We start from the raw sequence: 54,962 nt of genomic DNA on the forward strand, positions 1-54,962 counted from the left end.
CCAGTCTTAACGGTTGGAATTCAAGAAATGACGTGTTTAGTTCTATTCTTGTGGTATATAAATGGCCAGTCTTAACGGTTGGAATTCAAGAAATGACGTGTTTAGTTCTATTCTTGTGGTATACAAATGGCCAGTCTTAACGGTTGGAATTCAAGAAATGACGTGTTTAGTTCTATTCTTGTGGTATACAAATGGCCAGTCTTAACCTCCACTCCCTACGATATGCATTTAGGAAATGATATATTTAAAACCATTCTTGAGAACGTGAAAAAAGAAAGAAAACATTTGCACACGTTGAACGTCACTCATAATTATACGTTTCAATTTTTACACATGCTGTTCGATTATACAATTTATATACTGCAGCTAAACATTGGATTCGAATGATCCCGGATAACAATACAATTTGCAACGACAAATGTAGCCAATAGCAAAAGGAATTACAAACTCGGATTGGCTGTAGCGAGCGTCTGAACTGTATTAGCTCATGAATATTCATGCCTCAGCATCCATACTAGTCCCGCGCGGTCCTCTCTTTACTTAAATGGTATTATAACCCAATGCCATATCTTATCCTATAGTAAAGTCAGAAGCATTACATTTTCAAATTTACAAATTGTGTGAAGGATGTTTCGACCCGGCTTTATTCCAAACGCAAACATGCAACAACACTGTACCAGGTAAGACTGTTCTCGACCACACCTACATTCAATTATCATATATATTATTAAATAATAAACTTATGAGATCCAGAAAAATATATATGCATTTTTTATATTTGTCTGTAATTTCAAGCACAAGTAACCTTATATATATATATATATATATATATATATATATATATATATATATATATATATATATATATATATATATATATATATATATATATATATATATATATAAGAATAAAAGTCGTTTGAAATCTGTTTTATATTAAATTGTTTTGTTCGATGTACTGAAAGATGAAAAATGCGCTTACTTCCATTAATACAAATAACTACAATAAAATTAATTTTCAACACGATTCGAGTGCTGAAATGGACCTCCGAGAAAGTTCGCTTTGTAAACTTAAACGTTTGATCATACAGCTTAATTGATCCGGTATTAAAAGCATGTTGTACCACCGTACGGATGGTAAACTCTTACACCATGGTAACTGATGAATGAACGAACATATTTTAAAACAAATGCAATACTTTATGGAATCTTTTCAAATTTACCAACAATATAAATTCATTTTATTACATTTTTTATACATTCACCACTTATGATTCTTCGAGACTACGACAATGGATTAAAAGTATTAAAAAATCCTATGTACATTTCATTACACATTTAAAGAGATACTTTATACATGCAGTGTTATTAAATATTCATTGTGACTATATCTGTATGAGCTAATACAGGATGGTGTTATAATAGAGCACGAACATATTCAGATGGAATCATGGTAAACCGTGTCAGTTACTGCACGCGCTAGCTTTCCCAAACGCCTGCTTAACACAACTAAGGCGACATTTTAATAATTAATTACCAATGGTCATTTGGTATCTATTCAGTGATTCCAAAATCAGTGGATCTAAATGCTGCGCGCCTCCGGTCAGGCACTAACGAGCATTCTGGGACCGACCAGTCCATTAGAAAGAACCGCGTTCCTCAAACGGCCATGTAGAAGTATTCTACTACGACATTTATCTTTTTAAAAATTAAAATCCTTGTGCTTGAACGTGATTTGATAAAGATTCAGTTGATGTACGGTTAATGGTGACAACAGAACAACATAATCATGCAATTTTAGTATCTTGAACCTCATGCGACTTCCAAACCAGTATAAAGACTTCTTATGCATTTCCTAATCTTGTTTATTTAAATAAGCACACCAAAGGAGCAATAGTTTGATGTCGCAGTTATAAGGTGTTTTTTTATACGGATGTAAAAATAATGTTAACTGGTTGTTAGCAAAATAAACCACGAATTACTCACAATGAGACGAACTTTGGTAGTCGCTGTTAATTTTATGATATGTTCATACTTTGTGATTTGTCAACTTTTTTTTGTATTGAGTATCACGCATAGTATTTTATTTATTATATATTATTTACCTAAAGGGAACGCGAGTAGGGCATACGATGTATTCTAGCAGTTCCAATAGAACCAGTCCATATGGACCTGCGTGAAAAACACTCAACGTTGAAAACGACGTACGATGAAAATCATAATGAACATTAGTATCGCCATTTATGGTTTTCGGAAGAATTGCACTTTTGAATTTCAAAGTGAATCATATTGAATTAGTAATATTGCTGTTCAACTAACGAAAAACTAACACTAAAAACGACGTTGTGGTCCATTTACCTCTGTGAATTTTTGCAAATGACATGAAACTATTTTTAAATTAATTAATTTCAAACTAGCAAGCATATTGAGTCGATACACCGAGTTAAATTCAGTAAGGCGAAGTATATTTTATAGCATTATTCACGATATTCCATGTGCAAAAAGCAATATGATATTTTAATGCCGTAACAAAACCAACCACGAAACCCACAAAAAGTCAGTAATTAATTAAATACACCAGATTGTTAATCAAAGACTTAATATGTGAGCAGAAACAACTTTGACTGAGTAACGCATTTCAATGTGTTTTGCTCGCGCATGTACACTTATGTAACAATGAGTGAGATCAAATATAGTAATAAATAAATCAATTGCCAAATAAAACAATATTCACAAAGAACACTACTAGCCAAATAAACCTACCGGAACCAAAAATATCCTGGCAATATTTTCACACGCATCGAGCCATACCTAAAACAACTGTTTAAAAAGCACCCATACGGTTCTTAAAATACCGAATAAATATTAAGTAATTGTTTTAAATTGATCCTCTGAGTGAAAAGACAAAGTCGGAGTAATGGGTAATTCGACATCTCTAATTCATGAATTGCCGTTTTATGTCACCGAAATAATTACGGTCTGTTTTTAAATCATAAAAGTTTTCGTTTACTTTATTGTTTATGTTTTATGACTGTGAGGAATAGATCTTAATTATTGACTCAATTATAACATAAATACAAAACCATGGAACGTATACATGTGTCGCATGATGGCCCTTTACTGTTTTGTTTTATTACTGTGGGAAATACATATTATTACAGACTCAGTAATGATAATTATGCAAAATGATGAAAATTATAAATGTGCTGCATCAAGGGCTTTTTACCCAAAGTAGAGTTTATTTTGCGAAAAGTGCAATATTCAGCGATTATTTCCCAATTTTTGTGATGGGACAAATTCAACCCAGTGATGTTTTAAGGAACTCTGCTTCATGTTATGTAATAAGGCTTATAGTGTTATTTAACTAACAAAATTACATATAGCATGTGTAGAATTGAGTGCAAATATAATTGCATTTTGCCAAAATATCTTTAAGCAGTTTTTATCAGTATTTGTGTAAAGGGATTTCTGAACACTAAAATACAATATATTTTGAAATCTAACTTTACGAACCAAAACCTTCTTTGCGACAGTATTAAAGAGGTTCACACTTCGAGCTATTATTATTATTTTAATCATTTAAAAGTACAAACTTTCTTGACGTCATCTCAAAACACCCGAATGTGCAATGTCATGGAAGCTCCTGTCGTATGCACGCGCATATGATGTGTTGTCTTCTAGAAGAGCGCAGTGAGTGACGTCACGTTTTCAATGATTTAATGACTCAACTAATGAAAAAGACTCATGTAAAAATAGATTATCGTTTTTTTCGGAAAGAAACTTACATAAAGTATATGTTTGAATAAGGACAATATAAATATTGTTAACAGATAGATAGCTGGATACACTTTTATTTGCCGAAGTAGTGCAGAGCAAAACATATTTACAAAACATATTTCAAAGATAAATAAAGCTTTTATACAACAAAAAAAATCAATTAGAGCGTGCTTGTCATATAAAAATAGTACATTCAACTGTATTTACATTTTATCAACAACCTCATGCATACATTGTAGTGAAACAGAACAATTGCTACAATAATTAGTGCTCCTATTTGAAAAGGTAGATAACCATTTTGTAAAAGCAGTTTTAAGAATTAAATTAAAGTGACACTCTTATTCAAAATCAGTACATACTCATGTATAACAAATATCAATTTTGACTGCTAAACCATTAACTACTTACTTAATAATGCTTAATGGAAAATATTAATTAATGATAACATTATTGCAACCGTGTATTTAATAGCAGAAAGCGCAAAAATATTAAATGATTGGTGAATGCTAAAAGGTTTACTGCGGTCTACTATAGTCTCATAACGTAGAAATACCGTGTTTTATGCTAATTTATTTTTATCCTTTATAAGAACCATTGTTTTCGACATTTATTCATCTTTTTTAGACTATTAAAACAATACTATTAATTGTGGTATATCTTATTTGGGAGTAAGAGTGCATCTTTAAACGGAAACAAAAGCTGCGGGATAGAAAATCATTTCCTAAATACAAACTCAATTTTTAATTGTGCATTTCTAAATAATAATGATGCGTACGACCGTTTATTAATGTTTACACTTCTTGTTAAGGCACTGATACAAAGGACGGGTTCATTTTCTTTGATGTAGTTCTAACATTCGCAAAATGCAAACTACAGAACCCAGACTTGTCGACAGTGACTGTCGTGATAAGTTTTAATCAGGCACATTTAATTAACGATCAACGCAAACAAGGTTTCAATTAACAACGCTCTGTTTCTTTTAAAACAAAGAAATAGGGCTACGTAAGGTATTGACGAATACGTTAAATGAATTTAACCATTCGGGCACAGAATATATAATGGTTATCAATTCTAAATAGTCATTTGAACTAGGCAGATCAATCATGAACAGCAGCAATGGTAAGCGTAAAAATTTAAGATTGTCTAGACCCTTCTTGTCTCCATCAGATCCGAGCCGCTCTTGTTTCTACCACCACGTCATGTCTTTCTGACCTTTCTTGTCTCTCCGTTTCCTATTGTTGCTATGACCTTGTCTCTCCAAACCCTCTTGTCTCTCCGACCCCTCTTGTCTCTCCAACCCCTCTTGTCTCTCCGACCCCTCTTGTCTCTCGAACCCTCTCGTCTCTCCAACCCTCTCGTCTCTCCGACCCCTCTTGTCTCTCTGATCCCTCTCGTCTCTCCAACCTATCTTGTCTCTTCGACCCCTTTTGTCTCTCAGACCCCTCTTGTCTCTCCAACCCCTCTTGTCTCTCCGACCCCTCTTGTCTCTCTGATCCCTCTTGTCTCTCCAACCCCTCTTGTCTCTCCGACTCCCCTTGTCTCTCCAACCCCTATTGTCTCTCTGACCCGCCTTGCCTTGTTAAACCCTCTTGTCTCTCTGACCGTGTCTCTCCAAACCCTCTTGTCTTTCCGACTCCCCTTGTTGTAGCCCCAACCCCTATTGTCTCTCCAACCCCTCTTGTCTTTCCAACCCTCTTGTCTCCGACCCCTCTTGTTCCTCTGACCCCTCTTGTCTCTCCAACCCCTCTTGTCTCTCCAACCCCTCTTGTCTCTCCAACCCCTCTTGTCTCTCCGACCCCTCTTTTCTCTCCGACCCCTCTTGTCATTCTGACCATTCTTGTCACTCCAACCCTCTTGTCTCTCCGACCCCTCTTGTCTCTCTGACCCTCTTGTCTCTTCGACCCCTCTTGTCTCTCCAACCCCTCTTGTCTCTCCGACCCCTCTAGTCTCTCCAACCCCTATTGTCTCTCCGACCCCTATTGTCTCTCCAACCCCTCTTGTCTCTCCGACCCCTCTAGTCTCTCCAACCCCTATTGTCTCTCCGACCCCTATTGTCTCTCCGACCCCTCTTGTGTCTCCGACCCCTATTGTCTCTCCAACCCCTCTAGTCTCTCCAACCCATATTGTCTCTCCGACCCCTATTGTCTCTCCGACCCCTCTTGTGTTTCCGACCCCTCTTGTCTCTCCAACCCCTCTTGTCTCTCCGATCCCTCTTGTCTCTCTGACCCTTCTTGTCTCTACAACCCCTCTTGTCTCTACAACCCCTCTTGTCTCTCCGACCCCTTTTCTCTCTCTGACCATTCTTGTCTCTCCGACCCCTCTTGTCTTTGACCCCTCTTGTCTCTCTGACCATTCTTGTCTCTCCGACCTCTCTTGTCTCTCCGACCTTAAAATGGAATTAATTGTCATGTAATTACTTTTTTAGGAAAACGCGCCAATCTGTTCGCGCACTTAAAGTCATTTCAGAAATAACGTCATTAAAATTGTGTTCGAGACCTGTGCGTGTTCAAATTTGATTTTGAACCGAGAGGGTGCTTCAATTTCGAAAAAGTTAATATATAAAATTTATATTTCTACTGTTTGAATCAGTGAAATACCAATTCTATTTCACTGATAACATCCTGAAGTAGCATGCATCCGTCTCGACTGCCGTGAACGAGAAGTAATAGAGGTTGTCAAAAACAGTAAAGAATGTCCCATCGTTATGATTGTATTGAATATAAACACATTTAAATTTCTAAACAGTTTCGATAAGGAGTTAAGGCAAACTAATCATTATGTTTAACAAAGCGCTATAATTGAATTAAGGGTAGCATTCGCAAATGACGCAAAACGACAGGACAGCTTCCCATGACCAGAAAAAGGCAGTAATAGGCGAAATACCGATGTTGGTCCTCTTGCTGTATTCATTGTGTTTAAATATGGAACAGGACTTGATATGCGTATGAAATGTCTGGACCTCTCAATAATTAATTATGTGCATTGCTCGAAAACTACAATGAATGCTACCTAATTTTAGAAATTAAGACTTAATCTAGTTTTGCAATCAAATGAGAGAACATCAGAACATCCAGGAAGTTAAGGAATTGACGCAATCTGAAGTGTCTGGTAGAGGAAGGTGAATTGAATAGAATAAATGCATCTAATTAAAGTTTTCCATGAAACACTCATATATCAATATGATTCAGTCATACAAATACATTGAGTAAATTTCACGAAAGAAGTAAAATCTGCAGCAATTTATTATTTTTATCTTTGGAGTTCGCTAGTATATTTGCATTTTGAAAACCGGAAAGCACTTCAGTTTTACCACCCATAAGGACCCTTCTACCAATACCATAGACGGTACTTTCTTTGAAACTATAAGTCTGAAGTATCTGCTGAAATGAGAATCAAATGTTTTAGTGGACCTATCTTTCGTTTTGCACGCATTTCTACAAAACATTTTAAATCGCCAACCATATGTTTCGAACATAACAAATATTTTGGTTTGATTTTGTAAGATTAAACCTGACCATAGTTAATTAAACTCAGTTTAATCTTAACACATGTTCACTTGTGTTCGTACTTGAGCGTATCCCTACCGTCTGCCTCCAAACTGGGTCATCGTTAACCAGTCTGCTACTGCACTTGCTTGTCCTTGTAGGTGACATTGTATCTCCAAATAATTATTCTGATGATAAACCAACTACACGAAATTTGGTCAGTTCTAGAACATGTTATGTGTACTTTAATAACATATATTCTGTGTGTTCAGCAGTGAAACTTAAACTTCGAAACATCAAATGTTCAAGCTTTTCACACACTTTTATCACTTACCAGCTTTGGTAGTTTTCAATAAACTCATTTTCAGACAACATTGTGTTTCCTTACATTTCGTAACTGGCATGATGATTTGATTTAATAAGAGTTAAAAAAATTCATCGAAATGGTGGATTTCAAGCACACTTGTACTATTGCAGCTTCACGTAACAATGCGTTAGCTATATGCGGTAATAATTCGAAGAAAATACACCCTCAGTTTATATTCTGTAAACATATTCAATGCACAGGTGTTCGTCACATAGCCTGGATACAGTAATACATTCTTTTTTTAAATATATTTTTTTTTATTTGTAATATATTTTTTTATTTATTTATTTCGGTCAAGATAGTGAATACATGTCATTTGAAAAATTATTCCACAATTTTTCATGAAAGAAAATTAGTATAATATATAAATAAATATAAGGTAAACATGTGCAAAAATTCATCAATTCCAAACGGACCTTATCAATAGAGCATAGTTCCTAAAATAATTGAGATAATCTAATAATTTTTACTGTTCTGATAAGGTAAGATTCCCATCTACAAGAAAAATATAACTTTTATGCTAGTAAGATTGACCTTTACGCATATTCAAACAAAATGCACCGACCAGAAGCTGAAATTTGCCATTACGAAAGAACCGGGAGGTTGAAAAACAACTGATTTTTCCCCCCTAAAACACGTTAAAAACAGACTGACATGCAAACTTTCCGTATGGTTACAAAGATAAGCTTAAAATATCGCTCCTACCGTTAAAAACTCGTTGAGCAAGACGCGTATTTATCCAAATCGAACGTTTTTTGTTGAAGTATTTCTACTTCTACTTCGAATCACCTTCTTGCAATTTTGACCTTGACCGCGCACTCGGCTATGACTTAAATACAAGAAGCGTTTTCATTGGACGGCTACCATCGACTTTCCTTGTTTTAATGACGTAATTGGAAAAACATTCAAATGTGGTCCAAAGTGAAAGTAGAAATACTGCAACAAAAAACGTTCGATTTGGATAAATACGCGTCTTAATTTTTTTTTTCATAAAAAACTGTATCCAGGCAATGTGACGAGCACCTTTGATTCAATGCCTTCAGTGCTTATGGGAATACAGTACATATTTAAAACTGATTGCCAGGCAGAAAATTACAAGGAAAACTCATTAAAATCAGAAATATGTTCTGTGCTTTAGGGCTTTTGCACTGGCAACAATAATATGGCCACTACCGAGAAAGACATTTCATTTTTGTTGCGCGCGAGGGCTTTAGCACTTGCTGACATATTGTGTATGGCCAATTCTGCGGAATGGGATACTAGGATTAAAACACACCCACAAGATAGGGCCTGTTAGGACATTCTCTACGATACATTTAGCATCATAAAACGCTATTTATGCATAGTGCTGTTATTAAATATCTGGTTTATTTAGTTGGCGTTGAAATACTATTGCATTCAATAGTTTATATTCTATCATAAAAACCGTCCACTTCATAGCCATCATTGTACGAGTTTATTCACATACACACTGTTTTATGTTTGCTAAGCGTATGTGACATGGTTTTTTATACGTTTATTGTTGGTTATATTTTTAACCTTAATCCTTTCATCGATTCCAAGTTTATGTCAGTTTTCGACAATTTCCATTTTTTTCGCTATTTCATCATACGGAGTACAGCCCCTTTAACACGTTTATTGTTAATTGTTATCCACTGGGTTTGTTTCTGTAGTGTCTACTGTATTATGATGTGATAGCCTGCATGTCCAAGAAAAAAACTGTCACACTAAAACGGAATTTTGTCTTTATATGCTTTAAATAATTCAATCCTATCAAATGAGCTGATTTTCTTTTCTAATTGTTCTTTTTACTGGATCTGCTTCAACATCTCCATTTGCATATAGCGAGAACTCCACCGAGACGTTATAAAAACTTGAAATAAACGCTTCTTCGTTTTAGACTAATTAAAATTGGAACTGTCAAGGACACTGACAAAACAATTCGATTGCAAAATGTAAACTATCCTTGCTTTTTAAAAAACAACCATAACAACATCCTTTAAATTGTTTTGACTTTAATCTTAGAAACGAAATAAATGGCACAACGGTACGATGGCATCGCTGTATGACAGGGAATGCGCGCAGACCGCTGTGTATGATTAAGATAGTCATCAAATTAAACAGCGATGAGAAATAAGCAAGCCCTTTTTAGTCAGTTATTGCGTTGTTAACGCCAGGGTCTTTTAAAAATACATAAAATTGTTTTATTGAATCTGATTTTTTTTAAATCAATTACTTCTCGAAGGTAGTGTACGGCACAGATTAAAAGGCGACACTAAATTAATTTCAGGTATGGAGATTATTTCATATCAAAGACTAGCAGCGTTATAATGAAATTAAAACGTGTTTGCTGATATAATGCCTTCGATAAAATAGCGAACACATATATCACACCAGTTCTTGAGTTTGAAACACATTTGCAATTTGCATTTTTACGTGAAACAATTGAAATAGATTCTGTTATGTGAATAGTACTTGCAGTATGATGCCGATGAACCAGTTACAAATGATGTACCCACCGGCGCGGCCCCAGTTTGCGGGAGAAATGTTTCCGTTTAAGGCGCTGTCTGACCTGTCCAATCGCTTGTTTCCTGGGGCCGCCTTGCGGGAGCCGCGTATGCCCCGCGCCTTCTACTTCAGACAGGAGGACTTGGACAATGTGTTGTACGGCTACTCTAGACTTCCGGGAGGCACTCGAGCCGGTATGCACGCTCTCAGTGGCCTTAAAGTTGGGGAAATAACCCACGGTCAGTTGATATATAATATTGTTGAGAGATGATGAAGTGTATATCCCGCTTTATGGACCATATAAAGTGAATATCACTTTTGATTATATCCATAAAACGATATACACATCGATACTATCCGTATGTAAGTGTTTAATTAAGTATTAAGTAACACTCGTTGCATCAAGCTTATTATTCAAAACGCCACCACAAAACCCCGCGCTATTCTAAGAAGATAATGTCACTGACATAAATGCTCCTTCTGGTCGTTTATTTCGTGACAGCGTTCACACGGAGGTACGTCACGTCCTGATACACACGGGGGGTTGTTTAAATGAACTCGCTCATGTTTATGGACTATTTTCTTTTGCATATGATAACATTGTCAATTATTTTACTTTTTGAAACCGAAATTGCAGAAGAAGTGAAACTATAGTTTATTTTTTATCATTCTGATTGAAGTTGGGAGCTAAACCATACCGGTACAGTCAAGAAGACATAATAAAACGCATGGCTATATCTCTCGGCCACAAGGACTTACACAATTCTTGATATTTTAACCTTTTTCGAATACATTCGAAACATCACGTGATAATATCCACCAACCAACCACGCTACAATAATTTGTTGAATGGTTTTACTAACGATATTCAAAATAAGTTGTATTCAAAGACAATATTTGATCAAATATCACCATTTTTGAAATGTTCCACCTGTCAGTATCACAGTTTTGACAGTCCCAATGATTTGCTACATTTCATTTTAAAATACTTTCCCTTTTTTACAAACCATCAGCGAGTAAAAGAGATTTCTCTTTTTGCCGTCTATGGTTTGTTACATCATAGCCTCTCGGCCAATGGATAGGGCGGAAATATACCAAACATATAATAATATACTACTTATACTATACCATTGATAGACATATTCAACTTCTCTGACCATGCGAAATGTATATCTTCTTTGTTTGCAAAATGCTTAACTGAAAGGACTAGTTTTTTTTGCAATCTTATTTGTATTTGTCTTCTGATCGTTACAGATTTGTGTCTATTTGACCTAACCGACTGCCTATATACATGTAGGTGCTACCTAAATTAAAGCATATGATACTTATTACCTTCTTTCCAACTACTGCATTAAACAACTTTATTCTTGACGGTAAATCTCAGACACGAGTAACAGACATGTGTCGTGATTTGTGTTGTTCTAGGTATTGACCGAATCTTGTCACACGGCCCTAACTCTCCGAGCCCCTACATGGTGTCCCCTTACAAGTACTCGCGCACAGAGCCGCCACCCCACGAACTGCCTCCGGGTGAGTCTCAGTGTACTGTATATTGCAGTTATCTCCTGTACGCTCACATACCCTTAGAAACGTTTTGTTGGGTATTCACGTTCAGTTTTCAAGAGTTAAGTGGTCTTCAGCTTAAAAAGAACCACTCATCCCTGTATGCTTGCACAATAATCTCGAGACCAGTCGCCTTGGATATTGTATTTTATCAAAGTGTCTATGATCTTATTATCTGTAAAACAAAGATAGTATATACTTTAATATAAGATAAAATTGCGGAGATTGAGGCTAAGGAGACAGAAACTAAGCTATAGAAAGTCCTGCCAAAGAGCAATTGATAAACTGGCCAGTGGTATTGCAGTAGTTGAAGTAATAGTGGAGTCTCCAGAGGATAATTCGTTAATTGTGTTGATGCTAATAAGATGAAATGGGAAACACAGAGCTGCTTAATTATTTTGGAATTGAAATCATGAGCGAAACATGGAGGTAGTGACAACGCGCCGATTGATACATTACCTTCAAAGTTAATTTGCAACATAGGACTGTTGACAGTAAGATATTTCACCTCTTTTATAGTCGTTTGTGATTTTCCTCTTTAGAAATGCTTTGCGCAGTAATAACTTACACATTTTTGACATTTTCAAACTGCAGTAATTCATAGTTATATTATGCTAGATTGTTGGTACAGAATATATACAAAAAAATAGTTCAGGTTAAAAGTCACTAAATCTTTTATAAGTCATATAACACCAAAGCACGAGTTCATTCCCTTCAAACGACTGTGTAGTCGTCGGTAATCCATGGCTCTACCTTTATTCTGTATGCCTGGGATATTATTTCTCAATGTCTTAATAGTAAATTTAAAGTTAAATGATAAGTTTCATACATATTATAGAGCTGTGTATATGCCCAACGACGTTCGCCGGTCTGGTTCACTACGGTGTCTTCTGTCGGAAGCAGACGATAGAGAAAGGCACGCGGTACGGACCGTTCAAGGGCAAGGTCGTCAACACGAGCGAGATCAAGTCCTTTGACGATAACACGTTCATGTGGGAGGTACGTGCAACGAAAAACCTTTTGAGTTAACAGAAATATATTTAAAAGAAAGAAATACTACTTTAAATGTTTTGCTTAACCAGACACATATGTATTTTTCATTAATCAAAATATCAATGAATCTTTAAAAAATCATGAGTAAAGCAAGCTAGTCTTTTTCTTTTCTGTCAGGAATGTGTATTCTGGACTAAATAAGCTTTTGAATAAAAACACACAATTTGTTCGTAGATATTTAAAGAGGGAAAACTAAGCCATTTCATCGACGGGCGCGGGGCCACCGGAAACTGGATGTCTTATGTGAACTGCGCGCGTCATGTGAGCGAGCAGAACGTCACCGTAGTGCAGGACGGCACCCAAATATACTACGAGGTACGTGATTAGAAATCGGCGGTAATAATCGATTACAACTAAACAGATGACTTTGCATTAGAAACCGTTGATTTGAAAGATTGTAGATGATACACATTTGACAATACCGCAGCTATTTTTATATTACATGCCATGTGCAGTACAGAATAATCGTTGAGCTTTGTAACGGAGGAGTTCAAAACAATAACATTACAATTTACTGCCATTACAGCTTTGCCAATTAACTGCCTATGTAACCATATACGCATTACGTCTTTATATGATTGGCCATTGTGTAGCTGTGTCGAGATGTACCAGTGGGGACAGAGCTGCTCGTCTGGTACGGAGACGCCTACCTTCAGTTCATGGGTATCCCTGTCACGCTGAGTTCCGCCGACGGTCAGGCAGCCGACCCCGCCGCCCTGGAGGAGGACGCCAAAGAATGTGAGAAATGGACAATGCCTCGTCCTTTGAATGTATTAGTCTTTTGTAGTACATTATAATACTTTTGTTTTACATTTATTACTTCATGGGTTTTGTGCAAAAAATCCAATTGCGTATCTTTGTCGCACAAACTGATATTCATACAAATCTATTTGAAAATCAAGAGAAGAACCACAAGTCTTTATATGCAGAAAGATTTCAGATGTTTGTTAACAGCGCCTACTAATGGCGTTTTCTTGCAGTCATTTAAGTTGAGGCATTATTACTCTTCTGAGAATCGCGCTTTTTCATTTCCTTCCACTGTCTAGGGTATTTTATGGGGATTATAAGGATATGTTTCCGAGAGAAAGGCGTCATTATTCTACACAGTGCCGTAAAAGGGTACGAAGATTACCCGAATAATTATCTTTGTTCACGATCTCGCTAGATTGGCCATTTTCACGCATTTGAAATCGAGATGATATTTTACGACATTCGACCACAGATAGACGTGCAGTTTATGACACTCTATTTCAAATCTGAGCTCAAATACAGCACTTTATTATCTAAACCAAATGTTTCGAATGGAGAAATGAATTAGTACTATCCTTATAATGGCTTCCTGATATAATAAAAAAGATAATGTACAATAAACTTCGGGTTATAACGACGGAAATAAAGAAGTACTCCGACTGCCATTAATTGGGTATTTCTGAGATGTTTTCTCGATGACAATGACAGTCCTTACAGAAATAGTGAAAGGGCAAATATGAGTAGCGATAATATGTAGTGTCAACTTTACTTCTTTCCATAAATAATGATATTAATAATGTCTCAATTACATTTTAATGAATGCACTTTTGGAGGACTTTTAAACTGGGAAAATAGTATAGATAATTCCTTAGGGGAGTACATTCTGAGGCTTCATATTTGGGGTTGAGTCCAAATGTATGCCATATTGTACAGTACATATCCGTTTACTTGAATTAATATAATTGAATTTCAGTTATTTCGTCGTAATTTATTTTTACCGTTCTAGTGTTTTACGAATAAAAGTATTTTACTGATTTAAAAAAAAAAGTTTGAAATATATACATTCGAGTGGAGCTAAAAGGAAATCATTGTTCGTTCTAAACTCACCTCACCACACGGGTACTCATTAAAATATAGGGAGGTAGCGAAACACGTACTCGTGGGCCCCCTTTTTAGAGCTACGTCATTCAAGTATGTGCACTGTACACATTTAAAGGGTGCCCTCTAGAGTAGTCCACCTAAATGGCCGTCAACGAGTCTTTTGACGATTTTTTTTAATATGGCAGACTCGTGACAGGGATACATAAGAAATGTCTAAATAATAAAAAAAGTATCCCTGATCGCTCATTATTGTAGCTACCCTCTAGAGCAAAACGCCATAGAGGTGCGTTTAGGCTCAGTCAAGATTAACTGTATTTAGTGTATATATACTAATATAGTTATGGTAATAACCATATCAATATGAAGATTTACAGCCTTCAATGCTACATGTACAAGTAACCCTTGTATGTTTATTACAGTAAGTGGTGGTGAGGGTTTCAAGTGTGAGCGGTGCGGAAAGGTCTTCGCCTACCGCTACTACCGGGATAAGCACCTAAAGTACACCCGCTGTGTTGACCAGGGAGACCGCAAGTTTCCCTGCCACATCTGCTCCAGGTGGGCATCGGTAGCAAGCGAACGTATAAGCTGCACTCTCACAGATTTGACGTTTTGTGAACTTTTTTATTTTTTGTCTTGGAACTAGCCAATTTTTGCGAAAATCAATGGATAGCAGTTATATAAGACTGCTGACAAAAAAACAACAATAGATCGCAGATTTTTATACTTAAGTTCAAAAATGGATGTTCAATGCATTTTTCTTAACCCGTTAGTAACGGTTTAACCCATAAAACAATAATTTTCGAACGGAAATATGAAAATCTACGATCTGATTTTTGTCATCAATCTTATATCATTGGTTTGGAGATATTTACACAAAAATTGCTCTTTCCAAGACAAAAAATAAGAAGTTGTAATAATGGTAAATCTGTGAGAGTGCAGCTTTTACGTGCGTCGTGAACATGTTTTTGTTTGTTTATGTGTTGAATGCTTACAATTGCATATTTTGTTTTATATATTCTCACTTACACTCCTACCATATATACCTAGTCTGGAAAGAAAGTGTGCACTTATTATTTTAAATATCTCCGATATAAATGGGATACATTTTAATGGAACGGTGCAACACAAGGTAAACATATATGTCATCGGAAACGTGTTTGGTTGCATTCTTCAAGTATTTTATTAAGGGAAAATCATATCTGATTTTAAATAGGCCAATTCGTTTGGATTTGGCATGACATAATTTAGGCAGTGGACTCAGGTTCTATTCACAGGGGTAAGATTTAATTAAAGTAAGCACGACAGTCGGGTTTAAGTATGGGGAACGGGAGGAGACTGCTTACTGGAGACGGGTATATTCGGTCGTGGGTGTGTGATGGTTATGGGTTGGACCATGGGGGTGAGGTTATCGGGGAAAAAACATTGCTGTTGTTCATGATAACCTAAATGATTCAATTCTTCGACCTGAAGCAGTTTCATTTTTGCAACGACACGGACGTGCTATTTTGAGGTACTGCAATGTTTTCTAACAGTATTGGCATCAACGCATTGCGCTTTCCCGCCCTTTCCCAGATATGAATGTAGTAGAGCATATCTGAGAGGAGTGATGTGTGAGGATGGGTTTCAGGATGGGGCGATATGAACAACTCCTCAATACGTCATACGACGTTACGTTCGGTCCGAGCACGGCCGAATAGTCGCTTGACTTAACATTAGGGGTGGTCAAACACGATATAACACAAAACCCACATCACAACTATGAACAGAACATGACGCGTTTAAAACGTCAAAGGCATGATTGTTGACGCAGTTTGCAACTTTTCTGCTTTACCCATAACTTCCTTCGTTTGCAAATAGTCGCTTTAACTGCAATAATTTTAAAATAACAAATGCACATGACAATAAACAGAAATTGCTCTATAGATTGATTCCAAACATCATACATTTCCCTTAAATGTAATGAATAAAAACTTAAATGCACACTTACTTTGGTAACGGAATGTACATTTAAATAAGTTCAAATATGTCCAGATAAAGTGTGTTTTACAAGAGCGTGTGTTACATGCTTAATATAATTATATATATTTTTTGCAGATCGTTTGAGAAGCGGGACCGGTTACGGATTCACATTTTACACGTGCATGAGAAACACCGGCCCCACAAGTGCAGCGTGTGCGCAAAGAGTTTCAGCCAGTCCTCCAGTCTCAACAAACACATGCGGGTAAAACGAAACATTACGTATTAAACGCTGTTGTGCGTGCGCTGTTGCTCCAACAAATCATTATGCCCTCGGTTAGTGTAAAGTGAAATGAGGACAATAACACATGGTTTGTTTGGTTTTTAGAAATAAAACAGAGATCGTAACAAACAATACATGCTCTAACGCAGTGATTTTCTCTAACACAGTGATTTTCTCTAACACAGTGATCTCCCTCTAACCAGTGATCTCCCTCTAACACAGTGATTTTCCTCTAATTAGTGATCTCCCTCTAACCAGTGATCTCCCTCTAACACAGTGGTTTTCCTCTAACACAGTGATCTCCCTCTAACACAGTGATCTCCCTCTAACCAGTGATCTCCCTCTAACACAGTGATCTCTATCTAACACAGTGATCTCCCTCTAACACAGTGATCTCCCTCTAACACAGTGATCTCCCTCAAACACAGTGATCTCCCTCTAACCAGTGATCTCCCTCTAACACAGTGATCTCTATCTAACACAGTGATCTCCCTCTAACACAGTGATCTCCCTCTAACACAGTGACCTCTATCTAACACAGTGATCTCCCTCTAACACAGTGATCTCCCTCTAACACAGTGATCTCCTGAATGATTTTATTGTTCAAAATATTCGTCCGTGAAAGCTGATCTTTATTTATGTTTTGTTTACTGCAGGTTCACAGCGGCGAGCGGCCGTACAAGTGCGTGTACTGTAACAAGTCGTTTACGGCGTCCAGCATCCTGCGGACACACATCCGCCAGCACTCTGGTGAGAGGCCCTTTAAGGTGAGAAGGCGTCCAATCGGTTCTTTCCTTAGTTTGAGCTATCGCTTCAGTAGTAACTGCAATCTTTAAAACTAATCCCGTAACTTATACATGATAATCTGTTTTCAGTGTAAATATTGCGGGAAAGCGTTTGCATCGCACGCAGCACATGACAGCCACGTACGCCGTACACATCCACAGGAAAAAGCTACCACGTGCAAGGAGTGTGGACAACAATTTGGTCATCTTTTCGACCTGAAATTGCACATGCGCGTTCATGAAGGTACACTTCATTCTTTATATCAGGGTGCACACTAAGGTTTATAATGCATCATATGAACGCTATGCTAGCCGATCGCATTCAGATTTATCGCTGATATAAATTTTCCTCTTACATAAGGATTTCAAAGTGACGTTGTAGGGAATTTAATGTGCGAGTATAAATATATATCACGCCGCCAACATACGTAAATGACGCAACTCCATTGGTCCAGGACTGGTCACGCGGTGACCCCATATTTTTCCATATTGGGTAACTAAATTTATATCGTACCAAAATGGCGTCCATTTTCTGATTCCTATGAATAAATGAAACATTTAAACATGTAAACAGGTTGTCGACGTGATATATAGGCTACGGGGTTATAAGGTGACCCGAAATGGGATATACGGTGCGCAGGAAACCATATTCGGATCCGAGCTCTCATCCGATATGGTTTCCTGCGCCCCGTATATCCCATATAGGGTCACCTACTAACCCCGTAACTTATAACATATGCATTCAATTTTTGTTCAGATTGTATGAGGGGAGACAAACTTTACTGCTTTGCTTTGAAAGGGAATTTTCAGATTTTGTAATTAACATTGCTCTGTTGGAATTATACATGGTTATAATGTGTTGTCTGTTTCCTCTAGGTTCGAACCTTCCAACAGCCCAGAGGCTCTTAATATCGCAGGCCCTTTGATTCTACCACTCGGGAAATTCATTGACCCGTGGGACGTATTTAAGCATTGTGTCGAGAAGACTGAGATAATATTTTGTAATTTGTTTATTAACTTGTTGATGCTTATAACTTCAGTTATTTGTAATGTACATATACTTCGAAGTGCAATAAACTGATAAAGTATGCTATTCTATTTGAAATCGTAGTCAGTATTTCCTTCGAAAGACAGTTATATTTATCTATTATATCCCTATCAAATTCCTTTTCCATATCCAACAGTGAAAATACAGCACGCCGTATTGAAAAATCCGTATCATGATACTGTCGTTTTCTGATTCCGTATCATGCGAGTACCGTGTATAATCTCGGAACTACTTCCGCGTTGCTAAAAATAGCGTGACCAAAACCTCTAGTAAAACCTGTCAACATTTAAATTTTAAACTAATTTTACTCACGCTCCACTCCGTTTCGCTGTAGTTGCCTCCCTTGACTTCATTACACAAAACTACGTAACACATTCGAATGCATAAGCGCATTTGACAGATGGCGGTAACATTCAATCAAATTGAAACCGAAAAATATAGTGGAATAATTAAATAGGCAGTAATATAATTAAGGGAATATTACGCTAAAACGTATTTCTGGTGACTTGCATAATGTCTCTTTCGGTGATTAAGCATGTATCCGTCTCGACCTGTGGTCTCGACGGATTCGTGTTTACACACCGAACTCGACGTGATACGGGTCACCAGAAACGCGTCCTTTTATAATATATCCTATGTATTGATTTTATAGTTGAACGGAACGTTTTCAAACTTGGAGAATCCCCCAGCCTTTATGTATGACACCACAAATTTCCGAAGTGAGAATGTGGTGGCGGAAGTCAAAACCGAATGATCTTAATTCAGTAAAATCATTGGTTACACGTGTATGAATGGCTTGTTCAGTTTCATCTAAAAATATATGGTATTGATATAATTTAATTTGATGTTCTTACATTTGCAAATGCCTTGAGTCGAATTCGATATGGCGAACTCCGTCTCATTTTGGAAGTTTGGCGACGGAATATAAGCGAAATGTTATGGATACATCATGATACATTTCTTGTTTACGTTTCGATTATGAAATTGTAATGGAATATATCTATTAATCTTTAATATGAAAATAAAGGCACTTGATAAGCTATAATGGAGTGGATTAAGGTGTAAATAGGCGACGAATCACCTATGAATGTTGTTGAAATTGACGTGGTTCGTAATCGATGTCACCAGTGCGGACTTCATTATGTAAACAGAAATTGGACCACACGGATGACCTCCCTTGAATTATGATGTAGTCGCCAAATTTATCAGCACAAAAACACCAATATCAACCAATATTTATGCCTTACAAAGGCAGCATAGGGAAATATTGCATACTTACAGGACGCATCAGTCAGCGATATATTTGAAGACAGTTGGCAGCTGCCATATATTTTATTAATGGATTTACATCAAACAGATAAGTTGAGTGGCCGTGTGGCATGGCTGCTAAGAGATACCATCCCGAAGAACATTGCCTGCATCTTTCAATGCAACATACCCCAAAACAACTTGCATAATAGACAGAAGTGCGACCTTGTTTTAAAGCCATGACTAAAATATACAGCACTTCAAAACGCCATATTACTGCTAGCTTTCTTATTGTCATAGCTATTGCCGAACCTGGATTTACAATTGGATATGATATGTGCGCAAGACAAGTAAAACTTTACATTCCTGCTTTCATAAAAGGATGCATGCACTTGTCAGTTCAAGAGACAATTGAGAAAAGACGCAATGTTTAAGTTCGCTATCATGTTAAGAGGGCCATCAAAAGGTATTGTTACCGTCTTTTGAACACAACATTAAACATAAAATTGAAAAGAAAATGCGAGTGATTTACAGTTTGCTCTTTGCATCTTCAAAGCCCATTGGTTAAAGATGAATTTTCTGGGGACTAAGTGGTTTCGCCTACTAGTTTGAAACTTTGCTATGGTAATATCATAACTAATATATCATACTGAATAGATCTTTTATAAATGCATATGCCATATTATTGTGTTGGAAAAATCATTTATTAAAATGCTGATAAAAAGGAATTTGTGAGTTTGTAAGTGTGGACTGACTCCAAAGTAGGGCTCATCCTGGTACACCATTATCCCTAAGTGAATAACCTGTTGCACGATCACCATAAGCGCGCTTCAGCTTTTTGTCGTCTATGAGCTGTTGCACTGTTCGCCTAAAACAGCGCGTATAAGTGGTTGGTCACAAACTTGTTCACGCCTTATTTTTGACAATTCATAAACCTTGCTGTATGAAATCTGCAGTTATGCACATCTTGACACAAACCTGATGACTGGTTGGAGGTAGCATAAGTTATATCAGCCTTTGTTTAAGTTCATATATTTATGTATTCATCAAAGAAACCTAAAAATAATAAATTTTTTTAAATTATAAGCATATAAGAAAACGAAAAACATGTTTGTATAGTGTGAAATTCCTCTATGTCACCTCGTGAACACCAATAGAAAATAGTTCACTCATGGCAAAATAAAGCTAAACAAGATAATAATTGCGTGTTTCTCCCCTTCACGTTAATACTTGCTCCAATATAGATGATATTTGTGTGTTTATCCCCCTCTGGTTGATGCCTGCTCCGATATAGATGATTATTGTGTGTTTCCCCCTTTTCACGTTGATGCTTGCTCCGGTATAGATGATAAGTGTGTGTTTTCCTCCTTCACGTTGATGCTGGCTCTGATATAAATGATAATTGTGCAACCCCCCTCCCCTTCACGTTAATGCTTGCTCCGATATGGATGATAATTGTGTGTTTTCCTCTTCACGTTGATGCTGGCTCTGATATTAATTGATAATTATGCCCCCCCCCCCCCTTTACGTTAATGCATGCTCCGATAGGGATGATAATTGTGTGTGTTTTCTCTTCACGTTGATGCTGGGTCCGATAAAGATGATTCTTGTGTGTTTTCCTCTTTACGTTGATACTGGCTCCGATATAGGTGATAAATGTGTATTCCCTCTAAACGTTGATACTGGCTCCGATATAGATGATTATTGTCTGTTTCCCCCTTAACGTTGTTGCTGGCTCCGATATAAATGATAATTGTGTGTTTCCCCCTTAACGTTGATACTGGCTCCGATATAGATGATACTTGTGTATTCCCTCTTTACATTGATGCTGGCTCCGATATAGATGATAATGGTGTGTTTTCCCCTCCATGTTAATGCTGGTTCTGAAATAGATGATTATTGTGTGTTTCCCCCTCCATGTTAATGCTGGTTCTGAAATAGATAATAATGGTGTGTTTTCCCCTCCATGTTAATGCTGGTTCTGAAATAGATGATTATTGTGTGTTTCCCCCTCCATGTTAATGCTGGTTCTGAAATAGATGATAATGGTGTGTTTTCCCCTCCGTGTTAATGCTGGTTCTGAAATAGATGATTATTGTGTGTTTCCCCCTTAACGTTGATGCTGGCTCCGATATAGATGATAATAGTGTATTCCCTCTTAACGTTGATACTGGCTCCGAAATAGATGATAATTGCGTGTTTCCCCCTTAACGTTGATACTGGCTCCGATATAGATGATTATTGTGTGTTTCCCCCTTAACGTTGTTGCTGGCTCCGATATAGATGATAATTGTGTCTTTCCCCCTTAACGTTGATACTGGCTCCGATATAGATGATTATTGTGTATTCCCTCTTCACGTTGATGCTGGCTCAAATATAGATGATAATTGTTTGTTTCCCCCTCCATGTTAATGCTGGCTCCGATATAGATGATAATTGTGTGTTTCCCCCTTAACGTTGATACTGGCTCCGATAAAGATGATAATTTTGTGTTTCCCCCTTAACGTTGATACTGGCTCCGATATAGATGATAATTGTGTGTTTCCCCCTTAACGTTGATGCTGGCTCCGATATAGATGATAATTGTGTGTTTCCCCCTTAACGTTGATGCTGGCTCCGATATAGATGATAATTGTGTATTCCCTCTTCACGATGATGCTGGCTCCGATATAGATAATAATTGTGTGTTTCCCCCTCCAATATAGATGATAATTGTGTGTTTCCCCCTTAACGTTGATACTGGCTCCAAAATAGATGATAATTGTGTGTTTCCCCCTCCATGTTAATGTTGGCTCCGATATAGATGATAATTGTGTGTTTCCCCCTTAACGTTGATACTGGCTCCGATATAGATGATAATTGTGTATTCCCTCTTCACGTTGATGCTGGCTCCGATATAGATGATGATTGTGTGTTTCCCCCTCCATGTTAATTCTGGCTCCGATATAGATGATAATTGTGTGTTTCCCCCTTAACGTTGATGCTGGCTACGATATAGATGATAATTGTGTGTCCCCCTTAACGTTGATGCTGGCTCCGATATAGATGATAATTGTGTGTTTCCCCCTTAACGTTGATGCTGGCTCCGATATAGATGATAATGGTGTGTTTTCCCCTCCATGTTAATGCTGGTTCTGAAATAGATGATTAGTGTGTGTTTCCCCCTCTATGCTAATGCTGGCTCCGATATAGATGATAATTGTGTGTTTCCCCCTTAACGTTGATACCGGCTCCGATATAGATGATAATTGTGTATTCCCTCTTCACGTTGATGCTGGCTCCAATATAGATGATAATTGTGTGTTTCCCCCTCCATGTTAATGCTGGCTCCGATATAGATGGTAATTGTGTGTTTCCCCCTTAACGTTTTTACTGGCTCCGAAATAGATGATAATTGTGTGTTTCCCCCTTAACGTTGATGCTGGCTCCGATATAGATGATAATGGTGTGTTTTCCCCTCCATGTTAATGCTGGTTCTGAAATAGATGATTATTGTGTGTTTCCCCCTTAACGTTGATGTTGGCTCCGAAATAGATCAATCAATCAATCAAATCTTTATTTCCTCCTATACAGAAGATATGCAAATATATTTACAACGTGTAAGGTGCTCTAACATTGAGCAATATAGAACAAGTTAACACAATAAACAGGGAAAACGTATCTGACATAATTATATATAATATGTATACATTTAGTTACACATATGTACATTGGATGCTTTTGTTTTTAGGTTTTGTATTCTATTTTTCATCTTATAACGGGTCCACATTGTTATTTGAGCTAGCGATTTAATTAGTGATTATAAACATAGCTGTGATGAGTATAATAACAGGTATGTAGAAGAAAACGATGCATGCATTGGATGCAAGTATTGCTGTGTAATCACACTAACGAAACAGAACAAGAGGCTTTTACGGAACATGTTTCTATACTGTTCGGTTTAGCTGTGCACGTAGATAGGTTGAGGTAAAAGTGATTATGATTATGGTTATAATCGGTAGTTGATTAGCAACCAAGCTACGGTTATTATGATAAGCGCTATTAAATGTCGCTTAAGCAAACTCTAGTCAAAGTATGCACGTATACACCGTAATGTATAATTGTATGAATATTGCAGAAGTAGAGCGTTGTTGTCCGTGTCTATAAAAGGTTCTAAAGGTGCTCCGAGAAGTCGCAGAGTCCATTGTATTTGTTCTAAGTTATTTAAGCTTTCATAGTCATGTTTATTCAAAATAGTATTCATTTGGGTAGAAAAGTCTTCTCTAATTGCCAATGTGTGGTAACAATCGCTTAATATATGTACAAGCTCTTCCTGAAAGGTTAAGTTACACTTAGCACAATGTTTGTTTCGTAAAATCGAAGGCCAGCACCACAATTTTGCTATACTCCTTACTGTGTGACGAAAACTACTTTTTCTTGAAATAGTAAACATAATAGCAGGTTGTAAACATGGATGAAGAATACGAATTAACATAAAATCGCAATCATTGGAAGTACGGATATCCCAGCATAGCTTGCATTTAAGTATAACAGCATTGTTAACCATGCGTTTCCAAGTTTGTTTATCTGGGGTGGCTCTTTCTACGGAGAAGTAGCTATTTAGCACAAATTGCATGTTGTATTTGGTCAACAGCTTACATATATCTGGTATAAATCCTCGTTTAATTGAGTTGTTATCAAGAATGTAAGAAATATATTTTCTCACAAAAAATTGTTTGCTTATACATTTGTTTGGAAGCATTAACAACTTGTGTAAGAACATCAGTTTTCTTTTTTCGACGTAGGTATCTAACTTATTTAATCCTAGAATAGATTCCGACACATCCGATCTGGTAGAGATAGGCAGTCCTTGTATCTTTTTGGCTACGAAGTGTTGGAGACGGTTGATGGCTAAGGTGTCAACGTTAGTCATTGAGTTCCAGAGTTCGGAGCCGTAGAGAGCAATGGGAATTACATTTTTTTGTAAAGACTTGTGGATACTAAGGGGTTAACACCGAGAGGGTGGACACCCTGACCCACCATTGAAAAAAAACACATTTCTAGCTTTTTGTAAGCGTTCTGAAATGCATGTACGTATTTTAAGGCTGCCCTCTTGGGAAATGCCTAGGTGCGTTATTGATGTAACCTGTTTTATTTCTTGGTCCCAATAGATGATGCATACTTGTGGGACTCGGCGGGCTTGAGTAAACACGACTACGTTAGATTTATCGACATTGATATCAACGTGCCAACGTTTACAGTAACTATACACAATATCCACCATGCATTGCAGAGATAACGAGATGAGAGAGATGTCGTCGGCAAATGTTGGGCTGCCGCAATTAACAGACATAAGCCGAGAGCCATGCTTACTTATCTCTAAGTTTTGTAATAGGCTATCGAGATAAACGAGATAGTAAAAACTGGACAAGACTCCCCCTTGACGCACGCCGCGGACTACGTCGAAGGTATCTGACATTAGGTCTTGACAAACACGTACGGTGCATTTGAGGGATTCATAGGAGGACTTGATGACCCTTAGTAGTTTACCTTTAAGGCCAAGTCGACCTAATTTGAGGAGAAATGCAGAGTGCCTCACTGTGTCAAATGCGGCTTTCTGATCAAGACATGCAACATATGCATTGCTACCTTTGTCTATAGCATAGAAAATTGTTTCTTGGAGATTAAAGGATGTGGTCACACAACTGAGACCCTTTTGGAATCCGTTTTGTTGTGGGCTTGGGAAGGTGTTACTTGCTGACGACACATGAGAGTTGATCCGTTCGGCCATAACCTTTTCGAAAATTTTGCAAAAACAAGGGAGTAATGATATAGGTCTGTAGCTTGAAGGGTCACGTTTGTCTTTTCCTTTACCTTTATATACAGGGATGATAACGCTGGTTTTCCAATCTATTGGTATTTTCTCATGCATCAGGACTAAATTGAATAGTAGTGTAAGCGCCTGTGTGACAGCAAGTCCGCCAAATATGACATGTTCATTCATTATTCCATCATGACCAGGGCTTTTTCTCTTCGCGAGGGATTTGATTATTTTGTTAACCTCATCTAAGCTAATTGGGGTGACGGTGTTGTTAGTGGTTTTACATGTAAGATAACACTGAAGTTCGAACAAATCATCTTCTGATAGGATGTCATGCTCGTTTGGGTGACTAAAAACTTTTGAATAGTGGTTTTTAAATCCGTCAGTCACTCTGTCATCTTTATAACTCGTGTCGTCTATTTTAACTCCGAAATAGATGATAATGCTGTGTTTCCCCCTTCACGTTGATGCTGGCTCCGAAATAAATGATAATTGTGTATTTCCCCCTCACGTCGATGCTGGCTCCGAAATAGATGATACTGGTGTGTTTCCCTCTTTACGTTGATGCTGGCTCAGATATCTACAATATCTTAAAATCTACATGTCCAGTCATTGAAACCATCCTTCAATGACAAACAAGCGTAATCTTAAGACTTGTAGTTTTATTACGAAAAAACACATGACGCCATATTTGGTGCGCCGCTTCACAGAAGCAAGTTTCCAACATTGTAAGGTTAGACAATGTTTACTTGAGAATTGTTTGATTATATGCCTATTACCGCCATTTTACATGTCCACAAACACCCCAGAGCATTTGTAGGTCTTTCTGAGGGATTAAATGATCCTTGACGGTTTGGAAGGTTTCACTTGTGAAAATTTGCACATGTTTTATCATTGCATAACTTGGGTAAAAAAGAAACGACTTACATGATCCTTAGTATACCATTTCTTTGATTTAGCTCGGAAAGCTTGTAACATAAAACATATATCGACGCAATTTACATCAATTCAAATTAAACACATGGAAAGTGCTATGTTCCAGTGATTTGTGAATGTATTTTCTTAAATTCGTTCGTGCAATGGTTACAACCCTTTGTATTAATCGATGCTGATCAACAGCATGAAACAACGTTCAAAATCTGGATTTTTTAAGTGATACACTCAAACCGCTTTTATAAATTTATCACCATATTTTATCGACCTGATGCAGATTTGGGATGACTCAAGTATACCAATCAATTATCCTTATCTATTTTGCTGAACAGCAATGTTGAACGATGTTTCTGACAAGACGCTTTTGTGTGCAGGGTGACCCATTTTGAAATGTCATAATAACTATTTCTGATAAGTTTGATATATTATTAAAGGGGAGATAAAAACATTTTGGTGTGATAAAAACGAAGAAAAAAAAATTGTGAATAGATAATAAAATAACCTTATCAATAGTATTTTAAGATAAATAAATACATGGCAACTCATTCCTTTGTTAAAAAGCGCCAAATAACCGCTTATATTTGTATCTGTACTAAAAGCATATGGTTTTTGTTTAGATCATTAAAGTCAAATAAGAGAAACATCATTCTGCGTTCAAATGAAAAGAAATAACTTGCTTCAACCTTTACTCTCCTCCTTTAAGATATTTTATGTCTCTTTTTTCCATTTGCATCGAACTTTGTTATGCCGAATTTTAGGCATGTTATGCCTCTTGTTTACATTTATATCAACCTTTATTGTGCCCAATTTTAGGTATGTTATGCCTCTTGTTTACATATATATCAACCTTTATTGTGCCCTTTTAAGGTATGTTATGCCTCTTGTTTACATTTATATCAACTTTTATTGTGCCCCTTTAAGGTGTGTTATGCCTCTTGTTTACATTTATATCAACCTTTATTGTGCCCCTTTAAGGTATGCTATGCCTCTTGTTTACATTTATATCAACTTTTATTGTGCCCCTTTAAGGTATGCTATGCCTCTTGTTTACATTTATATCAACCGTTATTGTGCCCCTTTAAGGTGTGTTATGCCTCTTGTTTACATTTATATCAACATATATTGTGCCCCTTTAAGGTATGTTATGCCTCTTGTTTACATTTATATCAACATTTATTGTGCCCCTTAAAGGTATGATGCCTCTTGTTTACATTTATATCAACCTTTATTGTGCCCTTTAAGGTGTGTTTTGCCTCTTGTTTCCATGTGCATTTATCTTTATTGTGCCCCTTAAAGGTATGTTATGCCTCTTGTTTACATTAATATCAACATTTATCGTGCCCCTTAAAGGTGTGTTATGTCTCTTGTTTACATTTATATCAACCTTTATTGTGCCCCTTAAAGATTTGTGTTACGCCTCTTGTTTACATTAATATTAACCTTTATTGTGCCCCTTAAAGGTGTGTTATGCCTCTTGTTTACATTTATATCAACCTTTATTGTGTCCCTTAAAGGTATGTTATGCCTCTTGTTTACATTAATATCAACATTTATTGTGCCCCTTAAAGGTGTGTTATGCCTCTTGTTTACATTTATATCAACATTTATTGTGCCCCTTAAAGGTATGTTATGCCTCTTGTTTACATTAATATCAACATTTATTGTGCCCCTTAAAGGTGTGTTATGCCTCTTGTTTACATTTATATCAACATTTATTGTGCCCCTTAAAGGTATGTTATGCCTCTTGTTTACATTAATATCAACATTTATTGTGCCCCTTTAAGGTGTGTTATGCCTCTTGTTTCCATGTGCATTAATCTGTATTGTTTATTTATGAAATGCGATTCATTTTCAAGGAACATTTAATAAAAGTAATGTATTAAGAAATATTTTAAACGTGCTTCCGACTGTGACATAATACTTTTTCCATTTGTCTTTAATTGAAGTTCAATGTAAATATCGTAAACCGCTTAACAGTAGTGGAAACTAATCAACATAAATAACTAATCAACATGAATTTGTAAACACGTAATGCAACAACATGTTGCCAGTTAATACTTGCATATTGGCACATAACACTTTAAACATGCAAACATGTTGTTAACACGTATACCAATACGTACTAGCATATCAAATATATTGACCACACCCGGATTCTCCACTATGGTATATTATTGGTTATAAATGTATTTAATTGGGAGATCAAAAAGAAATTACAATCAAATAACAACATCAGCACATTTCATTTTAAAACAAACATGTTTTAATCACGTATACCAATATGTATTAGCAAATCAAACCATTGACCAAACCGGATTCTCCACCAGGTCATACGTTTGCTTATGAATATATTTCATTGGCGGATCGAAAAGACATTACACTCAAATAACCAAGTGATCATCTTTTTTCATCATTAAGCTTTACAACAACAAACTCTTCCCACAGCAACAGTCAGCTAAGAGCGAAATCAGATTACCCATATACAGAACAATACGGCGGGGATTGTATTGCAGATATATTTCGCTGTCCGGAGAGATTCCCGGCATAGGCGATTAGTATGTTTAAAGGTAAGCCATGTCACGTGATATGACAAGGTCAGTGTCTGATTGGTATTCTTCAAAGGTTAGCCGTATCACGTGATATTACAAGGTCATGATAGGATCCGACTAGTGTTGGTGTTCATTTTGAAAGAAGAAAATAATGTGTTTTTATTGATGTTAAAACCCAAATCTTATTAACAAAGAGGCGTGCGATCAAATCAAAATCAGTGTCCCAATAATCGCGTCACCACGTCACACAGCGTAAAGTAATGAAGCCAACACCACGATATGATGTGATTTACAAAAAGATAGCCTAAGACATCATGTTACAAGTAAAGCAGACATATGCTATAAGTAAAATAAGTCATTAATGCCTTTTAAACTTTTCGGAGATACATTTTCATATTTCGATTCTTCTGTTGAATTAATTTCGGCATATGGCTACGGATAAGGATTCTTTACCAGCAAAGAGAGGGCAAATCCTTTTAAGATTCGTTTTCCATATTCGTGCGTTCATGCATTTACAATGATATAAAATGCATGAACGCACAAATATTAGGAATCAATCTTTGTATTTATATTTTTCTATACTTGTTTAAATTGTCTTGAATGAATGTTATAAAATGTTTTATTGGGATGTTAGTTCTCGAATTTCGTCATAATTTGCCCCCCCCCCCTACAAGATTTATTTTAAATGCTTTATCACTTAAAAGGGCTCACATTCTGCGCTTGCTTCGCTCATTTGTATCATAAGAATTTACGGATTTTTTTTATTATTATTACGTAATCGTAAAACGTGAAGGTGTCACCTCCCTCCCATCCTTTTGTTACAACTTTGATATAATTAGTCAATCTGGTACCATTTTCTCAGAATGCATACAGAAAATTATCTCAAAGAGTACCCCAAGCCCCCATAGAACATTTATACCCATGTTTAGTGCTTCGCGTTCTTCGACTCTTCTTTGATCCTAACGTGAACTCCAGGAACCGCCGTTCATCTCAAGGGTCACCTTTCCCGAATACGTTTTATTAATGTAATATAGAAACGCCGAAATGCGACGAAAACCAGGTTTTCAACATTTGTGCAGAGTTTTTTTTTACCAATTAAATATGAAATGTATAAGAAAACAGATAGAGAATGTAAACTCTAAAATGTTTATAATGTTTCCCTATGTTTAAACAAGAGCACATCTATCCAAAGATCCGTAGGTGTGATCTTGACCTTTAATGATTAGACATAGATGTTGCTGGTGACACGCAGTCTTTTTTGGGTTCACTTCTCAAGCCTAAACTGCCTGCTTTTTACCCCAAACCCTGGCTTCCGCTGGTTTTATAGCGTCTGGGTGTACTTCAGAAAGTTACCTGCCTGTTCGACTTCTGCCATGTTGTCCATAATGTTTTTTCTAGCACAGTACGGGTCTGATCCCCTTGTAGAGGATTAAAGCTCCTTCACGGAAGTTGATTATCCTTTAGCCCACCCCCACCCCCGGTTCATCTATTCGCAGTTTTTTTTTCATTTGACTTTTTGACGAGGCGTCAATCCTAATATTACTTTAGATGGTCGTAATGTTGGCATATTCGCCCAATTTTCCATTCAGAGCCATTCTGGTCGTGTCACAAGTCAGTGGTTAATCGTGTTCAGTTACTTTGCCAGCAATTGCCGAGTTGAAAGGCAGCTTTTACAATTCCGGTGAGATGGGAAATACAAGAAGGAATTTCAATTGTTCGCGTGCAACACTCAAATTTGAGCCCGGGTTCAACTTTTTACCACTAGACCAACTATCTGATCTTATTTTGAATTCCTTAAATGCATGACCAAGTATCAATCTTGGCAATTCAATATACAAGGACTTACAAGCCATGACCATCATATATGACCTTGATGAGCACCACAATCTATTCATTGGCACCACAACGTTCAGAAAATCGAGCGTAGTGCAGCAAGTATAACAAATAAAGTTCTAAAATTTGTAACTCGGCAACATTTTGTCAATAAAAAGCCACACACATGTAAAGAAAATGCTTAAACCTAAGGTATGTGAACAATTCTCACGAAAATCCGTTTACGTTGTCAACACTAACGTCTAGCAAGTTATGCAAGTTCTAGACGATCAGATATTAAATTTTATTCAGAACTTTTACCTTTAGAACAACTCATGGCCATTCCTATGTGGAACTAAATTCTCCTATTTTTTAAAATTACTCGTATAAACCTCTAAAAATGAAAAATAAGAAACCATACTCACTGTTTACATCCATATTCCACTCATTGGCACTATAACGGAAGACGCGTTGGAGCATTTTCAACACATAACAAAATGTTATGGCTCCAATGATTACCCGGCGTGTATCCGCCTGGCAAAGTTACAGGCCAAAAATGGATTCCAGTATCCTGGTGATCCACATCCACCAGCTAGCTGATGAGAGCCCCTTTAAGGAGAGAAGGCTCCCAGTTCCCTGCTATTGCTCCATTAATTATCGCACATCTTTAAAACCTATCACATAAGTTATATATAATGTGTTCAGTGTTAGTATTGCGGTCAAGCGTTTGCATCGCACGCCGCACACGACAGCAACGCGCGCCGATCACATCCGCATGAAAAAGCCTGGACATGCAAGGAGTGTGGACAACAATTTGGTCACCGGTTCGACATTAAAATGCACATTTATGCGCGTTCATGAAGGTACAGTTTACAATTTATATCATGTCGCACGAGTATATTTAACGCATTTCATTCCCTTCTCATGAAACACACCATATAGGCATGCTAAACTAGCCGTTCTAATAAAGATCTAACGTTGACATTTTTTTCGCCCACCTCAGATAAATAGATAAAAAAATAACCATGCTAGAAATTCTTATCTTGCCCACGGGCAAAGATAATACAAGTACCCGTATGGAAATCTTTTTTTAATGGTCATCACATTGTAATTACCTCCCCTGTTGAAGACTGAAGATTATAAGTATCTTCCATGGCCGAGAGTGTGTGATAGGTTAATTCCGATTTGCGTAGACGAGGTTTACCGAGTTTCCGCAAAACACCCTGCGCGAGGGTCGGGATGAACCTATCTTACACGAGCGGCTATGGTAGATGCTTTTTCTCCCACCTCGGTTAAACAAAATTAAGTAAAAGTGTATTTTTTCTGGAACTCTTTTGTGCTGACTGAAAGTAATTGCGTATGAATATGTGATCATTCGTGGTTATCTTGGATATGCGCGCAGTGATTCAGATTATGTAGTCAAAATCGGTCTTTAAATAGTTCAAAGGAGAGTGAAGCATTATTTCTTGAAGGGTGTGTGAAAACTGTTTTATGGTGACATTTGAAGCGAAAAATAATTAATTAGCGTTTTAAATATTGCCACAAGACGAGGTTTCCATGATGCTACAGACGACAGTCTTCAACAAGGGAGGTAATAACAATGTGGCGACAATTAAAAAGGAGTTCCATACGGGCATTTTATCTTCGCCCGTGGGCAAGATAAGAGTTTCTAGCAGGATTAATTTATTGGATCTACTTATCTAAGGTGGGAGAAACTTATATCATTATATCATGTTATATTACTTTCTAAAAGTGACGTATGAAAGTGATTGTGCGCGTACACACGCATCCAATATTCTTGAAATGAACTTTCTACGGGAGACAACGTTTACTGCCTTGCATATAACATGAATTTTCAGATTTTTGCGAAATATTTTGCTCTGTTGGGATTTTACATTTATTATATTCTTAAATAAAATTGAGAATAAGTGAACTTGTTTAAGTCTAGATGACAATTTAAGAGGGTACTCTGCTTACCATTGTTTCGAACCTTCCAACAGCCCTGAGGCTCTTTACATCGCATGACCTTTGATTCTACGAACATGAAAAGTCATTGACTCGTTGGACGTATTTTAGCATTTTGGCAGGAAGACCGAAATTACATTTTGTAATTTAAAAAATAAATTGTTGATATGCAAGCAAATTACCATACACAAATAATTCAAAGTGCTGAAAAGGTATGCTGTTCTCCACTTAAACTCATTTTCAGCACTACCCTCGAACAAACTGTTGTATTAATACGTTGTTATTGTTGATAGATACTTTTTATTCCTCCATAAGACTCCGCATCCCTCCCCTGACCCCAGCTTCTCAGTTAAATGGGATTCTTATCACCTTGAATCATAGGAAAATGCAACTTATTCTAAATTTATTGTTTATTCTCTATGACACTTTACCAAACACGTGTTATATTTAAATCTAGACAAAAAGTAACGTGTTTTATTTGTAAAATATTTTTGTCCAAAATGAACTGGGTTTTTTTCAAAAGCAATCATTTAATGCATTAATTTGATATGCCAAACATGTAAACTTCAAAATCAAGGAACGTGGAGAGCCCGTTTGTCATACAGGGTACCTCTGGGCGGATGAAACTGGTGTGTGGCATCTAGCCGGGTCACGGGCACTGGCTTCGGACCTGACAGGATCACTGAAATAAGAAAAGCTTGGATAATCTCTCTTAAGCAAACGTTCTTTTTTTATCCATCTTTTATTATTATTTCTGTTATTAAACCTTGGTTAAAAACTGTATATGCTTTTAATCAAACCATTTTAGGAGATATTTTTGAAAATCAAACGCATATCAACCATCTTATCGATATTTGAATAGTAAGAGCGATTTTACGATTCACAAACTAGTGTAAAAGCTTACATCTGGTCACTTTAAAGGATTGACGTAACACTAACTTGATGTTTAATTGCTTTAACGATATGTTGATGTATCGTCTGTGATAACACAACAAAACACGACTTCGCGTTAAGTGAGCATGGCCAGGCCATTGCTATTAGATCCATATCAGTATATTGATACAATCAATGATAGTTGAGCGTACATCTGGGCGTGATAGCGTGGATGCGGCGCCTGTTTCGGAGCCGATGGTCTCTGTAGATGCACAGGGCTGTTAGGAGGAGTGCAGCGAACGTCACGCAGCCAATCACAGTCCCCGCTATCGCCCAAGGAGACATGCCCTCCGGACTAAATATGCAAAAGAAAGGGATGAGAAAGACTATACCCTTTCGTTGAGGTTACGTCTAGATCACTTAACAGCCACCTAGCTGTATGGGTAAAACATGTTTGGAGTATTGTGCAAAACATTTTTGTGCATAACCTGTTTCATTAGTTATCATGAACTAGAGCAAACTAGTAAACTACCAAATTTGTAACATGGTTCTATCAAAAACGCTACTGTATCTACCGCGTCGCAACGGTACAATCAGTATTTCGTCAATAATGGATTCAAAGGGAATTAGCACAAACTGTCGTCGGAAAAAGTTTAAATATCCCTGTTACAACGTAATAGCAACATCCAATATTTCAAAGACAGTGAGACCATTCCATGACTCATACTCGTCAAGGCAGCCCAGCAATACTCATATATCGCCTGCCAGGACAACCGAACACTACCAACATGTCGTCCTTACCAGCATTGCGTAGTATCGTCATCGCAACACTCGAACCCGTCACTACAGTAAACACCCTCCGTTATCCCGGAGTAAGTACACACGACCGAACACACGCCTGGAACAGAATACACACCACCATGACACCATTATACCGCTACTCCTGTTACGAAAAACAGCACCATTAACAATTTAATACATAAATCCATAATCGACCACATACCGTTAACTATTTTAATAACTCACCATTTTGTATACAGAAGGACAAGAAAATCACAAGAGTTCTCATTCCGTCTGTCTATACATTTTATCACTTAACTTTATCGACACTTCACATCTTCTGTTTGGTCTTTTGCTTTGTCGTCAAATCAAACCCTATTGTTTAAATTATAGTCTGATGGTAATACAAGTATACCTCTGTCGTCTATACCCAATATTGGCAATACGCAATCCAATTTGAATTTAAGTCATGATTGTTTCATTAATTCAAATGGCAAGTCAATAAAACATCAATAATGAATAAAATCTTTTTTTTGCGAAATACATCAGCTAATACCAATGAGCTATGATTTTGATTTTCGGATCTGGTAAGTGGTTAATTAATCCTTGTACGAGTAAATCCTTTAAAGAGTTTCCCCCCCTCCCCCCCCCCCCCCCCCACACTCACACATACACACATTAAAATCCGGAATACCGTATAGAATAGTCATTGAAACTTCCCAATATTACTTGAATTTCGTTTTTCTTATTTAAATGTAGGCTTCTCTGTTCATTTTTACAGCGATCAGTTATAATACACGCATAACGAGGCGTATTTGAATAACATATACAGCCTATGTAGGCCGTTATTGGAGCGGTTTTTGGAATAATTAAGACAAATCGTGATATCTTTCCTTGAGTTGTCATAGTAATTACAACGAGCAAATATAATGTAAATACGATTGATACATTATGTAAATGACGAGCAATATTTGGAAAAGCGACCGTTAACTCAGTACAAACATAATTATGCACTTCAGACTATGCTGTGTCATTTCTGAAAGCTGACATACCCATTGGCAACAACATACAAGTTCAGCTTTACTCCAAAAGGCCATGAAATAGAAGCAATATCAGTCAAAGACAACATTTTTAGAGATGTGTTTTCACTGCCAGGTGCCTCCTTATAAACAATGTTAAAGTACTTTCATTTTTTATGAATCGTTTATTCTTGGACATAATAAGATTTATTTTGAAACAACTAGATTTTATTTGAATTTAAAGTTTAATCTTAATTCGATTAACTAATATTCGCTTTGCATTCAACTGAGTTTTCAAATCGTACGACATTTTTTCGCACGGTCGTTGATTAGATTTCCCCTCACACTGTACACTCAAACATGGCTCAAAATTAAATATTATTTTGACTTCCATACTATCAGACTTCACTGCAGTATCTATAAGAATACCACATCAGGACCGTATTATATCCTTCGAAATAAAAATTATTTCGAAATATCGATTTCAGATTGTTGATTTATATACCCATCATAAATCCACACGCAATAAATATCGCAAAATACGGTAGTCCGTATTCCACTCTTGTGACGTCACGTCATAACAAGTATCGTTGCGCGATGTTAAAATTACGTCATAAAACAAAATAGTGCGTCGTTAAAATGACATTTATTATGAAAACATGTGGCTTTTAAGTGATCTAACCAGTAATGTATATAACAAAGTGTTGTTATTACTGCATTTTGATTCGGAATGTCGTATTCGACTCTCGTGGATTTCGGATTTGGCTTCCTTTCCTTCTGATAGTAGTTTCTTGCCTTCGGATATCTCTTTCTTGTCTTCGGATTAGGCTTCCATGCCTTCGGATAGGGCTTCCTTGACTTGGGGTAGGGCTTCCATGCCTTCGGATAGGGCTTTTTTGCCTTCAGATAGGACTCCCTTGCCTTCGGCCGAGGCTTCCTTGCCTTCGGATAGGGCTTTCTTGTCTTCGGATTGGGCTCCCATGCCTTCGGATAGGGCCTTCTTGTCTTCGGATTGGGCTTCAATGCCTTCGGATAGGGTTGTATTGAGAGATTTGTAGAGTCTTTGTAAAACTGTACGTCAACGTTTGTTTTTTTCATTTGTCGAACACTTTTTTCCTGTAGCTTGTACGTAAGTATGAGCTATAGTTTCTGTTATCCAATCATGTGGCTTAGTTTAGTGGTTTATGTACTATAACGTTTCACCCATAGCAACCATGATAAGTGGCTCATTTTTTTGTTTTGGTTTGTTTGAAAACTGAGCAACCTAAGAAGATTTCAAGATTTCAAGATTTATTTAGATCATGGGTTATTACAACCATGTGATCGGAACAATAACACTTTAACAAACAATTAATTAAACATATATATATATATATATATATATATATATATATATATATATATATATATATATATATATATATATATATATATATATATATATATATATATATATATATATATAAACAAAGTAGACATATTTTACAAACAGTTTCCTATAATAGGAAATACTAAGAATTGTTTTCTTAAATGAAATAAAGTTTTTTTAACAAATCTTGAATGAAATAATGAACTATTGGTGTAAATATAAGGAACGCGGGAAAAGATCAACCACTTGAAATCACTTTAAAACGTAAAATTGAAACACTTCTGGTACCAATATATTTAAAATATAATAAACTAACCCTTTTAAAAATGTTGATCTATATTTTACGGGACCTGCAGACACAATACAACCAACAACAAGATCAATAGTTTTCATGTATATTGTTATGCAATGAAGTTCGATCCGAACATATCCGAAGATGTTGCGTTCATCGATTGATGAACGCAATTGCCGAAAGGCAGTTCATTTAAGAAATGGAAGTTGAGGTGTAAATATATATGTATAACAAGAATTTAAAATTTATTTTCAATATGGTTTTATCTGAGAATAAAACCATTGTCTAGTTTTATTCTTTGGCTCGAAGCAAATTGTCACACAATTTATTTTTCTATTACTATCGAGGTGCGTTTCGTTTCCACTGGCTTTTGAATAAACCACGACTTATACCTCCATTCGTGTATTTTGTGCATCTCCTGAAAGTGACTCTTTTTCAAAATCAATACATACATATGTATAATAAAAATCAATTTTGACTGATTAACCTTTAACTACTTACTAAATAACGCATTTATGGAAAATATTAAATACTGATAACATGATTATAACCGTGTATTGAATAGCAGAAAGCGCCAAAAATATTAAATGATTGGTGAATGGTAAACGATTTACTGTGGTCTACTATAGTCTCATAAGGTAAAAACACCGTGCTTTATGTTCATTTCTTTCAAATTAAACTCGATATCCTTAATAAAAACCATTGTTTTCGACATTTATTCATCCTTTTGGAATATTAAAACACTATTACTACTTGTGGTAAATCTTATCTAGGAGTAAGAGTGCATCTTTTAAGGTTTACTGATGCAAAATAGTTCAACTAAAAAATGAAGGAACTTAGAATGCTCGGCATTCCCTGCCCATTTTTGAATTGTGGAACAAATCTTATTGCTACTTTTGTATAACGCTTGAAGACAAAAACCTTTTTTTGTTTTAATAGCGTACAGAAGTCATCAGTCACCTTGCTGATTAAATAAAATATTTGCAAATGAGCTGTCAAGAGTTAACTAATGGTTGACTCTGATAATCATGAAATAACCACTTTTTTAGAACAAAACCATATTTTATTTTTTTTTCTGATGTAAGAAAAATACACACATAATCTCAAATTTTGGTGGTTTAAATAACTTATTTGTTTTTGCCTGTATGTTATCAAGAGATCTCAAAGCAGGTATATGATTATACACTGATATGTCTAAGGACATTAGTTGCTCACTAACACATCAATATTAAAACAATAATTATTACGAGATACATTTTATTCCTGGCAATGATACTGTAATACAATTCTAGGTATTGGTGCGGTTACAGATGTATCAAGCATTTGTTTTAAGAAAAACATAATATAGAAAACACTGAATCGTTTATAACAGAATACTTCATGTCATAGAATGAAGACATCAATCTAAATCATTTTATGAGAATGAGGACATAATGTGTTTTAGGAACGATCATAAATGTAGAACATTATAATAAATTATCACGTTTAATTAGTTCAAAACCCGTAAACAGAACACGGTAGTTTCACAGACAGAACATACAAAATGCCGAACAAGACATTTGCGAGTCATACCAGGCTGTCATCATGTGTGTAAGCTTATTTATACTCGCACTCGGGTCTTGCCCATACGGCGAGTGCTCCGTAAAGATTGTTAGTCATTTTAGGTTGTTGGAGCATAGTGCACAGACAGCGTGTAACCTGGTTAGAGCTACCTTGGTCCTTTAACGTGCACTTGTGTATAGCACTGTCACACGGGACCCCCATTTAACGTCCCTCCCGGAAGACGATTAGTATTTTTAGTGATGCGACGGGAAATCGAACCTGCGACCCCGGGATTGTTAGTCAAGTGTGTTACCACTAGACCACGGATCCGCCACACACAGGAGGTCACACTCGACCGACCTTATATGGATACAGGATGTCACACTTGGTTCACTTTATGAGGATACGGGATGTCAAACCAGGCTCACAGCATGTAATCAGACCAGAATCACAGCTTCTCGATCATACCAGCGTCACATGATGGTAATACAGGAAGTTATCCTAGGGTCACAGCATGACGATCATACCAGCGTCACTTAATGGGAATACAGGAAGTTACCCTAGGCTCACAGCTTCTCGATGATACCAGCGTCACAAGATGGTAATACAGGAAGTTATCCTAGGGTCACAGCATGGCGATCATACCAGCCTCACTTGATGGGAATACAGGAAGTTATCCTAGACTCACAGCGTGGCGATCATACCAACCTCACATCATGGGAATACAGGAAGTTATCCTAGGCTCACAGCATGGCGATCATACCAGCCTCACATCATTGGGAAACATGATGTAATCGTAAAATGTACTATTCGGGGTCTTCCCCTTCTGAAATTTTGGGTATAAAGAGCGACTCGATTTTGTAACTGAAAAATAGAAAGAATGAATTTCCGGTTTTACATACATTCCTTGAAAATCATCATTGTTTGTATATCAATTGGAGCGCCTCTGCCAACGTTTTATAATGTCCGAATTATTCGCATTTAACAACGCTGCAAGTAAAGTGCGTAGTAATTTTAATCTAGAAGTGATGTCTATGGAGTTCACTGGGAATCAATTTGAACTTAATTATGAAATTATAAGTTTTAACACATAAAATTATTATTATTATTATTATTATTATTATTATTATTATTATTATTATTATTACCATTATAATATCATTATTATTATTATTATTATTATTATTATTATTATTATACGAACAAGTTTAACTAATGCACCAGCATACATCGAGGCTCGTCGTATAACGGAGATGACAGAGGCGTTCCGATTGTTAGAGTATAATACAAGTAACACTTTTTTCATTATAAAAATGGGATCCTATTTATTTGTCCACGTATAGATTACGTTACTAAGTTCCGTCAGTTATTACTTACCAGCAACACATGGCATTACGGAGAATTGGGGTTGTCTGCATCTGGTTAAACCTATATTTAAAGCCACACCGAACAAAACCAGAAATCCGATGAAACCGAGTGTTATCCCAAAGTAGGCGTAGAGGGAAATTCCACTGAAAGAAGGCATATTGATATGTTATAACAGTTGAAATTGTGATTTTATTTGTCATTTATTAACATAAGCTCATCATGTGTGTTGCAGAAAGATAGTACAAACAGGAATCCTTCGTATGAACAAAATATGTCCGAAATATTTTATTGTTTTTTTAGAGTTATTTTTTAAAATAAACAACAACAGCAACATCCAGCAACAACAGCACAGAAACACAATAATGCAAAACTATCAGCGTATTCTAGCGTGTCAAGACTTACATACCAGCACGATATTCCGTCTTGACAGCACCAGTAAGGCCACTCACAGGAGAAGACATACGGACCTTCACGGTGACATTCGCTCATTGCTAAAGCTGGAAAAAACAACAACAATAAATAATCATAGGATCATTTTTCTTTAGGCAATATTTAATTTAATTAATATGAAACTACACGAGAGCACTAATTGCGTGTCACGGAACAACGCTCACCTTGCCTCAACCAGCAGACGAGCACTATGACATATAAGTACATGTTGGTAGTCATTATTCTAGATTCTGATTGTTTCAAATTTGCTACTAATCCTGTTTATATAGCTGCTGTATCAACAACGGACACAACCCCTGAGCAGCCACATCAAAGCTGGAGTAAGTGTTTAATCGTTCGTAAACAAACAAATAAAAAATGTTTGACGTCATTCTGATCGATTATGTTTGTAACGAGTAATGCCCGACGGAAGTTGTTCGAATTCAATGAAATAAACGACAAGAAATCTATACATACGAGTTTCAAATTCTATGCAAAATAAAGTTTGTTTCCAGGAGAAACCAAAAAAAACACCGATTAATTTTGTAGTCTGTTTTCCAGTTTTATTAGACGACATTTAGTTTTTGATGCTTGTAATATTTTGGTCAATGTTATCAGTTCCAAGCCAGATTACCTGTTAAATCATCGCTGTTGCGGCATACATTTAGTATCATCAATTTGATATCGCAAGCTCATTATGTCCTTTGATGGTTAATAACTCATTTCATAAAAGTAAATTAAATCTTCTTATTCCGGACTTTTCCATCATAAAAACTAATCAAATGCGTTGAAATAGGATTGCCTTTTCATCATATTACACGTGCTATAAACGGATTGTGAAATAAATAATTCGTTGACAATAACATATTTATCTTGCGATGTGTGTTTCCCCGAACAGAACGTTTCACTAATATATAGTGCGCATTTTTCCCGCACACACACACACAACCATGATGTAATTGCTATATATGTGAGACAATACAATCGTATAAGATCATTTCAAAGATGTTCAATGATCGTAAACAATACAAAGTATTAGAAGGCAGGAAATATATTATGATATGACGCTTTATTTACGTCCTATATTTCACGTCGAGTTCGGTTTTGGTAACACGCATCCGTCGAGACCGCGTAATATTGTCGTAAATTGATAACAGTAACGCACACCTTATTTTTAATTCCACGTTTATACGCACTGTTCGTAGTTTTTATCAACGAAACTGCACTTGTTAGTTTTTACGCGACATTTCCAGAACATATCGGATATGACGTAAATCTCAATCGCATAAGTGATATAGAGCAATACATAACTCAGCAGATGTTGGTCGACATGGATCATATGTACGATATTGATCTGATCAACAAAAAATGGTTGACCTGTGTCATATATCGTAGATTGACCATTCAAAACAACGTTAACATTTGGTTGACCTGGATCTTAGAGAATAGATTGACTTTCAGACAAACATAAAATTGATTGACCTGGGTCATAGATCGTAGCTCGACCAAATAAAACAACATGAACATTACGCTGACCTGGGTCATAGATCGTAGCTTGACCAAATAAAACAACATGAACATTACGCTGACCTGGGTCATAGATCGTAGCTCGACCAAATAAAACAACATGAACATTTGGCTGATCTGGGTCATAGATCGTAGCTCGACCAAATAAAACAGTGTTAACATTTGGCTGACCTGGGTCATAGATCGTAGCTTGACCAAATAAAACAACATGAACATTTGGCTGATCTGGGTCATATATCGTAGCTCGACCAAATAAAACAGCGTTAACATTTGGCTGACCTGGGTCATAGATCGTAGCTTGACCAAATAAAACAGCGTTAACAATTGGCTGACCTGGGTCATAGATCGAAGCTCGACCAAATAAAACAGCATGAACATTTGGCTGACCTGGGTCATAGATCGTAGCTCGACCAAATAAAACAACATGAACATTTGGCTGATCTGGGTCATAGATCGTAGCTTGACCAAATAAAACAGCGTTAACATTTGGCTGACCTGGGTCATAGATCGTAGCTTGACCAAATAAAACAACATGAACATTTGGCTGACCTGGGTCATAGATCGTTGCTCGACCAAATAAACAACATGAACATTTGGCTGACATGGGTCATAGATCGTAGCTCGACCAAATAAAACAGCGTTAACATTTGGCTGACCTGGGTCATAGATCGTAGCTCGACCAAATAAAACAGCGTTAACATTTGGCTGACCTGGGTCATAGATAGTAGCTTGACCAAATAAAACAACATGAACATTTGGCTGACCTGGGTCATAGATCGTAGCTCGATCAAATAAAACAGCGTTAACATTTGGCTGACCTGGGTCATAGATCGTAGCTTGACCAAATAAAACAGCGTTAACATTTGGCTGACCTGGGTCATAGATCGTAGCTTGACCTAATAAAACAGAGTTAACATTTGGCTGACCTGGGTCATAGATCGTAGCTTGACCAAATAAAATAGCGTAAACATTTGATTGACCTGGGTCATAGATAGTAGCTCGATCAAATAAAACAACGTTAATATTTGGCTGACCTGGGTCATAGATCGTAGCTTGACCAAATAAGACAAAATGAACATTTGGCTGACCTGGGTCATAGATAGTAGCTCGACCAAATAAAACAGCGTTAAAATTTGGCTGACCTGGGTCATAGATCGTAGCTCGACCAAATAAAACAACATGAACATTTGGCTGACCTGGGTCATAGATCGTAGCTCGACCAAATAAAACAGCGTTAACATTTGGCTGACCTGGGTCATAGATCATAGCTTGACCAAATAAGACAAAATGAACATTTGGCTGACCTGGGTCATAGATAGTAGCTCGACCAAATAAAACAGCGTTAAAATTTGGCTGACCTGGGTCATAGATCGTAGCTTGAACAAATAAAACAGAGTTAACATTTGGCTGACCTGGGTCATAGATCGTAGCTCGACCAAATAAAACAACATGAACATTTGGCTGACCTGGGTCATAGATGGTAGCTCGACCAAATAAAACAGCGTTAATATTTGGCTGACCTGGGTCATATATCGTAGCTTGACCAAATAAAACAGCATGAACATTTGGCTGACCTGGGTTATAGATCGTAGCTCGACCAAATAAAACAGCGTTAACATTTGGCTGACCTGGGTCATAGATCGTAGCTCGACCAAATAAAACAGCGTTAACATTTGCCTGACCTGGGTCATAGATCGTAGCTTGACCAAATAAAACAACATGAACATGTGGCTGACCTTGGTCATAGATCGTAGCTCGACCAAATAAAATAGCGTTAACATTTGATTGACCTGGGTCATAGATCGTAGCTTGACCAAAAAAAACAACATGAACATTTGGCTGATCTGGGTCATAGATCGTAGCTCGACCAAATAAAACAGCGTTAACATTTGGCTGACCTGGGTCATAGATCGTAGCTTGACCAAATAAAACAGCGTCAACATTTGGCTGACCTGGGTCATAGATCGTAGCTTGACCAAATAAAACAACATGAACATTTCGCTGACCTGGGTCATAGATCGTAGCTCGACCAAATAAAACAACATGAACATTTCGCTGACCTGGGTCATAGATCGTAGCTCGACCAAATAAAACAGCGTTAACATTTGGCTGACCTGGGTCATAGATCGTAGATTGACCAAATAAAACAGCGTTAACATTTGGCTGACCCGGGTCATAGATCGTAGCTCGACCAAATAAAACAGCATGAACAATTGGCTGACCCGGGTCATAGATCGTAGCTCGACCAAATAAAACAACATGAACATTTGGCTGACCTGGGTCATAGATCGTAGCTCGACCAAATAAAACAGCGTTAACATTTGGCTGACCTGGGTCATAGATCGTAGCTTGACCAAATAAAACAGCATGAACATTTTGCTGACCTGGGTCATAGATCGTAGCTTGACCAAATAAAACAGCGTTAATATTTGGCTGACCTGGGTCATAGATCGTAGCTTGACCAAATAAAACATCATGAACATTTGGTTGACCTGGGTCATAGATCGTAGCTCGACCAAATAAAACAGCGTTAACATTTGGCTGACCTGGGTCATAGATCGTAGCTTGACCAAATAAAACAGCATGAACATTTGGCTGACCTGGGTCATAGATCGTAGCTCGACCAAATAAAACAGCGTTAACATTTGGCTGACCTGGGTCATAGATAGTAGCTTGACCAAATAAAACAGCATGAACAATTGGCTGATCTGGGTCATAGATCGTAGCTCGACCAAATTAAACAGCGTTAACATTTGGCTGACCGGGGTCATAGATCGTAGCTTGACCAAATAAAACAGCATGAACAATTAGCTGTCATGGGCCATAGATCGTAGCTCGACCAAATAAAACAGCGTTAATATTTGGCTGACCTGGGTCATAGATCGTAGCTTGACCAAATAAAACAGCGTCAACATTTGGCTGACCTGGGTCATAGATCGTAGCTTGACCAAATAAAACAACATGAACATTTCGCTGACCTGGGTCATAGATCGTAGCTCGACCAAATAAAACAACATGAACATTTCGCTGACCTGGGTCATAGATCGTAGCTCGACCAAATAAAACAGCGTTAACATTTGGCTGACCTGGGTCATAGATCGTAGATTGACCAAATAAAACAGCGTTAACATTTGGCTGACCCGGGTCATAGATCGTAGCTCGACCAAATAAAACAGCATGAACAATTGGCTGACCTGGGTCATAGATCGTAGCTCGACCAAATAAAACAACATGAACATTTGGCTGACCTGGGTTATAGATCGTAGCTCGACCAAATAAAACAGCGTTAACATTTGGCTGACCTGGGTCATAGATCGTAGCTTGACCAAATAAAACAGCATGAACATTTTGCTGACCTGGGTCATAGATCGTAGCTTGACCAAATAAAACAGCGTTAATATTTGGCTGACCTGGGTCATAGATCGTAGCTTGACAAAATAAAACATCATGAACATTTGGTTGACCTGGGTCATAGATCGTAGCTCGACCAAATAAAACAGCGTTAACATTTGGCTGACCTGGGTCATAGATCGTAGCTTGACCAAATAAAACAGCATGAACATTTGGCTGACCTGGGTCATAGATCGAAGCTCGACCAAATAAAACAGCGTTAACATTTGGCTGACCCGGGTCATAGATAGTAGCTTGACCAAATAAAACAGCATGAACAATTGGCTGATCTGGGTCATAGATCGTAGCTCGACCAAATTAAACAGCGTTAACATTTGGCTGACCGGGGTCATAGATCGTAGCTTGACCAAATAAAACAGCATGAACAATTAGCTGTCATGGGCCATAGATCGTAGCTCGACCAAATAAAACAGAGTTAACATTTGGCTGACCTGGGTCATAGATCGTAGCTCGACCAAATAAAACAGCGTTACCATTTGGCTGACCTGGGTCATAGATCGTAGCTCGACCAAATAAAACAACATGAACATTTGGCTGACATGGGTCATAGATCGTAGCTCGACCAAATAAAACAGCGTTAACATTTTTCTGACCCGGGTCATAGATCGTAGCTTGACCAAATAAAACAACATGAACATTTTGCTGACCTGGGTCATAGATTGTAGCTTGACCAAATAAAACAACATGAACATTTCGCTGACCTGGGTCATAGATCGTAGCTCGACCAAATAAATCAACATGAACATTTCGCTGACCTGGGTCATAGATCGCAGCTCGACCAATTAAAACAACATGAGCATTTGGCTGACCTGGGTCATAGATCGTAGCTTGACCAAATAAAACAGCGTTTACATTTGGCTGACCTGGTTCATAGATCGTAGCTCGACCAAATAACACAACATGAACATTTGGCTGACCTGGGTCATAGATCGTAGCTCGATCAAATAAAACAGCGTTAACATTTGGCTGACCTGGGTCATAGATCGTAGCTTGACCAAATAAAACAGCGTTAACATTTGGCTGACCTGGGTCATAGATCGTAGCTTGACCAAATCAAACAACATGAACATGTGGCTGACCTGGGTCATAGATCGTAGTTTGACCAAATAAAATTGCTTTCACATTTGATTGACCTGCTTCATTGATCGTAACTTGACCAAATAAAACAACATGAACATTTGGCTGACCATGGTCATAGATCGTAGCTCGACCAAATAAAACAGCGTTAACATTTGGCTGACCTGGGTCATAGATCGTAGCTTGACCAAATAAAACAGCGTTAAAATTTGGCTGACCTGGGTCATAGATCGTAGCTCGACCAAATAAAACAGCGTTAACATTTGGCTGACCTGGGTCATAGATCGTAGCTCGACCAAATAAAACAGAGTTAACATTTGGCTGACCTGGGTCATAGATCGTAGCTCGGCCAAATAAAACAGCATGAACATTTGGCTGACCTGGGCCATAGATCGTAGCTCGACCAAATAAAATAGCGTTAACATTTCGCTGACCTGGGTCATAGATCGTAGCTCGACCAATTAAAACAAAATGAACATTTGGTTGACCTGGGTCATAGATCGTAGCTTGACCAAATAAAACAGCGTTAACATTTGGCTGACCTGGATCATAGATCGTAGCTTGACCAAATAAAACAGCGTTAACATTTGGCTGACGTGGGTCATAGATCGTAGCTTGACCAAATAAAACAGCGTTAACATTTGGCTGACCAGGGTCATAGATCGTAGCTCGACCAAATAAAACAGCGTTAACATTTGGCTGACCTGGGTCATAGATCGTAGCTTGACCAAATAAAACAACATGAACATTTGGCTGACCTGGGTCATAGATCGTAGCTCGACCAAATGAAAAAAGCGTTAACATTTGGCTGACCTGGGTCATAGATCGTAGCTTGACCAAATAAAACAGCATAAACAATTGGCTGATCTGGGTCATAGATCGTAGCTCGACCAAATAAAATAACATGAACATTTGGCTGACCTGGGTCATAGATCGTAGCTCGACCAAATAAAACAGCGTTACCATTTGGCTGACCTGGGTCATAGATCGTAAATCGACCAAATAAAACAGCGTTAACATTTGGCTGACCTTGGTCATAGATCGTAGCTCAACCAAATAAAACAATATGAACATTTGGCTGACCCGGGTCATAGATCGTAGCTTGACCAAATAAAACAACATGAACAATTTGGCTAACCTGGGTCATAGATCGTAGCTCGACCAAATAAAATAACATGAACATTTGGCTAACCTAGGTCATAGATCGTAGCTCGACCAAATAAAACAGCGTTAACCTTTGGGTGACCTGGATCATAGATCGTAGCTCGACCGAATAAAACAGCATAAACAATTGACTGATATGGGTCATAGATCGTAGCTCAACCAAATAAAACAGCATGAACAATTGGCTGTTCTAGATCATAGATCGTAGCTCGACCAAATAAAACAGCGTTAACATTTGGCTGACCTGGGTCATAGATCGTAGCTCGACCAAATAAAACAGCATGAACAATTGGCTGATCTGGGTCATAGATCGTAGCTTGACCAAAGAAAACAGCATGAACATTTGGCTGATCTGGGTCATAGATCGTAGCTTGACCAAATAAAACAACATGAACATTTGGCTGACCCGGGTCATAGATCGTAGCTTGACCAAATAAAACAGCATGAACAATTGGCTGATCTGGGTCATAGATCGTAGTTCGACCAAATAAAACAGCGTTAGTATTTGGCTGACCTGGGTCATAGATCGTAGCTTGACCAAATAAAACAGCATGAACAATTGGCTGACATGGGTCATAGATCGTAGCTAGACCAAATAAAACAACATGAACATTTGTCTGATCTGGGTCATAGATCGTAGCTCGACCAAATAAAACAGCGTTAACATTTGGCTGACCTGGGTCATAGATCGTTGCTCGACCAAATAAAACAACATGAACATTTGGCTGACCTGGGTCATAGATCGTAGCTCGACCAAATAAAACAGCGTTTTCATTTGGCTGACCTGGGTCATAGATCGTAGCTCGACCAAATAAAACAACATGAACATTTGGCTAACCTGGGTCATAGATCGTAGCTCGACCAAATAAAATAACATGAACATTTGGCTGACCTGGGTCATAGATCGTAGCTCGACCAAATAAAACAGCGTTAACCTTTGGGTGACTTGGGTCATAGATGGTAGCTCGACCAAATAAAACAACATGAACATTTGGCTGATCTGGGTCTTAGATCGTAGCTCGACCAAATAAAACAGCGTTTACATTTGGCTGACCTGGGTCATATATCGTAGCCCGACCAAATAAAACAGCATGAACATTTGGCTTACCTGGGTCATAGATCGTAGCTCGACCAAATAAAACAGCGTTAACATTTGGCTGACCTGGGTCATAGATCGTAGCTTGACCAAATAAATCAACCTGGGTCATAAATCGTAGCTCGACCAAATAAAACAACATGAATATTTGGCTGACCTGGGTCATAGATCGTAGCTCGACCAAATAAAACAGCGTTAACATTTGATTGACCTGGGTCATAGATCGTAGCTTGACCAAAGAAAACAGCATGAACATTTGGCTGACCTGGGTCAGAGATCGTAGCTCGACCAAATAAAACAGCGTTAACATTTGGCTGACCCGGGTCATAGATCGTAGCTTGACCAAATAAAACAGCATGAACAAATGGCTGATCTGGGTCATAGATCGTAGCTCGACCAAATAAAACAGCGTTAGTATTTGGCTGACCTGGGTCATAGATCGTAGCTTGACCAAATAAAACAGCATGAACAATTGGCTGACATGGGCCACAGATCATAGCTAGACCAAATAAAACAACATGAACATTTGGCTGATCTGGGTCTTAGATCGTAGCTCGACCAAATAAAACAGCATTAACATTTGGCTGACCTTGGTCATAGATCGTTGCTCGACCAAATAAAACAACATGAACATTTGGCTGACCTGGGTCATAGATCGTAGCTCGACCAAATAAAACAGCATGAACAATTGGCTTACATGGACCATAGATCGTAGCTCGACCAAATAAAACAACATGAACATTTGGCTGACCTGGGTCATAGATCGTAGTTCGACCAAATAAAAACAGCGTTAGCATTTGGCTGACCTGGGTCATAGATCGTAGCTCGACCAAATAAAACAACATGAACATTTGGCTGACCTGGGTCATAGATCGTAGCTCGACCAAATAAAACAGTGTTAACATTTGGCTGACCTGGGTCATAGATCGTAGCTCGACCAAATAAAACAACATGAACATTTGGCTGACCCGGGTCATAGATCGTAGCTCGACCAAATAAAACAGCGTTAACATTTGGCTGACCTGGGTCATAGATCGTAGCTTGAACAAATAAAACAATATGAACATATGGCTGACCTGGGTCATATATCTTAGCTCGACCAAATAAAACAGCGTTTACATTTGGCTGACCCGGGTCATAGATCGTAGCTCGACGAAATAAAACAGCATAAACAATTGATTGATCTGGGTCATAGATAGTAGCTCGACCAAATAAAACAGCATGAACAATTGGCTGTTCTGGATCATAGATCGTAACTCGACCAAATAAAACAGTGTTAACATTTGGCTGATCTGGGTCATAGATCGTAGCTCGACCAAATAAAACAGCATGAACAATTGGCTGATCTGGGTCATAGATCGTAGCTCGACCAAATAAAACAGCATGAACATTTGGCTGATCTGGGTCATAGATCGTAGCTCGACCAAATAAAACAGCATGAACATTTGGCTGATCTGGGTCATAGATCGTAGCTCGACCAAATAAAACAGCGTTTATATTTGGCTGACATGAATTATAGATCGTAGCTTGACCAAATAAAACAACATGAACATTTGGCTGACCTGGGTCATAGATCGTAACTTGACCAAATAAAACAACATGAACATTTGGCCGACCTGGGTCATAGATCGTAGCTCGACCAAATATAACAGCGTTAACATTTTTCTGACCTGGGTCATAGATCGTAGCTGGACCAAATAAAACAGCGTTAACATTTGGCTGACCTGGGTCATAGATCGTAGCTCGACCAAATAAAACAACATGAACATTTGGCTGACCTGGGCCATAGATCGTAGCTCGACCAAATAAAACAGCGTTAACATTTGGCTGACATGGGCATAGATCGTAGCTCGACCAAATAAAACAGCGTTAACATTTGGCTGATCTGGGTCATAGATCGTAGCTCGACGAAATAAAACATCGTTAACATTTGGCTGACCTGGGTCATAGATCGTAGCTCGACCAAATAAAACAGCGTTAACATTTGGCTGACCTGGGTCATAGATCGTAGCTCGACCAAATAAAACAGCGTTAACATTTGGCTGACCTGGGTCATAGATCGTAGCTCGACCAAATAAAACAACGTTAACATTTGGCTGACCTGGGTCATAGATCGTAGCTCGACCAAATAAAACAGCATGAACATTTGGCTGACCTGAGTCATAGATCGTAGCTTGACCAAATAAAACAACATGAACATTTGGCTGATCTGGGTCATAGATCGTAGCTCGACCAAATAAAACAGCGTTACCATTTGGCTGACCTTGGTCATAGATAGTTGCTTGACCAAATAAAACAGCATGAACAATTTGCTGATCTGGGTCATAGATCTTAGCTCGACCAAATAAAACAGCATGAACAATTGGCTGACCTGGGTCATAGATCGTAGCTCGACCAAATAAAACAGCGTTAACATTTTTCTGACCTGGGTCATAGATCGTAGCTCGACCAAATAAAACAACATGAACAATTGGCTTACCTGGGTCATAGATCGTAGCTTGACCCAATTAAAAAAAACATGAACATTTGGTTAACCTTGGTCATAGATCGTAGCTCGACCAAATAAAACAGCATGAACAATTGGCTTACCTGGGTCATAAATCGTAACTATACCCAATTAGAAAACATGAACAATTGGCTTACCTGGGTCATTGATCGTAGCTTGACCCAATTAAAAACATGAACATTTGGCTGACCTGGGTCATAGATCGTAGCCTAACCAAATAAAACAGCATGAACAATTGGCTGACCTGGGTCATAGATCGTAGCTCGACCAAATAAAACAGCGTTAATATTTGGCTGACCTGGGTCATAGATCGTAGCTTGACCAAATAAAGCAGCATGAACATTTGGCTGACCTGGGTCATAGATCGTAGCTCGACCAAATAAAACAGCGTTAATATTTGGCTGACCTGGGTCATAGATCGTAGCTTGACCAAATAAAACAGCATGAACAATTGGCTGACATGGGCCATAGATCGTAGCTCGACCAAATAAAACAGCATGAACAATTGGCTGATCTGGGTCATTGATCGTAGCTCAACCAAATAAAACAACATGAACATTTGGCTGATCTGGGTCATAGATCGTAGCTCGACCAAATAAAACAGCGTTAACATTTGGCTGACCTGGGTCATAGATCGTAGCCCGACCAAATAAAACAGCATGAACAATTGGCTGATCTGGGTCATAGATCGTAGCTCGACCAAATAAAACAGCGTTAACATTTGGCTGACCTGGGTCATAGATCGTAGCTCGACCAATTAAAACAAAGTTAACATTTGGCTGACCTGGGTCATAGATCGTAGCTTGACCAAATAAAGCAGCATGAACATTTGGCTGACCTGGGTCATAGATCGTAGCTCGACCAAATAAAACAGCGTTAATATTTGGCTGACCTGGGTCATAGATCGTAGTTTGACCAAATAAAACAGCATGAACAATTGGCTGACATGGGCCATAGATCGTAGCTCGACCAAATAAAACAGCATGAACAATTGGCTGACCTGGGTCATAGATCGTAGCTCGACCAAAAAAAACAGCGTTAATATTTTTCAGACCTGGGTCATAGATCGTAGCTCGACCAAATAAAACAACATGAACAATTGGCTTACCTGGGTCATAGATCGTAGCTTGACCCAATTAAAAAAAAACATGAACATTTGGTTAACCTTGGTCATAGATCGTAGCTCGACCAAATAAAACAGCATGAACAATTGGCTTACCTGGGTCATAGATCGTAACTATACCCAATTAAAAAACATGAACAATTGGCTTACCTGGGTCATTGATCGTAGCTTGACCCAATTAAAAACATGAAAATTTGGCTGACCTGGGTCATAGATCGTAGCTTGACCAAATAAAACAGCATGAACAATTGGCTGACCTGGGTCATAGATGGTAGCTTGACCAAATAAAACAACCTGGGTCATAGATCGTAGCTTGACCAAATTAAACAGCATGAACAATCGCTTACTTGGGTTATAGATCGTAGCTTGACCCAATTAAAGAAAAACATGAACATTTGGCTGACATGGGTCATAGATCGCAGCTTGAACAAATAAAACAACATGAACATTTGGCTGACCTAGGTCATAGATCGTAGATTGCCCAATTTGAACAACATTAGTCTTTGGTTGACCTTGATCGTAGGTCAAAGATCGACTTTCTGAAAAACATAAAATTGATTGATCTGGGTCATAGATCGTAGCTCGACTAATTGAAACAACATGAGCATTTGGTTGACCTTGATCGTAGATCGTAGATTAACTATCAGACAAACATAAAATTTGGTTGATCTGGGTCATAGATCGACCAATTTAAATCAAAGCACTGAAAGTGCTGCGAAACATGGGGAATGGTATAATAGATGACGACTTCAGTGTTAGAACTTGGAACTGTTGATGTTTGTTATGTGCAAGAAATCCTGTTTTAATGGTAACATGTGTAGTAGTACAAAATATATTGTCTGCAAACAATAATTGATATTCACTAACAATCTGTCAATTGATATTTCAAGTAGTAAGCTGTGAACGTTGAAAAACATTTAAGCCATAAAACAGTATGGAAGAAGTTGCAACATGTATTGACTTACAAATGATTGTAAGTGAACCCACACACAACTCGCGATCACCTCTTTAATGTTTTATGTCATTAAGATAAGTTTCGACAACCCCTATACCATTCCCACATACTCAAAGTGATTCAGTGATTTGATTTCTTGATAACAGTCGCGAGTATTTAGTAAACAAGCAGGCATCGATTACAAAACATGTCAATAACAACAAGAATTACAAGCGATTTATCGCCTATTTACACCTTAATGCACAATAAGTTTGCTTTTAAAGTGCCTTTCTTCTTAATTTAAGATTACAAAAAGTGCATCTGTGCACCTTCCTTCGCCACACTTCCAAAGTGTGACAGTTTTTATTGCAAAATTCTACTGCAAATGTTAACCCCATTAAATGGGATTATATAAAGACCAAAATTCATTTAATGACTCTCTTCATTACCTTCGACACCCACTATACCACTTCCCCAGTCCAACAGCACCATTTTAGGACAACAGTCAAGTTAACCCGTTGCTTCTAATTTTGGGAGAAAATCTTTCGATTAGCCTTCTATAATTCTTTTATACATACATCACCCAAACCTAGCTCAGTCTGATAGTCTTGTCAGGTTTACTAGATTAACTGTCTTCCATCCAAGCACCATTTTAAGGCGTTTTGGCCCAACATGCCATTCTTCCAGGTTTTCAATTAAGCCTAGACTGAAATAGCATTTTAAGTACTTCAAGCTGAAATCTGGATTAGATAGCGAGTATTGACGTAGATATTTGTGTGTAGCCCATGCCCAACTCGGAAAGCGGTTCTCATTGGATGGTCTTATATCGGCGAAACGTCTAGAACCTGAAATAATAAATTGAAGTAGGATTTTACATGTTTTGCATTCACACCTGACTGGGACGAGTATAGCGGTTGACAGTCTGTATGGTCTTTTTTGATAATAAAGATTTTTTTTCATAAAAAAACCCTACTGTACAATAAAAACACAAATCAAAGAGATGGAATTCCTATCCGAATTACAGCAGGTCCGAATTAGTGTTTCTGTTATGTAGTCATTCGTTTGTTTATGCTTTCTGGTACAAACTATAATAAAACTATGGTCATATGGACTATAATATCTCCCATGTATCACTCTCAACCACTCACATTTGCTTTCGACGTCACCATCTGTAAACAATGGATTTTAAAAATGGCAATATATGTAAGTTTTACAAATTTTACAGACTTTTTCGATCTGTAAACATCTCGCTGATGTAATAGTCCGTTGTTTCGCTTGCTATTTTTGGTATACTTAATGGATGTCCTGGGTGGTTTGGGCGACTAAATCAGATTTCAAGGGAGCACATCCGTAACTGACAGCAATTTTGCAAACAGCAGCCAATAAGTACAACCAATAAGGAACGTACCGGTCATATATTCCGTTATCACGAAACTAGAAATGCATAATGACCATACGATTTCGACTTT

The 54,962-nt window shown here is 37.6% G+C and overlaps 3 protein-coding genes across 4 annotated transcripts; 1 reads left to right on the forward strand and 2 right to left on the reverse strand.

Moving 5' to 3' along the window:
• Window positions 1–596: 596 nt before the first annotated feature.
• Window positions 597–18,560, forward strand: LOC128229789 (PR domain zinc finger protein 14-like). The gene is made up of 11 exons (XM_052941611.1): window positions 597–680; window positions 10,102–10,376; window positions 11,563–11,667; window positions 12,539–12,699; window positions 12,928–13,068; window positions 13,347–13,491; window positions 15,024–15,159; window positions 16,699–16,825; window positions 17,500–17,610; window positions 17,719–17,872; window positions 18,505–18,560. Exons 1-11 carry the CDS (start codon window positions 628–630, stop codon window positions 18,552–18,554), a joined length of 1,458 nt encoding a protein of 485 aa, XP_052797571.1. The 5' UTR covers window positions 597–627; the 3' UTR covers window positions 18,555–18,560.
• A 14,882-nt stretch (window positions 18,561–33,442) lies between these two features.
• On the reverse strand, window positions 33,443–35,259 carry LOC128232871 (uncharacterized). Its single transcript, XM_052946651.1, has 4 exons — window positions 34,883–35,259; window positions 34,658–34,754; window positions 34,069–34,211; window positions 33,443–33,665 (listed from the first exon to the last, which is right to left on the reverse strand). Exons 1-4 carry the CDS (start codon window positions 34,923–34,925, stop codon window positions 33,556–33,558), a joined length of 393 nt encoding a protein of 130 aa, XP_052802611.1. The 5' UTR covers window positions 34,926–35,259; the 3' UTR covers window positions 33,443–33,555.
• Window positions 35,260–38,579: 3,320 nt separating this feature from the next.
• Window positions 38,580–41,427, reverse strand: LOC128232790 (uncharacterized). Of its 2 annotated transcripts, none has more exons than XM_052946523.1 (4): window positions 41,290–41,427; window positions 40,633–40,723; window positions 40,236–40,369; window positions 38,580–39,722 (listed from the first exon to the last, which is right to left on the reverse strand). In XM_052946523.1, the coding sequence occupies exons 1-4, from the start codon at window positions 41,327–41,329 to the stop codon at window positions 39,616–39,618; spliced, it is 372 nt and encodes a 123-aa protein (XP_052802483.1). In that variant the 5' UTR covers window positions 41,330–41,427; the 3' UTR covers window positions 38,580–39,615. The 2 variants fall into 2 exon arrangements, with proteins under 2 accessions (XP_052802483.1, XP_052802482.1); XM_052946522.1 differs by lacking the exon at window positions 41,290–41,427 and adding an exon at window positions 40,841–40,892.
• Window positions 41,428–54,962: the final 13,535 nt, after the last annotated feature.

Source organism: Mya arenaria, chromosome 4 (assembly GCF_026914265.1).
Source record: "Mya arenaria isolate MELC-2E11 chromosome 4, ASM2691426v1".
Taxonomy (NCBI): Eukaryota; Metazoa; Mollusca; class Bivalvia; order Myida; family Myidae; genus Mya; species Mya arenaria.

Coding starts and splice junctions, on each gene's coding strand:
- LOC128232871 (XM_052946651.1), bottom strand. CDS start 34,925: ATGAGAACTCTTGTGATTTTCTTGTCCTTCTGTATACAAAATG. Junction 34,755..34,882: donor GTCCTTCTGTATACAAAATG/GTGAGTTATTAA, acceptor ATTCTGTTCCAG/GCGTGTGTTCGGTCGTGTGT. Junction 33,666..34,068: donor CCACGCTATCACGCCCAGAT/GTACGCTCAACT, acceptor TTCTTATTTCAG/TGATCCTGTCAGGTCCGAAG.
- LOC128232790 (XM_052946522.1), bottom strand. CDS start 40,883: ATGTACTTATATGTCATAGTGCTCGTCTGCTGGTTGAGGCAAG. Junction 40,724..40,840: donor CGTCTGCTGGTTGAGGCAAG/GTGAGCGTTGTT, acceptor TGTTTTTTCCAG/CTTTAGCAATGAGCGAATGT. Junction 40,370..40,632: donor CAAGACGGAATATCGTGCTG/GTATGTAAGTCT, acceptor GCCTTCTTTCAG/TGGAATTTCCCTCTACGCCT.
- LOC128229789 (XM_052941611.1), top strand. CDS start 628: ATGTTTCGACCCGGCTTTATTCCAAACGCAAACATGCAACAACACTGT. Junction 13,492..15,023: donor GGAGGAGGACGCCAAAGAAT/GTGAGAAATGGA, acceptor TGTTTATTACAG/TAAGTGGTGGTGAGGGTTTC. Junction 16,826..17,499: donor GTCTCAACAAACACATGCGG/GTAAAACGAAAC, acceptor TGTTTACTGCAG/GTTCACAGCGGCGAGCGGCC.